A 72,089-nucleotide genomic window follows, 5' to 3' on the forward strand; every position below is an offset into this window, starting at 1 on the left:
TCATAGTGTTTTTGTTGGTAATAAATATAGAAAAAACCATGTTACTTGGAAATTGTGTTATGTACATCATTTGCACAGTTCCTATAGATCAGTTTACAGTTATTCTATGATATTTTGATTGTCTGGTGTCAGAGAGCTTAACAGATAATGCATGTAGACACCATCACAATCATCACAATGTATTCATGCTTCTGGAGCACTATTTGGGGGTATTTTAGTCAGCTTCATCAGTATATCACTTCCTAATTGGAAAAACAATCTTTGGGAGTAAGACACCCTTAGGGATGCAGATGTGAAAGGAGCTGTACATAAGCACAACTCTGAAACACTGAAAGAAATTTCTGACACACTATGTACACTAGAAGATACTGTTGGGATAAGATGTATACAACTGCACAGTCTTGTAGAAGAAACTGAATCCGCAAGACATTTTCCCATGCCTTGTTCTGGTGTAAAAATCATTCACCTTCCTAACTCTCTCTCTCTCTCTCTCTCTCTCTGTGTGTGTGTGTGTGTGTGTGTGTGTGTGTGTGTGTGTGAGTAGGTGAGAGCAACACCATGTCATCACCTAGTTATAATGTACACCATTAATTTTAGTTTTATCCTTTTTCTGCATATGGAGATACCAAGTAATATATCAACATGCCCTTGTTTAGTCCTGTATATATAGCAAATCACTTTCCTGACTATTTGTAATCTTGTGGTTTTATAACAAATGTGTGAATTACTGAATTGTGTCCCTTTGTTCACCTATTACACTTCTGTAGCTTTCATATGGTAGTACACCATTAATTTTAGTTTTATCCTTTTTCTGCATATGGAGATACCAAGTAATATATCAACATGCCCTTGTTTAGTCCTGTATATATAGCAAATCACTTTCCTGACTATTTGTAATCTTGTGGTTTTATAACAAATGTGTGAATTACTGAATTGTGTCCCTTTGTTCACCTATTACACTTCTGTAGCTTTCATATGGTAGTCTCACTCCTGAAAACAAAATACTTACTATTTTCATACTTTGAACCTTTGGAGGAACACTTTGTATTATCATGTGACAGCCTTCTTGTAGATGTTTGCATAGACTGATCTTTGATATGCAGTGAGAACATCTATACAATTACCATGGGTAGTTGACATGCTTTGCAATTGACAACCTCAACAATTTCAGATTTATTTTGTGAGTAACAGCATATAACGGGCTATCTTGTTGTAGAATAAACTAACAATCATTTTGTATGGTAAGATAATTTTCTGCAATTGTAGAATATTCTGATACATCTGTCCGTTCAGACTATTCAACTGCTGGCATTTTTCATGTACTGTACCTGAGTTACTCATCAGTTTATTTGCCTCAGAAGGGATTTTACTTAGCTATACTGCTACAAAATTTGAACAACACACTTATCAGTAACTGTTTCCCAATACAAGGAAAAAAACTTAAAAAGCCTTCTCAGACATTTTTGATGTGAAGGATACAGTAATTCCCAGCCAAATATTTATAACCTATGTGCTTTTACTTGCTGAATGCTCCCACAACACAGACATATTACGAAACCATACACTGTAATCTATAAAACTTTCATTTAAATAGCAGGGTACTTTCAAAAGAACAATATGACTATATTAAACACCAAATATGGCATGAGTTCATTCTTTATGGTCTAAACATCAGGCTTTTGGCATCTGGCAGAGGTTCATTCTTGCTTCTAAATCAATGTTTAAATGGCAGGATCCTCAGCCACTGAAAACTATGTGTCATCAATGTCTGGCTTTTGGTATAATATGTAACCTGTGATTAGCAACCTTTCCATTTCAACTGACAAAACAATTGTACATTACATGATCTCTCCAACTGAGCCACATGGTATCAAACAAACACAACAGCAAAGGAGTGACACCCTACAATTCCATGAAATCTTGCAGCTGCATACACCTTCTGACACACATGAATATTCATTGCATTTGATTCCATGAGGAGTTTTGTCCTACATATGAGTCTGCTGTCAAGTGATAACTCACTTCCAACAGAAAATACTATGACCTCAAGTATTTGAAAGCAGTCATCATCCCTGCGTCTCCTCTAATCACACTTGCCACCAACTCATCCTTATTCTTCTACACATATATGGTGATTGTCAGTTCTTAGCCTATTACCTAAATTTGCAACCAACTACAAATTACAAGAACCTGACAACAAAAACAAAAACAGAAGACAGGCAGTTGTTCATCTATGGGTATGTGATCTGTGGTGCACAGGTACACATAAAAAAGATCTGATGTCTCAGGTTATTGAGTTATAGATTTCTTTGTAGCATGTACGCTCTAGATGACTTTTACACATAAACACCTAGATTGAAACATGAAGCTATGTGTTTGTGTGTCAAAAGCAGAAACAGGATTACAGGCTGCAAGAAGGCAGCACAGAAACATTGACTGAAGTTGTCCGTGCTGCAAGTACTGTAAAATCAATTTTTCTTTTTCCTTTCTTACATCAAACCTCAAAGTAGGTGACTGAGGGTGTGATCTATAAAAGAAAGTAATCCACATGTTTCATATGATTCAGGCTGTTCTAAAGAAGATAACATGACACAGCACAGATAAAGTTATCTGAAGTTGAATGGCACAGATTTTGGAACAGTGGTTATAGGCATACTGATCATACTTTGTGATATATAAGTAATACAGTCACTGTTTAGTGACTGCTGCCTTCACTTGGTTACATCTGCAGGAGAGGTTTAGGCCTAAAATAGCAAATCTCACTAGTCTAAAGTCATACAGTCATCAACTGTTATCCCTTACAAACACTTCTTGTTTTGCATACAATAGCAAACACTAGAGGTTCTGTTATTGATCAGATTTATAAAACAGGGAGAGGAGTACACAAGACTGAAATGCAATAACTGGGTGTACCAGTGATAGATACTGCTGCTGAAAACTTTTAGCTGAAAAATTTTAGCTTGGTACGGGCTTTTGTTGAAGTTTCGAGAACATACATTCACCGAACAGTCAAGCAGTATATTGCTCCCTCCTACATACAGCTCACGAAGAGACCATGAGGATAAAATCAGAGAGATTAGAGCACACACAGAGGCATACCGACAATCTTTCTTTCCACGAACAATACGAGACTGGAATAGAAGGGAGAACCGATAGAGGTACTCAAAGCACCCTCCGTCACACACCAACAGGTGGCTTGCGGAGTATGGATGTAGATGTAGATAGATGTAGAAACACAAAACTACATAAATAAGTTCATTGTTGCCCCTAGTGCTACATCAAATCTTTATAAATGTGTTGCTACATCAGAAGTTGGCATTCATCTGGATTTATGTGGACATGTACACATTTTTTACATTTAATGTAGCATCCACATGCATTTTTAGGTTTTTTTCCAAATGTCAATTTTTTTTAGTTTTGGGAATTAGGATTATTTGATTTTGATTTTCATCATATCTCATCAACAATTGTATGCTTTTAACTTCAGTTATTGAATTACATCACCATGATCTTATGTGGAAGAATCTATCAAATCTTTGTTTGATAAAAATATTGAAATTTATGATGAAAATTGTTTTGATCAATTTTCATATTTGAAAAAGAAATCATGGCCACTTATGGTGGAAAATTTGGACCAAGCAAGAAGAAATGGTGGAAGTACGTTGAGTCGTCTAGTACTGAAGAACTATTTACTGAATTAATTATAATTGTGCATTTTTTTTCTTTGAAGTGCCAACCCATAGTGCTTGTGTTGGGAGGTTGTTCTCCTTAATACAACCACAGTGGACAAAGGAGGGAACTAGACCGACAGTTGAATGCGTAAAATGGTAAAATTTTACTTGTGTCAACAAAAGGAACTTTTAAACAAGATTCAGTCCTGTGAAAAATACACAAGGGATATGGGATCTGAAGTAGAGTAGGTATATGTGATGTGTAGGCTGTAACATTTTTATTTTGTTTGTTTCATGTCTAATATAGCGATATGACATATATATAGCCATTGAACTAACAATGCTCCATTTCCCAGTGCTAACTGGTTTAGTCTGGATCTCAATAGGAACAACACAGTCACTGTTTTGCAGCAACCTTACTTCCTTACCAATTTTAAAAGTAACTAGTGCCGATTACCTGTGCTATGCTACAGATAAGAGGTATGATAGTCAGACTTCTTTATTTAAAAAATGCACCTTTTTAGAACTGCTATACATGATATGATGTCAGCAATCTTTGCCTTATTCTATCCTTTTATTGAGGTCCAGACTAGAGACATCCTAAAAGCGGGGTGATCATCCTGTTGCAGGTGTCCTTATTATGTGGTTCCACACTATGCTAACCCTATCAGAAGTACATAAAAGTATTCCAAGTGTTGTAGATGTCATGCCTCCAATGAACTCTGCAGCTTTCTCTGGACAAATGTTAGCTGCACATTTATTTGTTTTAGAGATTTGTAATGCCCCTTCCAGTAATGAGTAGGTAGCACACATGTTCAAGTAAGGCTAATTTAAATATTATGTTTTCACTTATTTCCTATTTGTTTATATAATGCTTTTTTTCTCTGTGTTTCTGCCACCCCCCCTCCCCCGTTCTTCTGTCTGTATCTTGATGTCATTTCTTTTACGAAAGAACAAAACCATCATATTATGCGTTAAGAACAGTGATTAAGTGAAGGTCAGTTGGATTTGTATGTACCACCTGGCTTTGAATTAGTATAGGCCTCTGTAGAAAAACACAACAGCATGATGATCTTCATTATATAAAAGTGGTGACCTAGATCTGAAATACAGTGTCCTTAACATTGATGATTACTGCATAGAAAATGTGCTTGAAGTAACTGCAATGCTACTTCCAACACTAAAACTCATAATAACATCAGTATACCATTCTGCAGACAGTGACAATGAATTATTTACACAGGTCTTAGGAAAAATGATTTTCCCCTTTTGAAAAACTAAGCAAACACAGAATACTAATCTTTGGAGATATAAACACTGATATAAGGCTATAGACATCAAAACAGCTTTATCTACAGAATATGTTAAGATCACATGATCTATATTGCATTAACAACAATCCAGCAAGGCATCGTCCAGTCTTGATGCCACCACCAATGTTGAAAAAGATATGTATGAGTTAGGGTTGTTCAATACTTACTTCTTTTCAGACAGTGAAGGTATATGGTTAAAATTAAGGATCACTAAGCCCATATCTGACTGCCACAAAACATAGCATTTTAGGCTACTGTATGGCCAAAATATTGCCAGCTACAGGATACAGTTGAAGAAGAATAGATGGCGTTACATCGTGCTTGAAAGTGAAAACAGTGAGGATGCATTTGCAGTTTTTATCAATGTACTAAAGACATTTTTAACACCTGTTCCCCAAAGGTTCTGAAAAGAAATACTACAACAGCCCGAAAACATGACTCAATATTTGAGTGGTTCACACCCACTCTGCAGAGGCTTAGAGCAATAGTTATGGTTTATTACGATAAATATAAAAATTATGATGCAGACAAAGCTAGTTACATTGAGTTAAAAAGTAAATACAGATCAGAAATTAGGTTAGCAAAGTGTAAAGCAAGTGAAAATTACATTAGTAAGTCCCACAGCAAGTGTAAAGATAAAGTTAATATCTTCTGCGGTGTTAGGCTGCATCATATTTCCTTTAGAGTAATCGACATTTTGACCCCTCTGCTGGAATCTTCTTCAGGATCTTCCAGTGTCCACCATTGCTAGAACACTTTGTTGTAGCAGTAGTGGACACCAGAAGATCCTGAAGAAGATCCCGGCAGATGGGTCGAAATGTTGATTATTTTAGAGGAAATATGATGCGGCCTAACACCCCAAAAGATTTTAACTTTAGTGACAAGAGCTGCAAAAGCCTGCAGACTTACATAAGTGTAAAGGTGCTTGGAATGTTGTAAAGACTGTACTGGGGAGAAACAAAAATTATAAAAGTGATGATTGTAATGTTAATATCACACCAGATGAATTCTGTGCCTATTTTGTGAATGCTTGCAACAAGTTCCTCTATTGCAACTGAGTCGAATAACAAATATGGACAAGAACTAAAGGAAGCTATCTCTTTCCTATAACATTCTGCACACATTTATTCTACATGTGAATGGAAAGAGGTACATTAGTGATATCATGAATTCAGCTGAAAAATTTAGCAGCTCAAAAGCAGAAATGGTTTATCTAATTTTGTTATTAAAGAAAAAAAGGGAGACATAATAGCATACCGGACCCCACTCTGCTTAATTGTAAATTGGATACTTGCTAGTGGCTCTTTCCCAGCTTGTTTAAAACTAAGTGGTTACAACACTACACAAAAATTGAGATATAAGTCATGTCCAAGTAATTATCAACTAATTTCTCTAATACCCATTCTATCAGATGTAGTATAGCACTGCACACAACTCCAAATCCATAAGCATCTATCTACCGACAACATTCTTAGTGATTCTCAATATGGATTCAGAACTGGATTTTCAACTGTGAAAGCAGAGGAAAATATTATTTCTTTGTTTGTCTGCATTCGAATCCAAACTTTCTGCTAGTGCGACACTAGTAGACCTGAGTAAAGCTTTCAACTCTGTCAACCTCAGAAGTCTATTAAAAAAAGACATACTCATGGTTTTAAAGCAAAGTTCTGTCTCTGATTACATCTTATATGAGTGAGAAAAGACAAATTTTACATTTTAACAAAAACAAATCAGACACTCTGGGCATAACATGAGGTGTCCCACAAGATTCTGTGCTTCGACCCTTGCTTTTCGTAATTTATGTAAATGATTTGCCCAATAAGATACCATGTAACTCCATACTGTATGCAAACGACACCAGCTTTGTCACAGTTGATAGTGCCTTGGACACACTCAAACAGAAAAGTATAGAAAAACTCAGAATATCCAATATATGGTTCAGAGCAAATGAATTACAAATTAACCATTCTAAAAATGTAAATATTCTTTTCAGTCTATGTAACAATGACAACTGTAGTGCCTCACTTAAGCTTCTTGGCATTCGTCTAGATCCAGAATTAATTTGGGAAACTCACACTAACTATGTATGTAAAATATAGTCTGAGTCACCTATCTAACTAAACTGAGGACTTGTGTGTCTTTTCTCACAGCCACTTCACATACACAGTGCTGTTATGGGGCAACTACACTGGAGCAAAAAGAATTTTTATTTGGCAGAAAAAGGCCAATAGGTGCATTGCTGGAGTAAGAATCCATGTATCATGAAGAGAATACTTTAGATAGCTATAAATTATGAGAGTCTGTACATAACCATGACACATGTCAAATGCATATGATGGACATTCCAGTTACTGCACTTAAAGAAACCCAAAATAGTTACACATACATAGGGATACAGTCCCCCCCCCCCCCCCCCCCCATGAACCATGGACCTTGCCATTGGTGGGGAGGCTTGCTTGCCTCAGCGACATGGATCTCCGGGTGGGGACTACTCAGGAGGACGTCATTATCAGGAGAAAGAAAACTGACATTCTACAGATCGAAGCATGGAATACCAGATCCCTTAATTGGGCAGGTAGGTTAGAAAATTTAAAAAGGGAAATGGATAGGTTAAAGTTAGATATAGTGTGAATTAGTGAAGTTTGGTAGCAGGAGGAACACAACTTCTGGTCAGGTGAATACATGGTTAGAAATACACAATCAGATAGGGGTAATGCAGGAGTAGGTTTAATAATGAATAAAAAAATAGGAGTGCAGGTAAGCTACTACAAACAGCATAGTGAATGCATTATTGTGGCCAAGATAGACATGAAGCCCACGCCTACCACAGTAGTGCAAGTTTATATGGCAACGAGCTCTGCAGATGATGAAGAGATTGATGAAATGTATGATGAGATAAAAGAAATTATTCAAATAGTGAAGGGAGACCAAAATTTAACAGTCATGGGTGACTGGAATTAGATAGTAGGAAACGGAAGAGAAGGAAACGTAGTAGGTGAATATGGAATGGGGGTAAGAAATGAAAGAGGAAGCCGTCTGGTAGACTTTTACACAGAGCATAACTTAATCATAGCTAACACTTGGTTCAAGAATCATGAAAGAAGGTTATATACATGGAAGAAGCCTGGAAATACTAGAAGGTATCAGATAGATTACATACTGGTAAGACAGATATTTAGGAACCAGGTTTTAAATTGTAAGACATTTCCAGGGGCAGATGTGGACTCTGACCACAATCTATTGGTTATGAACTGTAGATTAAAACTGAAGAAACTGAAAAAAAGTGGTAATTTAAGGAGATGGTACTTGGATAAACTTAAAGAACCAGAGGTTGTACAGAGTTTCAGGGAGAACATTATGGAACGATTGACAGGTATGGGGGAAAGAAATACAGTGGAAGAAGAATGGGGAGCTTTGAGGCATGAAATAGTGAAGGCAGCAGAGAATCAATTAGGTAAAAAGACGAGGGCTATTAGAAATCTTTGGGTAACAGAAGATATATTGAGTTTAATTGATGAAAGGAGAAAATACAAAATTGCAGTAAATGAAGCAGGCAAAAAAGAATACAAACGTCTTAAAAATGAAAGTGCAAAATGGCTAAATAGGGATGGCTGGAGGACCAATGTAAGGACATAGAGGCATATCTCACTAGGGGTAAGATAGATACTGCCTACAGGAAAGTTAAAGAGACCTTTGGAGAAAAGAGAACCACTTGTATGAATATCAAGAGTTCAGATGGGAACCCAATTCTAAGCAAAGAAGGGAAAGCAGAAAGGTGGAAGGAGTATATAGAGGGTCTATACAAGGGCGATTTACTTGAGGACAGTATTATGGAAATGGAAGAGAATGTAGATGAAGATGAAATGGGAGATATGATACTGTGTGAAGGGTTTGACAGAGCACTGAAAGATCTGAGTCGAAACAAGGCCCCCGGAGTAGACAACATTCCATTAGAATTACTGACGGCCTTGGGAGAGGCAGCCCTGACAAAACTCTACCATCTGGTGAGCAAGATGTATGAGACAGTCAAAATACCCTCAGACTTTAAGAAGAATATAATAATTCCAATCCCAAAGAAAACAGGTGTTGACAGATGTGAAATTTACCGAACTATCTGTTTTAAGTAATGGTTACAAAATACTAATGTGAATTCTTTACAGAAGAATGGAAAAACTGATAGAAGCCGACCTTGGGGAAGATCAGTTTGGATTCCGTAGAAATGTTGCAACACGTGAGGCAATACTGGCCCTAAGACTTATCTTAGAAGATAGATTAAGGAAAGGCAAACTTACGTTTCTAGCATTTGTAGACTTAGAGAAAGCTTTTGACAATGTTGGCTGGAATACTCTCTTTCAAATTCTGAAGGTGGCAGGGGCAAAATACAGGGAGCGAAAGGCTATTTACAATTTGTACAGAAACCAGATGGCAGTTATAAGAGTCGAGAGGCATGAAAGGGAAGCAGTGGTTGGGAAGGGAGTGAGACAGGGTTGTAGCCTATCCCCGATGTTATTCAATCTGTACATTGAGCAAGCAGTTAAGGAAACAAAAGAAAAATTTGGAGTAAGAATTAAAATCCATGGAGAAGAAATAAAAACTTTGAGGTTCGCTGATGACACCGTAGTTCTGTCAGAGACAGCAAAAGACCTGGAAGAGCAGTTGAACGGAATGGGCAGTGTCTTGAAAGGAGGACGTAAGATGAACATGAACAAAAGCAAAACGAGAATAATGGAATGTAGTCGAATTAAGTTGGGTGATGCTGAGGGAATTAGATTAGGTAATGAGACACTTAAAGTAGTAAATGAGTTTTGCTATTTGGGGAGCAAAATAACTGCTGATGGTTGAAGTAGAGAGGATATAAAATGTAGACTGGCAATGGCAAGGAAGCGTTTCTGAAGAAAAGAAATTTGTTAACATCGAGTATAGATTTAAGTGTCAGGAAGTCGTTTCTGAAAGTATTCTTATGGAGGTAGCCATGTACAGAAGTGAAACGTGCACAGTAAATAGTTTGGACATGAAGAGAATAGAAGTTTTCGAAATGTGGTGCTACAGAAGAATGCTGAAGATTAGATGGGTTGATCACATAACTAATAAGGAGGTACTGAATATAACTGGGGAGAAGAGAAATTTGTGGCACATCTTGACTAGAAAAAGGGATCGGTTGGTAGGACATGTTCTGAGGCTTCAAGGGATCACCAATTTAGTATTGGGGGGCAGTGTGGAGGGTAAAAATCGTAGAGGGGGACCAAGAGATGAATACACTATGCAGATTCAGAAGGATGTAGGTTGCAGTAGGTACTGGGAGATGAAGCTTGCACAGGATAGAGTAGCATGGAGAGCTGCTGTGCATATTCTGGACAATATTATGACAAATCCTATATCATGTAGATGATGAAAAGGATGATAATAAATGAAATGAAATGCATCAAACCAGTTTCTGGACTCAAGACCACAACAACAACAACAGGGATACAATTACTTAATATGTTACCACCTACAGCACACAGTTCATTACAGAATGTCTTCAGAAACATTACAAAAAGGTGGCTTCAACAAAACGCCTTCTATACGATGGAAGAATTTAAAATATGTAATAAAAATGATATAATCTACTAAAGCTGCTGTTAAGATGTGATCGCTACATTATCTTGAGCTATTCCGAAAATGTTATTATATCATACTGTTGCGTTTTATTTTCATAATGAGTAACATCTATATCTCATTTACATTTGTTAAAGTGTTTTTCTCAGCATGTGTGGTGTGTTACACATACAGTTTCTCCTTTTGTCACTTTGCATGACGCGTTTATATTTAATGATTACTGAATGTGTCTAGTATAAACCATACATATTCCTTGAACATGTTAAAACGGTGTGACTTATTATGTAGCTATGTATGACATCAGTTGCATGGAAAATGCTTAAAGATGGATCAATAAATCAAATCAAATCATGATTGTGCTGTGGTCGGAATTTTGTTAGTAATAGTTTGGTATTAATTAGCTAAACAGCTGGTAATTTCTAGTATTAACACACCTTTCATTACCAGTTGTAATTAACGAAACATCATTCCACGATTTTTCTCACCATTAACCTTGCACAATATTCGCCAACGCCACAGAGGACACAAATTCAAAAGTTTCAGTTCAAGTTAAGCAGAAAACACACGCTACACTGCAAGCATTCTGTATCCAAGGTTTTAATGACGTCCACAGTACAAATTAGGTCTACATACACAAAATATAAAATTTCATTGCGAATCTTGGTTTTGTGGTGTTATGAATACTCATTTCGTATTTCACTGGTGCACAACGTTTACGCTGCCATAGACTTCATATTCACATATTCAATTAATTCCACACTAAAACTTTAAAAAACACGAAATATTAAACATCAAAGTGTATCATGGTTTTGTAGGGATAAAAGGAGGCAACACACAAAGTTTCATGGTTTGCTGAATTGGTACGTTTTGTGGCTTTTGCAGCTCCCAGACGTTTCGTGGCGAATATTCCTTTCGTTTCTCTAATCATTTACTGACATACAAATGTTTTCTAAACGTCAGAACTTAATTTTCAGTCTATTCGCGCCGCGCGTTTTCATTGGCTGATAGAAACTTGGTTCTCATTGGTTGATTGCACTGTCATGACTTACGTTTGGAATGGAATGTATCCGAGAGAATAAGAGCACGTACAGTGGTGCCACATTTTGCTAAATCACTGAAAGGTGAAGCTGGTCGTACTTCGTGACACCACAACCTTATCCCACCAATGAATAACATCGTTCAACTTCTCCTTGGCTTTATTTTCTACTGCTTATAAAAAATAGTTGGTAAGAGCTCATTGCATGCAAATTCTGAAATGCATGATGCTGCTGAAATTCCTGAACTATATGCAACAAGTCTATGAAAACATTGTTTTTGAAAGACAAATAACGAAAATTGTCCTTTTAGACTATCATTATTACACAGGTATAGGGAAAATCAGTTAACCTCTAGAAGTTAAGAGGAAAGAGAAGCATCTCGAAACTGAAATGAGCATCATAAAATCATTTCTGAACGCACCCGGATTATATGAACTCTTCCATTGCGCAGTGACTGCCACAAATACTCTGCACACTCGAAGAACTAACGTGGACGGGTAAAGGTCGTAAACTACGATCAGCGCAGAAGCTGCGTTATATACGGTACCAGTAAGTTAAGATGGCAGCAAAAGTTGATTAATTTTCGGTCTTAACTGGTAGACATATTAATGACGTAGGCCAAAGCATACCTTACGAGAGATATCTGTTACAGTCTCCGGCATTTATATACAATTATTTCATACCAGAATTCGTTTTTCACACGAACTAGCAGCAGTTGTAGTATACCAGTGAGTACTTGTTACAGATAGTTGTAAGAAATACCAGCAGCTAACTGTTCTTGGTTTCAGTGATATTCGTCTTGTGGTCTCTTCTGATGTTTTACCTCTTATGATGTTTTATAGAGTACTGCCATAATGCATTTTATAGATCCTTCATGTCAGTATTTGCTTGCTCTCTGAGTATTGGAGGGGAAAGGATTGTACCTTGTGATGATTTTACATTTTTATTTTTTTATACTATGTACATTGTTTATAAGAAATTTGAAAATTTACCCCCTCACAGGCAGCCATTGTAGATAATGTTGAGCAACAGTTAGGCTAACTCCAATAATTACGTCATTACTCACCAATAAAGAATTCAGTGATACTTGTGCCAAGGTGCAACCAATACTTTCACCTTGGGACAATGGTGGTTCTACAATGGCACACAATAATATTTTTCAATTTCTTTGTTTTATGAATGAAAGAATAATATTGAAATTAGATAGTACATGTTTCTTGATTAGGTCCAAACACAAAAGTTATTTTACCTTCAAACAAGAGATCGTGGGAGTAAAATATTGAGTGAATGAAACCCGCAACACACCAGTGGAATTATATGTTTATTTATTAGTCGTTCAGCATGTTTACCACGCAACTGGCTTCGTCAAAATACATTTTACATATTTCATATAAGTAGAGTTATTACTAATTTTTACATTAGACAGTATGCATACATATACATACATCTTTTAGTAGTTAGTAATTTGTACATTTTACTCACATCATCATTTTACATATACACAAATACATATAAATACATAAACTTCTTGGTAATCAGACAGTTTCAGCAATAACCATTATACAGTTTATGTTCATGAATTAATTATATGATTTTACACATTTAGTTAATGATAGTTACATTATTTCATTGTCTATACAATCCTTTCAGATTACTTCCAAGATCTTCTTCAATTGAGTAATGTGCTTTATTTTTGAGCCATGCGCCTAATACCTCCTTAAATTTAAGGTGGGTGAGGGTTTGACCTATTGTGGCAGTTTATTATATAACTTTAGACTTAGGTGTTTGTGACTGTTGCGTGTCTGTGACAGCCTAAAATATGGTATATCAAGCATGCAATTGTTGCGAGTGCTGTGCAAATGTAAATTCTTTCTCTGTGTAAATTGTTGTATATTTTCTTTTACGTATATTAAGCAGTTATACGTATAGAGACTTGGGAGTGTAATTATGTTTAATATACTGAAGTGCTCCTTACCGCTTTCTCTTGGACCCAAGCCTTGTAAACATCTAATTGCTTTTTCTTTGCCATTTGAATACACAGTTTGTGCCTTGTGAATTACCCCATAACAGCATCCCATATTGTAGCCATGACTGAAAGCATGCATAGTAGCAAAGCATCAATAAACTTTTGCTGACAGAATTTCTTACTATATACAGCAGGAATATTACGCGTGCAACTTTGCGTGTCAGATAGCTTACATGGTCATCCCATGAGAACCTTTGGTTTATTTTTAGTCCCAGTAGTTTGACACTGTGATTCTCTGCTTTCCATACCTTCAGATTAAAATAAATTTCCTCTGTTTTTGTGTTGTTTATACATAACTCGTTAGCAATAGACCATACCGTACATTTTTCAAAAAGTTCATTATTTTTGTTTACCACCTCTTGCATACTCTCACCTGTGGAGATCATGGTCTTATCATCAGCATATAAAACATTTTTGCAGGCTATATAGTTTGAGAAGTCATTAACATGGATAATAAAGAGGAAGGGTCCAAGAACTGAGCCCTGTGGAATTCCTCTCTTAATTTTCATTAAATCTGACCTTTCATTGTTCACATATACTGACTGTTGCCTGTTATTTAGGTATGACTTAATCAAATTAAGTGTTTTGCCTGGAGTACCATAATAGTCTAATTTTTTAACAATTGTTTCATGTGATACTGAATCAAATGCTTTGCTTAAGTCTATGAGTATTGCACAGATGGTCAGTTTCCTTTCAAAAACGTTGTGGATTTCAGTTATCAGGCTTTCAATAGTTTTTATTAGTAGTTCCTTCACTATGTTATTACGATTAACAGTGCTGATGTCCTCAACTTTAGGGAATATAAAATGGACCATTCATTTTATTAAGAACTTCACTGTTAATCTTGTTCTGTATTTTCTAAAACTATTCCAGCATAGTAAACATAAGATCTGTCACTGATGTCAAACATGAATAGGACCCAACTGCTTTGAGAACAAGAGAGTATTTATTTATTTATCCATCTTTAAGCATTTACATGCAATCGATGTCGTCATGAGTAATGCACAATTTACATATTAAGAAATTTAACTATTGTGAGGTATCACACAAAGCTAAAGTGTACATTTTAAAAGAACATACATAATAAAGGAATACATTTGATATACAAAGATATCCCACATAACTATAGTGTGCATTTTAAAGAATGTGCATAGTAAAAGAATACATTTCATACATAAGGATTTCTCCACATGTTTAACAGTTAAATGTGGAACTACAGAGACAAAAAAAGCTTAGGAAGAGGTACAAACAGAGTTGAAAGTTGTTTCGTAAGTCAGGTCTATTTTTGAAGAGTTTTCAAATTCTTTAACACTGTAAAAAGCTTTGTCTTTCAGCCATTTTTTAGTCTTACTTTTAAATATGTTAAGAGAGACACAATGTTCCTGCACAGGTAATGTGTTGAAAAGCCTTATTCCCATGTATTCATAACTGTCTTGTGTTTTCTTGAGTCGAGTTGTTGGTATGTCTATCTTAAATGTTTGACGATGGTTATGATTATGAATGGACTGCCTAAGGTTGTAACTGTTAAAGTTTTCTTTTATGTACAAAAGGCAGCTGTATATAAAAAGAGAAGGGACTGTCATTATCTGTAATTCTTTGAAGTATGGCCTACATGATATGTTGTTTTTGGTAATCCCAGAGATAGTCCTGATGGCTTTCATCTGCCAAATAAAAATTTTCCTGGACCATGGAGAATTACCCCATAGAAGAATATCATAGCTAATATGGCAATGAAAGAATGCGTAATAGGAATTAATCAGCAGGCTTTCAGAAACACAGGTGCATAATTTTTTCTTTAGATAGATAACTCGTGAAAGCTTTCGAGATATGTTGCCTATGTGACTCTGCCAGGTTAATTTCGTATCTAAGTATATGCGAAGAAGTTTGGTAGAAGTGTACTCAATATCAGCATTGGATAAGCTGAAGGATATATTTACAGTCTTTTCATAGTTAATTGCTAACTCATTGGCTTTGAACCACATATTGGATAATCTGAGAAAATCTTTACTTTGCTCCTTCAGTTTATTTATGTCCTTCTCTGAATTGATGAAAGTTGTATCATCTGTGTAAAATACAGATTTGCATGGCATATTGCTGGGCAGGTCATTTATAAATATTATAAACAGTAATGGCCCAAGTGTTGATCCTTCAGATAAAAAGGAAGATGAGAAATCCTCTTCTTTGAAAGAGGAATCAAACATTTTACCTCCAGAGCTACTGCTAAGCTAAGAAATTTTTTTCATCATCATCATCACCATCAGAAGAAGAAGAAAAGGAAGATAAACCTGCTTTGCCATTTTAGGGCTTCTTTCTTCGAGTAAGACTTCTTTTTCTTATTTTTCTCCTCTTCAATTCTTTGTTTCTCTGATGTATCAGTGACAATCATATGCCTTCCATGTTTTCTTCTTCTACCACAAGTTTTCATGGGAAGTGCTCTTGGGAGTGAACAGATGTGTTCTGGAGTAACAGAGACAGACGGTTGCAATGAAGGACCGCTTAGAAAAGACATTTCTTCTCTTGTCTCTTCTCTGTTATTTTCATTCTGGTGACTGGATTTCACCAGCTCTTCCAGGATATGGCTTCTTTGTCATTTCTGCAGGTGAGAATTCATCTTCTCTGAACACCTCTTCATTGAATGGCCAGCTGCCAGTAAACCTGAAACCAGCAGTTTTATTGTTTGTAGTGAAAACCAAAGGAAATGCCCTGCCCATTAGTGCAGAAACATCATAAATAGAAACTGTCTTTCTAGGACTACTGAGCATCCAGTCCCTGCATGCGTTATTATAGTGTGTCTTCATGGGGTCAAAGGCGGTCCTATCCAATGGCTGTAATTTGTGGCTGGTATGGGGAGGGAAAGTCAAAATGATGATACCAGTTTCCTTAGCCAGATTTATTGCTTCCGGTGAGAGATGACTTTCATGGTTGTCCATAATAAGCAGTACCTCAGTGCCCAGAGAGAGTTTCACTATGGAAATGAAATGTTTTAGAAATTTCATAGAAAGTTTGGCATTGGACCATCTACGAGAAGCAGCCATACCAAGAGTGCCAGGTGGTGCATTATTTAACATCTGATCCTTGTAATGAACCCTTGGAAATATAATGGCTGGTGGAATAAATGATCATGCAGCACCCATGCAGGCTATCATTGTAACATTACTTCCTTCTTCCCCTGAAGTAGCTGCTCCAATTTGTTTGGCTTTTATATTGCCAATTACATGCAATGGTTTGTATACTGCAGAAAACCCTGTTTCATCAAGATTCCACACTTTTTGAGGTTGTAGACCATACCTGGAATAAACTTCTTGAAGTTTCTTTTAAAAAATTGATATATTGCATTTTTTGAAAGATACCATTCAGCCTGGACCAGTTGACTCCAGTTTCCTTAGGGAAATTATGTTCTTGTAAGACATCTGAAAGGTTCTATACCATTGTCTTCCAGCCAATTCCTGTTCCTCCCATGACCCTGATTAGGAGGCTAACTTCTTCAAATCATCCACATTCACACCAAAGTTCCATTCTGTTGTCCTTACTGCATAAGAAAGATGTTCTTTCTCTTGTTCAATGGTGAAGACTTTTTGTGTAGCATTGGTGCCTACATATTTGAAATGATTTTAACCAGACAATTTGTGTTTTTCGATGTGCCTAGTGAGAGTACTTTTTGACACTCACTTCAGCTGCTTCTTGTACAGATCATTTTCACATGGTAACCTCACTGGCAGCTGCCCCTGTACATTCTGCAACTGGTTTCTCTCTTTTTCTTCTCGCCTTACTTCTGCTGATCTGAAAAGAAAACTGAACATAAGTGAACTTTAGATGAAACATATGGTTGTATTTTGGGACATGTCCCAGTATGCAACCAGAATAGAGACCCAATGTAAAACCAAGTACACAATAAAAGAAAACAGCATTCTAAAACACAATTCTAATACACAATTATATGTTTATCACTTAGGGCATCAATAGCTTAATTAAACAATTCCATACAAAACTATATTTAAGAAATATCAATAGTGATGCTTACATTTTATTTATATCTTCTATGGATGATAGCTAAATTGTACATTGAAACATGAAAATCTGTAAAATTACTCCTCAGGCTGCAAACATCATCTAAATACAACACGGCTTCCTATGCTCTCTGAAAAAAGGTCTGCCAGTGTGATTTCATAGTTCTTAGAGTTGCCACTAGAGTGCTCTATTTTTTATGGAAAGTATCCCAAGGGAAGAATTCTCAAGGAGCAATCCTTTCCCTTATTTAAGTTTTAATGTGACAATTTCATTATTCTTGTCAGAAACTATATCTTGTTATGTGACTTGTTTGCAGTTAACTTATATCAGAATATAAAAAATAAAGAGGTCATTCATTTTACAGCACGTGTTGTTAGGATGGCCCCCCTTTAATTTTAAGTGCATATGCCATCAGCATTGTCATCCTGTTGCCATGCCTTTGACTGTGAAGTCTGATTATGTGGAAGAATTGCTATGAATATGCTACCAGTAGTACGTCTGTGGATTGATGAGTCCTTGAACATGGACCTAAGTATGACCATTTCGATAAATTGTAGCCTATTTTCACATAAATTTGAAAATAGCTTCACAGTCGTAACTATACGGCAATGAAAACATTAGCAAAGCAAGCACAGCTCCATATTCTGGCCCAGGCGGGCCAATCAAGATTGGCTGACCATCGAGTCATCCTGTGCCAGTGGCATCATTCAGCTGATGTATGGAGGGGCATACCCAGCACACTGCTCTCCCGGTTATTGTCAGCTTTCTTGACCTTTGAGTCACAACTTCTGACTCAAGTAGCTCCTCAGTTGGCATCATGAGGTTGAGCGTACCCCGTTCCAGTTCTCCCACCAAGAAAAAATACTTGGCAGTACTGGCAATCGAACCTGGGTATAAGAGTCAGATATGCTAGCCACTGAGCTACATAGGCGGTCATATACTGAAGCACCAAAGAATCTGGTATAGGCATGCATATTCAAATATAGATATATGTAAACAGGAAGAATATGCTGCTGTGGTTGGCAACACCTATCTAAGATAACAAGTGCCTGGCGCTGTTGTTGGATTGGTTACTGCTGCTAGGATGGCATATTATCAAGATTTAAGTGATGTTGAATGTGATGTTGTAGTTGTCACACGAGTGATGGGACACAGCATTCCAAGGTAGCAATGAAGTGAGTATTTTCCAGTATGATCATTTCATGAGTGTACCGTGAATGTCAGGAATCTGGTAAAACACCAAATCTCTGACATTGCTGTGGCCAGAAAAAGATTCTGCAAGTGTGGGACCAATGATGACTGAAGAGAAAATGTTCAATTTGACAGAAGTGCAACCCTTGCGCAAATTGCTGCAGATTTCAATGCTGGGCCATCAACAAGTGTCAACAAGCGAGCCATTCAACTAGACATCATCATTATGGGCTTTTGAAGCCAAAGGCCCACTCGTGTAGCCTTTATGACTGCATGACAAAAAGCTTTCCCCCTTGCCTGGGCCCATCGGCAGTGACATTGGACTCTTGATGAGTGGAAACTTGCCTGGTTGGACAAGTCTTGTTTCAAATTGTATCAAGTGATGGATGTGTACGGGTATGGAGACAACCTCATGAATCCATGGACTCTGCATGTCAGTTGAACTGTTCAAGCTGATGGAGGCTCTGTAATGGTGTAGGGCATGTGGAGTTGGAGTGATATGGGACCCCTGATACATCTAGGTATGACTCTGACAGGTGGCATGAACGTAAGCAACCTGTCTGATCACCTGCATCCATTAATGTCCATTGTGCATTCCGACAGACTTGGGCAATTCCAGCAGGACTATGCGACACCCCACACATCAAGAATTGCTACAGAGTGGCTCCAGGAACACTCATCTGAGTTTAAAAACTTACGCTGGCCACCAAACTCCACAGACATGAAAATTACTGAGCATATCTTGGATGCCTTGCCACATGCTGTTCAGAAGAGATCTCCCCCCCTTGCACTCTTATGGAATTATGGACAGCCCTGCAGGATTCATGCTGTCAGTTCCATCCAGCACTATGTCAGACATTAGTTGAGCCCATGCCACGTCATGCTACGTCACTTCTGCATGCTCGCAGGGGCCCCAGAAGATATTAGGCAGGTCTACCAGTTACTTTGGTTCTTCTGTGTATGATCTCCTTTTTCCAGTGCCCATAAAACCATTTATATTTTGAGCTGTTGCTTATTCTGTGTGTTTTTTTGGGATGGAAACCAGCCTATTGTTTGCACAAAAATATTAAGTTTTGAGTCTTTTCCATTTTCTTATTACTTTGGAAACAGATAAGAGTGATGAGATTGAATGGTGTTTCTCTCAGATGCCTTTTTTTTATGAAGAGCCATGACTTTAGCACATTATTTAAGAAATAATGTTTTGTGTCAAGTGAAGAAACAAACTAATATTTGGCACTTTCACTTAGACTTTCTTGCAAACTGAGAATGATCTGCAAAAAAATTAAAATTCGTGTGTTAGTCCGAGTACTGCAGTTAACATCAGTAGCTTCCTTGATGGATAGACTATCCATTAGACAGGCATAGAATACTAGCCTCTACAGACTTCTGTCTGATAATACTTGGTTTCAGCTGACTCAAGTATTCCAAATGAGAAACAGGAGACATGCTGTGTACCCACTTGCTGTTCTAGTTTCATAATTCTGTGCGAATATTTAAACTAGGCCTCTTTCAAAAACAGTATTGTCTTTTTATTTTGAATTCTCTCCAAGCATTCAATACAACACAATCCAGACAGACATCGGGGGCATGATGAGCTGTTGAGCTGCATGGCAAGTGGATTTCTGCTGACTCCTTGTGAAACTATGGCAAATGTGGTTGACATCTGTGTCAGACACTCGGAGAGGGCTCGGCGATTTGCCTTTACACAAACAACCTGTTTCTCAGAATTATTCATGCCATTGTCTATTGCTCTGTACTGTGGGAGGATCCACACCATACCTAACATGAGAGGCCTGTTGAATAGTTATTACTGACCCACATTACGCAAAATGTAGATCACAAAATTCTTTCTGTTGTTGTGAAAACATTTTTACCAGAACTGAAGTGGGTGCACACTGCTGCTGCCTAGTGGGAACCATGTAAAACTGGAGAGTTTGCTCTTTCCAATGGTATGCTGTTCATGCACATATCTCAAATAACATAATAGTTATGATTTTCTTTAAATTGGATGATTCTTTTTGATACAACCTGAATATCAGAGTGAGGAGGGTTCGAAAGGATGTCATACATCAGAAAAGTGAGTCAGAAGGTAGAAGGTCAGAATACATAGACAAGGACATCTACAAGTGCTAGTGAGGATATGTTCAGAAAATTCTGTGAAAGGAAGGTAGATAGACTGCAGGAAGAGAAAGAGTGTGGTGAGACTAAAAACCACTAAATAAAGAGCAAAGGGTAAATATGAAGGTACTAAGAGCTGTGGGAATGGCCTTGCTGCAGTGGTAACACCGGTTCCTGTCATATCACCAAAGTTAAGTACTGTCAGGCAGGGCTAGCACTTGAATGGGTGACCATCCTGCCTGCTGAGCACTGTTGGCAGGTGGGGAGCACTCAGCTCTTGTGAGGCAAACTGAGAAGCTACTTGATTGAGAGTAGTGGCTCTGGTCTCGTAAACTGACATACGGCTGGGAGAGCGGTGAGCTGACCACATGCCCCCCCCCCCCCCCCCCCCTGTATCTGCATCCAGTGACGCCTGTGAGCTGAGGATGACCTGGCGGCCAGTCGGTACTGTTGGGCCTTCCAAGGACTTTATGGACAGAGTTTAGTTTAAGAGCTGTGGGAGGATGAGAAATGAAAATAAGAGAAGTGATTCAGAATGAGACAAAGGTAGGTTGACAAAAAGACTAGTGGAAATTGTAATCAGTATGTTGCAATACCATATAAGATTTTAGAATGATAATAAATGCTAAGGGAATTAGCATCATGGGAGAAATGGAAGCTAGCATGTTGGAGCATGGGTTTTGTTTGATTGAATGTTTCATGTTGTACTGAACAAAATGACCTGTACTTGGGATGGTCAAGCTAGTTCTACTTATAATATATAAGTCACTTGTATGAGTGTACACTTGGTTCATGCCAACTTCAAAGCAGTATAATGTAAGCAATAAAGTGTGTAGTAGAAAGAGAATGGATACATAATTTTGTGGGAAGCTGCTTATTACTAATAGAAGAGCAGAAAAGGTTTTGGGGTGATATAGGGCCCATGTATTTATTCACAGCCACAGTAAGTCATATAGATCTATTCCAGTTTGAAGTGAAAGAGTATAATAAAATGAAAATGTCTTTGTGGATGTATAGTGTGTGTCTGTATGAGGCAGGGGAGGAGTGTGTAGAGGGTAACCAAATATGGAATAGGATTTGTGTTTTTGGGCTGGATAGGGAGGTAAGGGACTGTCTGTGAGGACCGTGACAAGACCGTCATCATACTGATAGAATGCAGCTATAAAAGTTGAAGGTCACAAAAGGAAGCAATGGTTGAGAAGTGAGTGAGACAGGACTGTAGTTTCTCCCTGGTACTGCTAAATCTACACAATGAGCAGGCAATACGGAACCCAAGGAAAATGTTGGAAAGGGAATTAAAGTTCAGGAAGAAGAAATAAAAACTTTGTGGTTTGCTGATGACATTGCAATTCTGTCAGAGATGGCAAAGGACTTGAAAGAGCAGTTGATCGGAATGGATAATGTCTTGAGTAGATGAAAACTAACAAAAATTACAGCAAGTGATGCTGATAGAAAGAGATTAGGTAATGAGACACAAAAAGTAGTCAATGAGTTATGCTACTTGGGAGAAAAATAACAGACAGTGATCAAAATAGAGAGGGCATAAAATGTACACCGACAATAATAAGAAAAAATTTCTGAAAATGAGGAAATCGTAAACATTGAGTATTAATTTAAGTATTAGTACACCTTTTCTGATGGTATTTGGATGCAGTGTTGTCTTACATGGAAATGAGAGTGAAAGGTGGATGATAAACAATTTGGACAGGCAGAAAATAAAAGCTTTTGAAATATGGTGCTACATAAAAATGTTGAAAATCAGATGGGCAGATTGAGTAACTAATAAGAATGTACTAAATCAAAATGCGGAAAAAGAAATATGTGGCACAACTTTAGTAAAAGAAGCAACTGAGTGAAGCCTCTTGGAATACACAGTGTGGTAATGGAAGGAAGTGTGGAGGTAAAAGCTGTAGAATGAGGCCACAGCTACGTTATGGTAAGTAGGTTAAAACTGATATAGGTTGTAGTAGTTATTCAGAGATGAAGAGGCATGTGCAGGATAGATCACCATGGAGAGCTCTGTCAGACCAGTCTTTGGAATGAAGATCACAACAACAATAATAACAACAACACAATCTGAATAAGTGTTTCAAAATTACAGTGATCAAAAAATATTGTCAAACAACAATTCCAGGCAACATTTGATTGTCATGAAACTGAGTTTTGTTTTGTGTTTACTTCTTCCCTTTCATTGTATATATATCTGTCTTGGATCTTCCAAAGAATAAGATATGTAGCCATAATATGTCAAGCATCTTGCTGTCTAACATGAAAAATAATTGCTGATGCATTTGCTGCTAATAAATTCACATCATGTGCCACATAGCCTGATACAAGCCTTTCTACATAACACTACTTTGGTGGCATGTGCATCAGTTTTGTTGCTTTTATATTCAAACAGCTTTTGAGTTGGTGTCACAGGGATAAGTAGACCTCCTTTCAGATCTTCTCACTAGGGAAAAATTCATTACGGGTCTCCATTTGACTGCTGGTTGAATCACATAATATCCTGATTTGTGGGGCATTAGGATGTGACAGCAGCCTGCAGTTATACTGCTTCTGGTTGACCTTGTCTGACCCACAGAAGGGACAATAACCACATTGTGCAACAAGAACACCGTGATCCCTTTATATTTCTGCCCACCATCCAAGAACAAGTGATGGATTCTACAACATTCTGTGTCATCCCACACTATTTGTAAGAGGCTAGCAGCTATTGGGCTATGTAATTACCTTTCCATATGCAGGCTGCTGTTATCATCACAACCTAAACAGCTGTGTTTGGAGTGGTACCATGACTGGGAAATATTGACTGCTAATGGATGGCAGCCCACTGTGTTCATAAACGAATTGCCATTCTGCACTATCCTGGATGACCATAGTCGATGAGTGTGGCAGTAATCTGGGGAGAGGCTTCCAGTCATGCCTGGAATTGATTAAGGGAACTCTGATGGTACAGTGGTGCATCACAGACATCCCGCATCCTCATATGTTACACCTCAAGTGACAGTACTGTGACACCATTGTTCTGTTCTGAGACTTCCATCATGAGTTAAGAAATTTCTAAAAAGGCACAGATTGGGATTCGGACATCGGAAGGTTGATGCTTGTGCAGAAAAATATTACATAATATGGTGCTGGACTTGGTACCAGTGATGTCAAAGGTGGTAGCACCACTATATAAGGACGGCAGCCATTTGACAATGGCTGAGGAGTACTTGGTCATAAGCTCATGGATTTTAAAATCACTTACTGTGTCTGGAAGCCCATGAGAATTTTTTCACTGTATATCATGATACTGTGTGGACAGTTTTATGTTGGACAAAGTGTGCACACTATTGAACAGCAGAGTATAGAATGCGAGAGGTATTCTGCTTAAGGTATCCTGAGAAATCAGTTATAGCAGAGCAAGATCTTGAAAACAGACACTGAATTATATTTACTGGAATGTCTGCTATTAAAAGGACAAAAGAAACAATCAAGCTTAAAATATCTGTACGTACCATAAAAAAAGAAGGTTGTCTGCAATTAAGCACAGCTTGGGACCCAACCATTGGAAGGCTGAAGGGGGCACAGCAGTCATTTGACCGAAAAATTATCCTGTATAGTGCTGGACTGGGCACCAGTAATGTTACAGGTGGTTGGTACTGCTATGTAAGGACAGCAGCAGCAAACACACCAGTCACTACTTTACAATGGCTGGGGAGTGGTCTGTTCAAAGCTTGTAGATTTTAACCACACTGCTGGTAACATGAGACAATTTTTTTCGTGAATATTTTTCTGTCCAGCTGATTTAAAAGACATGTATAGTATTTACCAGTTACTAGTTTATTATTCCCAAGTTAATCAATGTAGAGAATACTTTTCACGTTCCAGAAACACTGACCGTATGCTTTACAGGAAACACTGTTATATCTGAATGTACTCATCTACACTTGGTAAGAGTATTATGAACTGTCTGCATGATGTTGAGATACTCCCATGGACAGCAATATTCCCAGATCTTTCCATGATAGAACATGCCTCTTCTGATGCAGAAAACACACAAATACATTCACACAGGCACAACTTACATGCTCACACACACACACACACACACACACACACACACACACACACACACACACACACACATGGCCACTGCCTTTGAGCACTGTAGCTGGACTTAGTGTCACACAAAGCTTTCTCACAGTCAATGTTTTATTTATTTATTTTTATTTTTTTTGTCCTGTGAATCTAGAGCTGTACAGTGTAAGAAAAGATATTTGATCAATCTTTAATGACAGATACATTTCCTGGACTTTTACACATATTTTTAACAAGAAGTAATGTAACACAATATATTATTAAGCTGTACAGTTTAAAAATACAGGGCTATTACAAATGATTGAAGCAATTTCATAAATTCACTGTAGCTCCATTCATTGACATATGGTCATGACACACTACAGATACGTAGAAAAACTCATAAAGTTTTGTTTGGCTGAAGCCACACTTCAGGTTTCTGCCGCCAGAGCGCTCGAGAGCGCAGTGAGACAAAATGGCGACAGGAGCCGAGAAAGCGTATGTCATGCTTGAAATGCACTCACATCAGTCAGTCATAACAGTGCAACGACACTTCAGGACGAAGTTCAATAAAGATCCACCAAGTGCTAACTCCATTTGGCGATGGTATGTGCAGTTTAAAGCTTCTGGATGCCTCTGTAAGGGGAAATCAACGGGTCGGCCTGCAGTGAGCGAAGAAACGGTTGAACGCGTGCGGGCAAGTTTCACGCGTAGCCCGCGGAAGTCGACGAATAAAGCAAGCAGGGAGCTAAACGTACCACAGCCGAAAATCTTACGGAAAAGGCTAAAGCAGAAGCCTTACGGTTTACAATTGCTACAAGCCCTGACACCCGATGACAAAGTCAAACGCTTTGAATTTTTGGCGCGGTTGCAACAGCTCATGGAAGAGGATGCGTTCAGTGCGAAACTTGTTTTCAGTGATGAAGCAACATTTTTTCTTAGTGGTGAAGTGAACAGACACAATGTGCGAATCTGGGCAGTAGAGAATCCTCACGCATTCGTGCAGCAAATTCGCAATTCACCAAAAGTTAACGTGTTTTGTGCAACCTCACGGTTTAAAGTTTACGGCCCCTTTTTCTTCTGCGAAAAAAACATTACAGGACACGTGTATCTGGACATGCTGGAAAATTGGCTCATGCCACAACTGGAGACCGACAGCACTGACTTCATCTTTCAACAGGATGGTGCTCCACCGCACTTCCATCATGATGTTCGGCATTTCTTAAACAGGAGATTGGAAAACCGATGGATCTGTCATGGTGGAGATCATGATCAGCAATTCATGTCATGGCCTCCACACTCTCCCGACTTAACCCCATGCGATTTCTTTCTGTGGGGTTATGTGAAAGATTCAGTGTTTAAACCTCTTCTACCAAGAAACATGCCAGAACTGCGAGCTCGCATCAACGATGCTTTCGAACTCATTGATGGGGACATGCTGCGCCGAGTGTGGGAGGAACTTGATTATTGGCTTGATGTCTGCTGAATCACTAAAGGGGCACATATCGGACATTTGTGAATGCCTAAAAAAACTTTTTGAGTTTTTGTATGTGCGTGCAAGGCATTGTGAAAATATCTCAAATAGTAAAGTTATTGTAGAGCTGTGAAATCGCTTCAATCATTTGTAATAACCCTGTACATTCTTAATTGGTGCTATAGTTTTGTTTTTCTAGATGCTCCCTCACTGCATAGAAGCAGTGCTTGATTAAGTAATCTTTCACATTTGTTTTGAAATTGTTTCTCTCCATTATTGTTTTTGTTGACTGGGGTAATGCATTTTACAGTCTGATGCAAGGATGAAGTATGCGTTTCTGTAATAGTGCTGTAATTCTCTTCAAAATGGTTCAAATGCCCCTGAGCACTATGGGACTTAACAGCTGTGGTCATCAGTCCCCTAGAACTTAGAACTGCTTAAACCTAACTAACCTAAAGACATCACACACATCCATGCCCGAGGCAGGATTCGAACCTGCGACCGTAGCAGTCGCACAGTTCTGGACTGTAATTCTCTGGCATACATGTACCTCATTTGTTTGTCTTGTGTGTAGGGAGTGTTACTATTTAATTTTTCTTTTGTAATAATAATTATAGCAACAGCCTTGCCACAGTGGTAACACCATTACTGTAAGATCACCGAAGTCAAGTACTGTTGAGCTTGGCTAGCACTTGGATAGGTGACTATCCCTTCTGCCAAACACTGTTGCCAAGCAGGGTGCACTCATCCCTTGTGAGGCAAATTGAGGAGCTACTTGATTGAGAAGTAGTAGCTCCAGTCATGAAAACTGACAATGGCTGGAGAGCAGTGTGTTGACCACATGCCCCTCCTCTATACCTGCATCTGGTAATGCCTATAGGCTAAGGATGAAACAGCAGTTGGTCAGTACCATTGCGTCTTCTCAGGCCTGTCCAGATGGAACTTAAGACTTTGAGTTGATAAAAATTACATTTTCTAGTATGTAAAGACATGGAAGTGCTGGGATTTTTTTTAAACATTTGCCTGCATGATGATCTTTAGTCTATCTATTCCATTAGAATAATAAGGTTTTCCCATAATCTAAGTGATATCAAACTTGTTCCACAGTTTTCCCAATAAAATAAAATGTTGTGTAGCTAGGTCTTCCCATCAGGTAGACCGGTCACCTGGTCCAAGTCTTTTTAGTTGACTTGCATGTCAATGGGGATAACATTACACCATATTTCAATACCTAGTGAACAAAAGCAAAATATATGCTATAGGCCTGAGATCGTCATATGATGTACAGTTTCTCAGTACTCATTTCATGAAACATGTTTCTCTCAGTTTTCTGTTTATGTAGTCTACATGTGTATCCCATTTTATGTTCTGTTGTGCCCATATACTGAGAAATTTTGTACTTTCTGTTTTTCAAACATTTTGATGTAAGGATTAGGTGGTGTCTTATTCTGGGTGGTGAACATGACACCTGTAACAGTGTTCTTCCAGATTTATGATCAGACTGTTTTGCATTAAAAAAATTTGCAGAATATACTTATTCTTTCTTCTGATATGTCCATGCCATCATCTGCTTAATATGACTCAGTCTGATGTACGCAACATACCATTTTGCATGTACTTACTGCTCACCATGCTTCTAACAGACGGTCAGCAGCATGTTTATGTGATTATCATTTCAAGATTTTGTCTCTAACATTACATATGACAACCAAACTGTTTATATCATGAAATACATGATGAAAGTGAATGACTTTAACAGAATATGTAATCACTTCCATAAAACATTTCTTTACTACCAGTACTTCACTATTGCACTTTTGTAAAACCCAAGGAGATTTGGAAACAAAGGGAATACTCATTGGGAAAAATAAAGAAAATTAAGTTTTGAGTGTAGAAGCAAAGAAAATTAGGGTTAGTGCCCAATTGTCAATGTTACAATCAGACACAGATTGAGTATAGAGAACTAAAGAGAACCCGCACCAAGAATATTACTTGAATGAAGCATCTAGCCCTACTCAGAAGCACGATATTACACGCCAGTTGTATGTATAAGGTATTTTCCAACATTTATCTTAGTGACACCCTCCATTCTAAACCATTACTTTGTTTATTTACTTGAGAATCATTCTCTCAAAGGTGAATGTCATTCCTTAGGGGAGACTTATATGCATCACTTGCAGCCATTTGCTGCTTTTAAATGACAGTTTGATGTTCTCTTTATCTTATAGTTTGAGGTAACAACTGCCTATCAACTGCCATCAATACTCGGTGGTTTGGAGGAATGAGTGAAGAAAACAGGCTTCATACCACCATAAGAAAAAAGTATATGTGTCTGTTTTTAATGGTTATTGTGCTAAAATATTTGTAATGTCTGAATGAGCGTAACTAGGATGGGCATGGAGTAAAATGTGTGTGTAGTCAGATCATATCTATTGCAATTTTATAAGAGTTTTGTTGGGGCAACTTGAGTTACAGATTAATTGCGTACATCCAGTGTGAGCTTTGTATCTTAAGACGCTCATCTAAGTGCTTAATGAGGATATCAGAACAACTGCTAGGGTAATAGGAAAAGGAGCATATGTAATCCTTGGGCAGCTGCTCATGATGTAATCTGTCTGTATTACATTAAAATACCACAATAACTGAGTGTGGTCACATGGAGAAACTGTGTTATTGCTCTCACAAAACCCCTTTGTGTACATGTAGACAACATACATTCCAAGAAGACAGATAATTCTGCTTCTGATATCATGTGTCTGTTATTGGTACTAGTTTATGTAATGTAACACATAGGCAGTCATTTTTCCTTTGCCCAGTACAAGAATGGAATAGGAGAGAAAATCTCTGATATTGATTTGGAGTACCCTCCACAGTACACTCTACAGTGGCTTGCTGAGTACATTTTCTGGTACTTAAAATTACAAAACAGCTGTAAATTATGCTGTATACTTACAGTTAGAAAGCAGCTTTAAACTGATGAGTCACCTATGTCCCAATCTTTTGGTTGTATGTGACATGTTATGTAACAGGCAAGTTTCTGTTTTATACTATTCTATTCTATTCTATGTATACTGCATTGTACTCTCATTGACACATGTTCCTCCTCCACTGACAGTAATACAAGTAAGCAATGCTTCCAATATATCACTCTTGGAATACCATATTTTAAACAATTGTGAAAGATGGAGCAATGGAAGTGACGTGAAGACAATAGAAGCTTTCAGACTGATTGCATAAATGTAAGGATTTAGGAGATGGAGTCTCAATAAATTAATACAAATTGGTATTGTCAGAGACTGCTCAAGATTAGATGGGTGCTGAATTGAATCAGGAATAAAAAGTCTTTATGAAAAACATTGACCAAAAGAAGGAATAGTTTGTCAAGAAAGCCCCTGAGGCATCTAGGAATAGATAATTTGTTAATGAAACTAGCTGTGGAGGATAAAATTTTTAGATGGTGATCAAGATTTGACTACAGTAAGCAGGTTCAAATGGATGTAATATGCAGCAGTTATGATGAGATTAAGAGACTCACACAGGATAGAGTAGCATGAAGAGAAGCATCAAACCAGCCGTCAGACTAAAGATCACAACAAACAGAATTTTATGGCTGAAAACATCTTTTGTGCCAATAACTTTTCTTTAATTAGTGGCAGGCTTGCTCTCTATTTTAGGCAATGGTGAAAAAAGTATAGTGCCCATTTTAAAATTTGATGAAGCCTCAGGCTTCATCCTTAAACTTCAGAATGTAATTTCTGTATATATCAGAATAGATACATCTTTCTCCATTTTCTATGCCAGTGATTAGCCAGCCATGTGCGTCTGAGAACAGTTTTAAGTTCTCCTATTTTGAGCATATTTGTGTGTGTGTGTATTTTGCAAGATGGGAAAAGAGACAGGTTCAGGTGTTACCATGTGTGGATCCAGAGTTTAGTTCTTGCCTCCTCTCCCCCATCCCCCCCCCCCCCCTACACACGTGCAAAATAAAACTTGTCACCACCTCCATATTTAATATGGCAGAGACAGTCAAGATTTTAATTATGATAACAACAAAATATATAAGATCAGGTGCATCTTATAATCAAAATTAACATAAAAAGGTCCCTTGTTTGATTTAAAATTCCACCCAGTCATAAAAACAGCCATATATTCGATGCTGTGGGAAACCTACCTCTACTTGGCAACATTGGATTCAACTGCCAGCAGCAAGCACTGCACCAATGCTAGGAGCATGAGTTGTGGGGATTCACACAATTGCGGAAACTGTCTCTCTTCTTCCCTGACATCACAAACCCAGAACTTTCTCTAGCCTATGATGTGTCACTGCAGTAAATGGTGCCAGTGAACTATTTCTATTTCTAAAGTGATTAGTGTTATAAGTAACAGTACAATATTTCTGTTAGTAGCAAGTTTTGTAATGGAAAAAAATAAAAGGTATTCATATGATGTGGGCTATAAATTAAAAATAATAGCATATGCAGAAGAACATGGAAACAGAGCAGCTGAGTGGTATTTTGGCCTTCCACTAACAGAAAAAACTATTCATGATTGGTGGGCTACTAAAGAAGAACTGAAAAAAATGAGAAAGAGTAAATGTGCAAATAGTGGACTGAATGCAAAATGGTCAAAACTAGAAAAGGACCTATTGAAGCAGATTCAAGGACACCATCAAAATGGCACTGGAATTAATACAAAAATGATTCAAATAAATGCCCGTAAGCTAGTGCTACAGTGGAACTTAAGACTTCAAGTGTGGAATTGGTTGATGCTAAAGGTTTATGAAGTGTCACGGACTCACTATGCCAACCAAAATCAAAATATCTGAGTAATGACACAAGAGCATGGAGAGAAAATTTTATTTTTCCATCACTTTACTATCCAACATCGAAAGAAAACCAGTGTGGAACTAAGCCAAACAGCGAATATAGATGAAACCTCTGTGACATTTGATGTGCTGAGCAACAGAACTGTTTCCATGAAAGATGCTAAACCTATAATTAGAAAAACAAGTGGACATGAAAAAAATACACTACACTTTTGTCCTTTCATGTTATGCTGATGGTACTAAACTTAATCCAATGAGCAAGCACAAAACAATGCAAAAACCTTCTGAAATACTGCCAAATGTTGTTGTTCACATTCATGACAAGGGTTGAATGGCTGAGGCTGGTATGAAATTACGGATGAACAGAGTGTGGGAGAGAAGGAAAGGTGCTTTGTTGAAGATGAGTTCTCTTCTTGTGCTAGATCAGTTTAGTAGTAATTTGAAAAATTTTGTGAAACAGAAATTGAGACAGGGAAATACAGAGCTTGCTGTTATTCAGGGAGGACTTACTTCACAATTGCAATCTCTTCATGTCTCAATAAATAAACCATTTAAAGTGTATATTAGAGTGAAATGGAACAAATGGATGATGGATCTGACTTGAATCACTCCAAAGTGTTAATGTGACATACAACCAAACAACTGCGTCAGTGGATAAAACAGTTGTGGTCTAGAGTGAGAGAAGACATTATTGTTAAATCTTTCAAGAATCGTGGCATAAGTAATGTTTTTGATGGCAGTTCAGACCATCTTATATATGAAGAGGACAGCGATGATGACGAAGAGGAAGAAGAAGAAGAAAGTTCAGATGATGATTTTAAAGGATTTTAAGGATCAGTCTGGTTTTATAAACTAAGAATTTCTTTTTCAGTCTGGCCTTGCATTCTAATAATAAAAACAGTAAAACTGTTATTTTTTTTAAAAAATTGCTGAAAAATTAAGGTGTGCCTTATAGTCCATAGCATCTTATAGTCCGTAAAATATGGTACATGTCTGATACGAATCATTGACCATTCAAGACCTTTTGTGATAATCATGACCCGCCAGGACAGCCGAGAGTGCTAAAGCGCTGCTTCCTGGATTCGGGGAAGGCGCGGCCGGCCCCAGATCAAATCCGCCCAGCGGATTAACGATGACAGCCGGTGTGCCGGCCAGCCTGGATGTGGCTTTTAGGCAGTTTTCCACATCCTCCTGGGTGAATACTGGGCTGGTCCCCACATCCCGCCTCAGTTACGTGACGCGCAGACATTTGTAACACATTCACACTATTTCACGATTTACACTAGATGCAGACAGCTGGGGTATGGGGGTATGGGGTGGTGGCAGGAAGGGCATCCGGCCACCCCTCAAAATTAACCATGCCAATTCCATACTTAACCCTGCCGACCCTGCGCCAAATGTGGGATAAAGGCGGTAGCAAAAGAAAAAAGAAAGAAAAAGAAAGGCGTGATAATCATGTGGGGAGAGATCAGAACAATAGGGTGGGTGCTCAAGTGTCTCCCACATGAGTTGGTGTAACTTCTGTGTCATGACATTTGCCACGTGGGAACAAGCATTATCATGAATCAGTGGTGCCCCTTGTAGCACTGTTCTACAACAGTGGGTTTTGACAGTCATCCTGCTCCATATGATTTGTGCATTCTCTGACGGATGCCTATCGCTGTTTGTTCTTTGGCAGCCAAGAAAAGAATAACAGCACGTTGCTCCTGTTTGGATGCAATTGGTAATAACATCACCATAGTTCATGTTTCTGTGGTTACTGTACACAAGTAGGAAAGAATAACACACTAATCCCTCCCCCACATGTCAGTGCTTATGAACCCTCATTGGAATTGTGCTAAGTTGCATATATGCTGCAGTAATGCTTTCATATGGAAACTTTTTGATTGCCACCTATATCATAAGGTGTTTCAGTGAAATAATAATAATAATTTGTTTACATAAAGGAGTAGTACAGTGCTTTAGCACAACATACAAGAAGTTACAGTTCAGAAAAGCATAGCCTTTGCAAAACATACATCCATTTTTTTTTCTTTCTTCAGTGGAGGTTTTTTCCTCTTCTGTCTGTTGTTAGTCATTTATCCATTTTCTGCCAGTATGACCTGTGGATTTATGAACTGAACTGTGCTGGATTTTTTATGACAGCAGGTAGGTCAGGCTGTGCATATGCTCCTTACCTGGTTGGAATGTTACAAGGAAAACCACAACCCCATACATCAACCTGCTCTCATGTAAGCCCCTGATGTATGTTGCATTAAACATAGCTTCTAAGTTACATAAGTCCTCTTCATTTTCGAGACTCTTAGTTTTCATGCTATTTTATCCTCCAAGAGTTAGCTGCGAAATTTTAAAATTTACACACTGTCCAGTCACATTCACATGACCACGATTCAGAAGCATGAATAACCACATTTTACAGCATTTACAGAGTCAGTGAGGTTCTGGTGGTACAGACAGAGATTTGGAGATGTGCCAACTCCAGTTCCACGACCAGGTGTTCTAGGTTTTTCGTTTAGGATCCGTGGTGTAAACAACTTGATTGAGGTGGTCCCATAGATTCTTGATTGGGTTTAAATCCAGGATGTTTGGTCGCCAGGGGAGTATGGTAAACTCATACTGGTGCTCTTTCAAATCATGGACATACACTGTAACTTGTGTTACATGTTGCATTGTTTTGTGGTGGATGCCATCATGCTGAGGAAAAATGAATTGCTTGTATAGGTGAACATGGTTCCCAAGGATAGATGCCTACTTGTATTGATACAGTGTGCCTTCAAGAACGGCAAGTGCAGCCAGGGAATGAAACAAAAACATTCCCAGACCATAACACTCCCTCCTCCAGCCTGGGCCTTTCTGAAGATTGTTGCAGGTTGTTTGCTTTCATGCCATACACTCCAACAACTATCTGTTTGATGGAGCATAAAACATTATTCATCTTGAAAGGCCATCTGGTGACACTCATTGGACATCCAGTTGCAGTACTGGTGTGCAAACCTGAAGCTTTGTTGCCAATGAACAACAGTCAGCATGTGTGCATGGACCAAGCACCTGCTGTGGAGGCCCATATGTGGCAATGTTGACTGAACAATCATTAAGGAGACAGTGTCCGTAGTCTCTTGGTTCATCTGGATGGTCAGCTGCTCAAGAGTTACACGTCTATGCACTCGTACACACCTCCACAGCGGTCATTCACCACTGGCATCGATAGCCTGTGGTGCACCACAGTTGCCTCAGTGCAGGTTTCGGATAGCATCATTTTACCATGCATGAGATCCTTTAACCATAGTGGCACATGAACAGTTTACAAACTTAGTCATTTCAGAAGTGCTTCCACCATTGGACTGAAAGCCAGTGTTCATGCCCTTTTCGAGGTCAGATAAATCGTTCTGTTTCCCCATTACAACATTGGGTGCACTGTTTTCCGCATCCCCCAACACACTTTATATACCCTCTACTGCCAGTGGAGCCACCTGCCACTTGTGAGTGGTTATTACATGTTGGTGTAGAACATAGGCTGTAGTCACCTTAATGTGACTGGACTGTGTACATGTAGATATAGAATGACCCCCATAACCAAAATGCCCCTCCCCCTTTGAGTCCATACCTGCAAGTTCCAGATATGTAAAGTCTTCTGTCTACATCCATATTCTACAAATTACTTTAAAGTGGGAGGCAGATGGTACTTCCCATTGTACCAGTTATTAGGGCTTCCTCCCAGCCCATTCCCAAATGGAGAGCAGGAGGAATGACAATTTAAATTCCTCTGGGCATGCTGTAATTTAATTTTTTCCTCACAATTCCAATGGGGGTGATACATAGGGGGTTGTGGTATACTCCTAAATACATCATTTAAAGCTGGTTCTCAAAACTTTGTAAGTAGGCCTTCTCTGTATTGTTTGCATCTATCTTCAAGTGTCTGCCAGTTTAGTTTCTCGAGCACTTCTTTGACACTTTCCCATGGGTCAAACAAACCTATGAACAATACTCTAGAATGGCTCACTCGAGTGATTTGCAAACAAGCTCCTTTGTGGATGGATTGCATTTTCCTAGTATTTTATCAATAAATTGAAGTCTTCCACCTACTCTGTCTGCAACTGAGCTGTTGATATAGTTCTGTTTCATATCCCTAAGAAGTGTTACAGCCAGGTATTTGTACGAGTTGACCAATTCCAGTTGTACCTCATTGATATTGTAGTCCTATGACTAGGTTTCTTTTCTTGTTTTTTTTTTTTTTCATTTGATGAAATGAGTGATTTTACATTTATGAACATTTAAAGCAAGTTTGCACCACTTTGAAATCTTATCGAGATCTGAAAGAATATGTGTGGAGCTTTTTTCAGATAGTGCTTCATTACAGATAACATTTGGCTTTGAATGTCACATCACTTTCCGTGGTTCAGAAGTGCTCCTTCTCATCAACTATTTCAGAAACCTATCTACATACTCCTTCTAATTAAGAAGCTTCTTTTTTAATGTTTTGAGAGCTTGTAATTAAAGATCAACTTTTTTATTAGTACATCTGTCAGTTCTGCTCTGAAGATACTCTTGTGTTTGGAAGTTGGTTTTTGCCTCTGTTTTGATTTATCATTGTATCATTTCTTTTAAAAGAATACAAATGTGTGTGTATGTGTGTGTGTGTGTGTGTGTGTGTGTGTGTGTGTGTGTGAGTGAGTGTGTGGATGGATGTGCGTGTGTGGGAGGGGGGGGTGTTATGTGTGTGTGTGTGTGTGTGTGTGTGTGTGTGTGTGTGTGTGTGTCTGCCCATGCGCGCACATTCGTGTGTGCCTGGGTGAATTGTCGGAGTTGTTTTGCTTTTCTGTTTCCCTCTTATTTTCAGTGTGTTAGCTTAACAGGAAAACTTACTCTAGAATTATTTTGAAACAGAGTAGTCATTACTGAGATGTACTTTATTAGAATCCTTATGGTCAAGTTCAATAATAATAATGTATTTCAATTAATCAAGAATCTTAAGGTGGAGTATTTATGCATTTTGATCTCTCAGGTTTCCTGAGTGTGATTTATTAATAGTGTACTTCTAGGTGTTCTGCCGAGTTGTTTCCATTGTATGCACAGTATGTTGATGACTGACATAATCATCTTATTCATGTGCCATGGGTCTAATTGTGGACTATAACAACAAGATTTTCAGTCTCTTGAATGACATTGCATACGGACAGATTGATATCTAGCCTATGAATAAAATCAAGAGGAATGTGATGACTCTTCTCATTGAGTCAGGTTTGCCACATAACACCATTGTGCATCTTAAAACATAAAAACACAAGCAACAGTGCCATCAAGACTATATAGCCTTCCTAAGGTACAGAAGGAAATAAATCCTTGAAGACCAATAGTTAGTAACCTTGGTACACATACATGCAAGCAGGCAAAATATGTGAAACACATTCTCATCAAATAAGTGGGGAAGTGTGAACACCACATCCACAAATCTGCTGTCTTTCTACACTGCTTCAGTTTATTGTGGCTCTGGGATATGGATGTTATGGTCAGTTTTGATGTAGTCCCCCTCTTTATGACAGTTCCACTTTCTGATTTCTTTGAACTAATAGCCTAGAAGTTCAACAATCATTTCACATAACACTTAGATACATTCTGACATCTACTTATTTGCTATTAAATGGAAAATATTTTGAAGAAACCACTCGCATGGAAATGGGTAGACTATTATGACATATTGTCGCGAGCCTATACATGGAATGTTTAGAAGCAAAGGCACTATAATCCACCAACTTGACACTAATGTGTTTCTATCACTACATGGATGAAACATTTTTAGTGTGACCACATGGACCAGAGAAGCTTCAAGAGCTCCTGGGATATTTAAACTCAATCCATCATAATATGAAGTTCATGATGGAACTTCAAAAAGAGGGCCGGCAACCTTTCCTCAACATGTTACTTAGGAGAAGACTGGACAGATCCCAGAATATGTCAAAAACCAACATACGCTGATATCTATCTCCATACCTTAAGCCATCACAATCTGTCACAAAGAAAGTCAGTACTATGGACTCTGGTCTGCAGAGCTCAAACACATCCAGAAAAGGATAGCCTCATCAAAGAACCACAACACCTAAAAGAAGTGTTCCAAAGGAATGGGCACTTAGATCATCAGACTGAACAGGTGTTGCAGTCAAAATGAAGAACGCCTGAGACAGAGGTGTAGACTGAAATCAGGGAACAGAAGCCAAAAATCGCTTACATACCTTATGCTGTCCTAATATCAGGAAAGACTGGTACATTCCTATGGAGTAATGGTATCCAGTGTATTTCAGTCCTCTTTGTGAAGGTCCACTTACCTGCTGTTTGATGTTGCACTCAGTGTTGATGAGTCTTGAAGTCTCGTATCTAATACTGAAAAGATACCCTGGAAATTAATGTTAAGAGGGATAGTGCCAAATGAGGAAGACCAAACAAGAAATTAACTTTAAAAATGGTTCATCACATTTTAACTGCATTTTACCACCAATACCAGCTACCTACAGTTTCACAAGTCACAGTTTATGCGGGGAAAGGTATATGCATCTCTCTCATTGGAAACAATGTGGAAGAAGAGTCATGTAATCATTAAATACCATTGCAGTATCGGTGAAAGTTCATAGTGGCATGATGTACAGTGGCAGATACATGACACAGTTTATAGTATACTCAACAGAATTTATAACTTCATTCCATAACTGGAGTTTGTAGATCATTAGCTCCTCTAAGTTTAATATTTACTAGTTCACCCAAGATTTTAACACACAAAGATATTAAACAGCTTCATACTCTTTACAAACACACTTGTTGCACATGTTACATTAAGGCACAGAATTTCATCTTAACTGACACAGAATTGTGACAATGAGGCTAGCAATAAGTAGACTTTAATGCAAACTGACATATAGTTGTTATACGTGTACCCATCAGCCATTAGCTCTAATATGATCTGACATAAAGATGTTAGCAGTATGATTTATAGGTGCAGATTTTGAGGAAGGGGTGACTATTTATAGACTAACATAATAACATGATGTAAATTCTGGAGCTACATAATGCTTTGAAATTTGGATAGGTTAGATTTTACTGTTCTGGCAGATTCTAAGACTTCACTATTGTTTGGTTCATAAGAAAAATTATGTTAGTAACCCACAATAATGCATGGAACATTATTATTACACATCATCTGAAATCTCGTATTCATGAGTATGGCATCCGTCATGAAATAGTTATTTTGTGATCCAAACTTATTCAAATTCTTAATTACTAACTGAATTAATTAGTGAGAAATGTTACCTTATCCAGAAAAAATACAACAATAAAATTAAACTGTCAACATTTAGAATCTTGCAGTTATCAAAGAAAAATAGGCAGATGGTGGTGAATGAGTGGTAACAACACCTCTTATGCTGTTGGTTTGCTCAAAATATTTTTCAATTATATGCCATCATCATAACTTCAGTTATCCATAAGTTTAAATAACTGATGCTTCTAATAAAACCAAGTGCAACAGTGTGATCAGGAATGTAAATATAAGGAACTGAAATGTAAGTTTAATTGAGATTTGGCATAAATAACAATTTGGCATAATCTGTACATATTACCTATTACGTGTATAACTGCGTTAGAAAGACAATGAAAAAAAAAAGTTGTTCGTGAGAGCAAGAAACATAGCAGATGGATTAGAGTCCAACTTGCTCGTCTCACCTTCAACTAAGATAAGAAGTATTCTTTTTAATGTTAGAGATGAGCTAGGTCTCTGAAAGCCAGGTGTTTATCACACTCCATGTAAATGTGGCATGTGTTATTTGGGGCAGACCATCAGAACAGTTAAGGAAAGATGCAAGGAATATCAACATGCCTGTATAAAACAACCAAGTAAATCAGTTGTTACTGACTACTGTCTTTGAATATAATCATGAAACAAAATAGAATCAGACCTGTATCATGGTGCAAATGCCAAGTTTCAGGGGTAGTAAGGAGTCTATTGAAATTAAGATGTCAGGGAAGCTCATAAATATTGATGGAATTTCCATTTTAATAATGCTTGGGGTCCCACTCTCAATTTATAAAATCTCAGGCAGTAACTATACATAACAGTAAAACTCATAGTACCTGACGAAGAAGTTTGGGTTGGTCATCAGAATATTTTGTATAAAATGGAAACTACTTAGCAGAGCACCCAGAAACTTACTGTTATGCATTTTGTTTTTAGTGAACAATAAAAACTGACATTCTAGTTCAAATATTATAATTGTTGTGCTGAGGGATACACTTAAAACGATGATGATGCTGATGTGTTCTGCCCATTAGACAAGTCCACTACTGAAAGATAAGAATTCTCCAATTCCCCCAGTTTTCTGCCATCCATTTTGTAGCTGTATATGGTATATACATCATGATGTCATTAATTATCTGCTCTCTTTTTCGTCCTCTGGTCCTCTTTCCAGTCATTATTCCTTTTAGTGCGTCATTTGTCTACAGGATCCCCTAATCCAGCGTCTTAGGTTATTCATTTTTGGTGTCTTATTGTTTTTGATAGTTTTCCTTCCTCCTTCACTCTGTGCCACACAATCTAATTTCTTACTTTATCTCTCCACTTCACACCTCCCATTCTTCTTGAAATTTATATCTCAAAAGTATCCAAAGCATTTATTGTTTTTCCATCACAGTGTCCATGTTGTTAAATATTTCTTTTACAACCAATCTCTTTATTTTCATTTCTTGACTGGATGTAACCTGAATTCAAGTTTTGCTACTAACTCATCTCAAATCATCGGTCTTATGGTCCTTGATTGCCTTGTAAAAACCATCACCAAAGTCTCTCCACATTTATTTTCATTTCATATTCCTCACAGGTGGTGTTCTATTTTTTTCCAACATATTTTTTATGTTCTCTGTCATCTCACATCACACTTTTGCATTACAATTTTTTCCCTCCTATTTCCTTATTTTCTTTGTTCTGGGAAACCTTATTTTGCAGTATATAATACTAGCACCTTATTCTCTCTCTGATCACAACATATCACTCACTATGAGAGAATGCTTACTCAATTTTTCAGGCAAGCAAATGGTGTAGTACACAAAATGCTAAATAAACACCATTGCTGTTGTCCTGATGTCAGCCGATAGAGTGTGTAGTGTTACATTATGAAATGTTGTATCTATGCCACGTGCAGCAATTGTCACTGAGAAATTAATGACTAATGTAGCTCTAGCTTTTTACATTATTAAATAATTTTTTTACCAAACAATATTGTATACTGGAGATAAACCAAATGAGATATTTTGGAGGATGCAAGTTCCAATCTCCATCCAGATATCCCAGTTTTAGTTTTCTGTTGGTTCTCTAGGTTATATCAGGCAAATGCCAGGATGGTTCCTACCATGAGGCCATAGGCTTGTAAGTATGTAAATGTCAGTATATGGTATATGTATATGTAAAATTCATGCATGGATGAATGCCACTACTACTACTTCTACTACTAAATGACCTATACAGTTGTTAAGCAGAATGGATGAATGATTGCAGCCTTGTGTAACCCCTCTATCAATTTTGATTTCTTCTGTTATCTCATATCCTAGCGTTACTTTTACTTGTTGCATCATATACAGATTACTTATCAGTCTCCTTTCTTTCCAGTTAGCTTCAAACTTCTTCACAATACCTAAGTAGCATCAAACTCTATCAAAGGTTTCTTCCAAGTTATCAAAAACGTCTACCTGCCTCAGTTGCTTGTAACAGTCCAATTGCATCTCTTGTACCTCTGCCCCTTCTGAATCTGAACTGTTTTTCATCCAGTTTGCTCTCAACAATAGGTTGAAAACATCTGTTCTTTGTTGTCAGTGCAATTTTTACCAAATTAAGTATCAAACATATTGTCCTATATTCTATACTTTTCTTAATATCTTCCCATATATGTAATTGCTTATGAGTGTAGTGATTACTCAACATGCTGTTGTTTTCTATGTTTCAGATGTACAGCTCCAGTCCACAAAGGTTTTAACTACCTTTAAGATCCATTATGGCAGAGAGAAAACTACCACGAGGATGGGGAAAGTATGAGAGCAAGAGATATAGCCGGCATTATTATTTTAATGTTTATACCAGGGAGAGCCAGTGGGTTCATCCAAGCAGATGTGCTCCCCGGGTACCAGGCAAAGGCCCACATGAAATACAGTGCTCTCATTTACTTGTGAAACATAAGTGCTCAAGAAGGCCAGTTTCTTGGAAGCAGGAGCCAATTACACGCTCCAGAGAGGAGGCTCTATGTTTAATAAAGTACTTACGTCAATGTATTCAATTAGGAAAGGCATCATTCTCAGAAATGGCACAAAAATATTCAGACTGCCATTCAGCAAAGACTGGTGGTTACCTGGGGATCTTTCGTCGAGGTGTTATGGAGAAAGCATTTGAAAACAGTGCATTTTCACTTAAAGTAGGTGAGATCAGTGAACCGGTCTTTACCAAATCAGGGATCCATCTGATATTACGTACTGCATAAGAAAATCAGCTACACATTGTTTATTCAGAGTGAATTAAAAATATAATTCCATTTGTTCATTATGTAAATTATGAATAAAATATAATATGTTGTAAAAGTAACTTAAGTTTCAGTTGCATGATTCAGTTGATTCCAGAATACCTTTACAACATATTGCCTTGGCTTGGTGCTGGCTGGAGAGGACTCTGACAAAAAAATACATTTGTCTTTTTGTGGTGTAAAGCAGATCTGTTAAATTCTTGAAATATTTACCTATGTTGACTGAAACATCCAGTTTCGATGATAACCATCAGTCTCTAAGTACCTTTCTCATTTTTATTCAGTCTCATATGGTAGAAATAATGATACTTAACTGTCCATTACCTGTGTAATAATTCCTGATACAGTCACTCACATGGATGGCAGCTGTCACCCACAGCATAAATGGTATATTTCGATACTTTGAATGGTGCATATGAATGATGTCATGAGTGTTTTATTTAAATCTAAATGTAATACACTTAATACACAAATACGGTAATGTACACATTAGGTTATAAATATTTTTGGAAGTTGTTTGTAAAATAACTCCAGTACCTCTCTGATAGCAGACAACTCATCATGTGCTCTGTGAACACCTCTATCATGGATTCTATCAAACCCCAGACACCTCAAGTGCAACTTGAATTGGTTTTCTGTCATGCATAAGTAGCATGATTCAAGTCCATTGCCATTTGAGTTATCCCACAACTCTGATAAACTCTTTCTAGAACACCTCAGAGAACCATACAGATACTAAAGAAAGCTATGACCACCATGACATCTGTTTCTTTAGCATTCCTTTCCCCAGAAAAGTTACCACAAACTTAACTGATGTAAATATTATATTACAAGATCTTGTTCTAACATTGATAGGATATCAACTTTTCCATCATTTAGCTAATCCATCCTATCCTAAAAGAAATACATGCTCTTGAATTAATTCTTGCTGTGATTCATGTTCATCATTTTCTGGCACTTCTTGTTCTGTTCCTATATCATGACCACTTTCATGTACAAAATTCTCATCAGCAGTCTCACTGTCAGGATATTTATCAATCAGCTCAGGGAACCATTCCAGCCATGCATTAGGATCTCTACTAAACTCTGTCTTAGGTTATTTTTATCTTCGACATTTATTCCACAAATTAAAAGTATACGGAATATTTACTTTTCATGGGCACTTATTCTAGGTAAATAGCAAATGCACTGTAATTACACTCCTGGAAATGGAAAAAAGAACACATTGACACCGGTGTGTCAGACCCACCATACTTGCTCCGGACACTGCGAGAGGGCTGTACAAGCAATGATCACACGCACGGCACAGCGGACAAACCAGGAACCGCGGTGTTGGCCGTCGAATGGCGCTAGCTGCGCAGCATTTGTGCACTGCCGCCGACAGTGTCAGCCAGTTTGCCGTGGCATACGGAGTTCCATCGCAGTCTTTAACACTGGTAGCATGCCGCGACAGCGTGGACGTGAACCGTATGTGCAGTTGACGGACTTTGAGCGAGGGCGTATAGTGGGCATGCGGGAGGCCGGGTGGACGTACCGCCGAATTGCTCAACACGTGGGGCGTGAGGTCTCCACAGTACATCGATGTTGTCGCCAGTGGTCGGCGGAAGGTGCACGTGCCCGTCGACCTGGGACCGGACCGCAGCGATGCACGGATGCACGCCAAGACCGTAGGATCCTACGCAGTGCCGTAGGGGACCGCACCGCCACTTCCCAGCAAATTAGGGACACTGTTGCTCCTGGGGTATCGGCAAGGACCATTCGCAACCGTCTCCATGAAGCTGGGCTACGGTCCCGCACACCGTTAGGCCGTCTTCCGCTCACGCCCCAACATCGTGCAGCCCGCCTCCAGTGGTGTCGCGACAGGCGTGAATGGAGGGACGAATGGAGACGTGTCGTCTTCAGCGATGAGAGTCGCTTCTGCCTTGGTGCCAATGATGGTCGTATGCGTGTTTGGCGCCGTGCAGGTGAGTGCCACAATCAGGACTGCATACGACCGAGGCACACAGCGCCAACACCCGGCATCATGGTGTGGGGAGCGATCTCCTACACTGGCCGTACACCTCTGGTGATCGTCGAGGGGACACTGAATAGCGCACGGTACATCAAAACCGTCATCAAACCCATCATTCTACCATTCCTAGACCGGCAAGGGAACTTGCTGTTCCAACAGGACAATGCACGTCCGCATGTATCCCGTGCCACCCAACGTGCTCTAGAAGGTGTGAGTCAACTACCCTGGCCAGCAAGATCTCCGGATCTGTCCCCCATTGAGCATGTTTGGGACTGGATGAAGCGTCGTCTCACGCGGTCTGCACGTCCAGCACGAACGCTGGTCCAACTGAGGCGCCAGGTGGAAATGGCATGGCAAGCCGTTCCACAGGACTACATCCAGCATCTCTACAATCGTCTCCATGGGAGAATAGCAGCCTGCATTGCTGCGAAAGGTGGATATACACTGTACTAGTGCCGACATTGTGCATGCTCTGTTGCCTGTGTCTATGTGCCTGTGGTTCTGTCAGTGTGATCATGTGATGTATCTGACCCCAGGAATGTGTCAATAAAGTTTCCCCTTCCTGGGAAAATGAATTCACGGTGTTCTTATTTCAATTTCCAGGAGTGTAGTTTCAATACGCCTAAAATTATGGACATGAAAGTTTGGGCTGAATATAGGAAAGCAGTAAAGGAAGATACACTTACTTTTTTCCAGACTGTAGAAGTAGTGCTCTTGTGGATAACCAGTATCCTCCAAGCTATAGTAATGCATGATAAACAATGCAACCTTGCCTAACTGAAAGTCAGTGACGGCTGGAGCTAAGAGATGGAAATTTAATGGACAAGTAATGAAAATAGCATGAACTCAATCGAGCCCAGCCAGATGGAGCAGGGGAATGATGTGGATGATGAATGTCATCTGTGCAAACAATGGTGGTTGAAGTGCACTCAAAAACTGGTGTAGATGTCATGCCACAAAATTTAGTTTTAATAAAACAACTTAGACCTACTAAACTGCTCCTCCACTCATGCCAAGGATAAATGACAATGTTGAAGGGTAAACTTGTATCATTGGGTAATTTTGGATGCAATAGAAGAAGTAAATTACAACTGAAGCTTGGAACATAATGTACACTATGTGATCAAAAGTACCCGGACACAGCCAAAAACATATGTTTTTCATATTAGGTTCATTGTGATGCCACCTACTGCCAGGTACTCCATATCAGCATTCTCAGTAGTCATCAGACATCGTGAGAAAGCAAAATGAGGTGCTCCGTGGAACTCAAGGACTTTGAATGTGGTCAAGTGATTGGGTGTCACTTGTGTCATACGTCTCTATTTGTGATTTCCATGCACCTAAACATCCCTAGGTTCATTGTTTCTGGTGTGATAGTGAAGTGTAAATGTGAAAGGACAAGTACAGCACAAAAGCGTACAGACCGACCTCGCCTGTTGACTGACAGAGATTGCCGACAGTTGAAGAGGGTCGTTTTGTGTAATAGGCAGACATCTCTCCAGACCATCACACAGGAATTGCAAACTGCATCAGGATCCATATCTAGTACTATGACAAGTAGGTGGGAGGTGAGAAAAGTTGGATTTCATGGTCGAGCAGCTGCTCATAAGCCACACATCACGCTGGTAAATGCCAAATGACACCTTGCTTGGTGTAAGGGGCATAAACATTGGATGACTGAACAGTGGAAAAATGTTGTGTGCAGTGACGGATCATGGTACACAATGTGGCTATCCGATGGCAAGGTGTGGGTATGGCGAATGCTCGGTGAAGTCATCTGCCAGCGTGTGTAGTGCCAACAGTAAAATTCGGAGGCAGTGGTGTTATGGTGTGGTCATGTTTTTCATTGAGGGGGCTTGCACCCCTTATTATTTTGGGTGGCATTATTATAGGACAGGCCTACATTGATGTTTTAAGCACATTCTTGCTTCCCACTGTTGAAGAGCAATCTGGGGATGGCGATTGCATCTTTCAACATGATCGAGCACCTGTTCATAATCCACAGCCTGTGGCAGAGTGGTTACATGACAATAACATCCCTGTAATGGGCTGGCCTGCACAGAGTTGACCTGAATCCTATAGAACACCTTTGGGATGTTTTGGAACACCAACTTCGTGCCAGGCCTCACTGACCAACATGGATACCACTCCTCAGTGCAGCACTCCGTGAAGAATGGGTCGCCATTCCCTGAGAAACCTTCCATCACCTGATTGAACCTATGCCTGTGAGAGTGGAAGCTGTCATCAAGGCTAAGGTTGGACCAACACCATATTGAATTGCAGCATTACTGATGGAGGGCGCCATGAACTTGTAAGTTATTTTCAGCCAGGCGTCCAGATACTTTTGATCACATAGTGTATAGTAGCTGCAAAAGAACTACCATGTTTTGTAAGATGACCAAACTAAAAAAAGAAAAAAAATCTGGAACTCAGTGAGGTTTCTCTAGTGCATTGAAATTTTGACATCCATAAACAACTTTGTTGTTGTGCAGGGTTTTTATCAAGTACATCACTCAGTGTAGGTTTATGCTTTCATGGAAACTTGCAGAGGTAATTAAATTGTGAGGCACTTACAAATATGTGATTGAAATAAAGTTTTGTTAGCCAATCTGTCTGCAATGTGCAACTGGTAATATGTTGAAGAAATTTCTCTGCAGTCAAATGAAACACTCAAATAACACTACTCATTTTAAGCCCCCTGTTGGGCTTTCACAGCAGATAGTCCACAGAGCACACAATTTATGCTGCCCCATTTAACGCTTGGATGTCTCCAGAAGCCCTGATGTTATGTAGTATGTATTTGTATTGAACAGGGGATCTAGAAACGACAGAGAGCCTTCGTCTCTGCCATAGCCCTCCGTAGTTTACAACCCCAGAACAGGCTACAGCAGTCCACTCAGCCCACTGCCTCCCCACACCTAACCCAGGGTTATTGTGCAGTTTGCCACCCAGTGGACCCCCAAGAAACGTCTCATACCAGATGAGTGTAATCCCAAATGTTTGCGTGGTAGAGTAATTATGGTGTGGAGACAGTGTTTGTGCAGCAACCGGCCACGCAGTGTAACTGAGGCAGAATATGGTGAACCAGCCTGCATTTGCCAAGGCAGATGGAAAAATCATGCACAGGCTGGCCGACACACTGGACCTGGACACTAATCCACCAGGTGGATTCATGCCTGGGACTGGCATGCCTGCCCACTCAGAAAGCAGTGCGTTAGACCACGCGGCTAGCAGGGCAGGCTGATGTTATGTAGTTGTTACCAATGTTTACCAAGCCGAGGCTCACTAATTTTCTTGGCGTATACACGGATATCTATTAAATTATTCCAGGAATGGAGAGGTAACTTTTACATGTCCAAATGAAAAATTGGTATGATAATAACTAAAGGATACTCTTGGTGGACTGTTCTAGAGTATGTACCTAAACGTACTACTGCTTAATGTGCAATTAAAGATGCAACGACTGTTAGTTATCAATGTCTGTGCTGACAATTGGCTTCTTTTGGTACAAAGGATTAACCAAACTCTCTACAGGAACATGACCTTATACAGTTAAGAAAATCACAACAGATAGATGCAGTTTTGTAAAACTTGCTACAGGCAAACATACATTAATTTGTACATTCCTAACAAGAATAGTGACCCATAAACTTCCAATAATAATGAAATATATTATGTTCACTGGTAAACTGGCCGTACTTACCTAGGACTACAACAGGCAGATTCAATATGCCTAGATTTCGGAAAGCATTCGACACAGTGCCTCACAGCAGACTGTTAACGAATGTCCGAGCGTATGATTTATGTTCCCAGATATGTGAGTGACTCAAAGACTTCTTAAGTGACAGAACCCAGTACATTGTCATTGATGGCAAATGTTGATCAAAGACAAGTGTATTGCCAGGAGTGCTCCAGGGATGTGAAACAGGACTACTATTACTAATACGCAAATGAGCTGGCAGATAGGGTGAGCAGCAATCTGTAGCAATTTGGTGATGATGCTGTGGTGTACGGGAGGTGTCATCCTTGAGTGACTGTAGGAGGATACAAGTTGACCTAGACAAAATTTCTAGTTGGTGCGATGAATGGCAACTATCTCAAACTGTAGAAAAATTTAAGTTAATGCAGATGAGTACAAAAATCAAATTCATAATGTTTCAATACAGGATTAGTGGTGCGCTGCTTGAGACAGTTATGCTGATAAAATATCTAGATGTAATGTAGCAAAGCAATATGAACCAGAATGAGCATATAAGGGTTATAGTAGGGAAGGCAAATGGTGAACTTCGGTTTGTTGTGAGATTTTTAGGAAAGTGTGGTTCATCTGTAAGGGAGATCGCTCACAGGACACTAGTGTGACCCATTCTTGAGTACTGCTCAAACCTCTGGGATTGCCACCAGGTTGGAATAAAGGAATATCTTTAAATAAGTCAGAGGCGAGCTGCTACACATTAGGTTTGATCAATGTGTGAGTTTTGCAGAGATGCTTCATGAAAACAAATGGGAATTCCTGGAGGGAAGATGATGTTCTTTTTGTTAAATACTCTTGAAAAACTTTAGAGAACTGGCATTTGAAGCTGACTGCAGAACAGCAATATACGTTTTGCATAAGGGTCATGAAAATAAGATAAAAAAATTAAGGCTTTTGTGGTGACATACAGACAGTTATTTTTCCCTTGCTGTAACTGCAAATGGAACAGGAAAGGAAATGGCTAGTGGTGCAACAAGATAGCTCCCATCATGCACCATATGATGGCTTGTGGTGTAGGGTTGTAGATGTAGTTGTAGACTGAACCTAGTTGAATTTGGTTATTTCTGAACTTGAATAGAAGCAGCTGTAACCAGGGGTAGGAATGTAATAAATAAAAATCTTTCTTTTGCTAAGAACTATTCAGATAAGTGAATTTGATTGTTTACTTGTATCTGTAGTGGGATATGATACCAGTGTATGGGATCACAGATTAAATGTGTAAACTGAATGTAACCAAGCATTCTTATTTCGCTTTCAAGGTTATTGTGGCGCAAATTCACTTGTGCCTTTATGCGTTGTGATGTGAAATGGAAGTATGGTTTTTAACAAAACCCATCCTCCACTAAATGACTGAATTGAATACTGCTGTGCTTTACCAGTCAAAGTCCTATTCAAGGTAATGTGCACTAACCCGCCTCTTATCTTTCAACTGATGTAATCAGCCATTGTAGAGGGACTTAACAGCTTAACTTGGACTCCAAAAGTTGGTGCAATGTGGACTTCTTTACATACACACATCAAAAAAAGTTTTGCAGCACCCCGGTTCCCAGAACTCCTGAAGACAGATGTTGACTGTGGATATTGTATCACAGACACAGTCCCTTTGACTGTTCAGAGATGTCACTAAACGTGCCCAAAGACGTACACAACCATGCATGAGCAGTGCCTATTAGACAAAGGGGGTCCGACAGCCAATCAGTTCCAGTCATTCCACCAGGAAGGAGTTACATGGCTCGTGTTGTCTGTAGTTCACCCATGCCTAGATGGTCAATACCCCTGACAGCAATGCCACCATGTTGAATAATGCTATGTGTGCAGCCACAGGATATCGTGTTATGACTCAGACTGTGCGCAATAGGCAGCATGATGCGCATTTTCATTCCTGACGTCCATGGCGAGGTCCATCTTTGCAGACATGACACCATGCAGTGAGGTACAGATGAGCCCAACAACATGCTGAATGGAGGGCTCAGGATTGGCATCACTTTCTCTTCACCAATGATTATCATATATGCCTTCAACCAGACAATTGTCGTAGACGTGTTTGGAGGCAACCCAGTCAGGTTGAACGCCTTAGACACACTGTCCAGCAAGTGCAGCAAGGTGGAGGTTCCCTGTTATATTTGGGTGGCATTATGTGGGGCCAACGTACACTGCTGGTGGTCATGGAAGGTGCCATAATGGCTGTAAGATACGTGAATGCCATCCTCTGACAGATCGTTCAACCATATTGGCAGCATATTGGTGAGGCATTCATCTTCATGGACGACAATTTGAGGCCCCATCGTGCACATCTTGTGAATGACTTTTTTCATGATAACGACATTGCTCAACTAGAGTGGCCAGCATGTTCTCCAGACATGAACCCTATTGAACATGCCTGGGATACATTGGAAAGGGCTGTTTGTGGATGACGTGACCCACCAATCACTCTGGGGGATCTACGCTGAATCACCATTGAAGAGTCAGACAATTTGGACCAAAAGTGCCTTGATGAACGTGTGGGTGGTATACCACGATGAATACAGGCATGCATCAATGGAAAAGGATTTGCTACTTGGTATTAGAGGTACCGGTGTGTACAAGAATGTTAACCACCACCTCTGAAGGTCTCACTGTATGGTGGTACAACATGCAAAGTGTGCTTTTCATGAGCAATAAAAAAGGCAGAAATGACGTTTATATTGATCTGTATTCCAATTTTCTGTACAGGTTCTGGAACTCTTGGAACTGCGGTGGTGCAAACCTTTCTTGATGTATGTATATGACTCATTGGTATAGATTAACAAAGTGATAGATGACAGAAAAAATTGTTGAAATTACAGAATATGGAAATCCAAATCTTTAGAATTGTAGTCTGACATATATGCACTTGACTACCAGGTTACAGGTACATTGGCTAAGAAAGAAAGGAAAAGGAAAAAAGTAAAGCCTGGTAAATGCTATAGGAAGTAATTGATCCACAGAGTTATGTACATTATGGCAAAACATTTAGAAAACAATTTTTCAGCCATTTTCTTCACACAGGATGGTTAGAATACTCTACAACACAAATACAGCAACAGGAAAGTGTGCTAAATGTGTTAAGAACACAGAATTACAAGTGTCACCTATGATAATTTAACAAAATTTAATGAGCCATAAGTAGTAAATTTCCTTGTCTTTTAGATCCATCCAACAGTGATAGGGAGTTAACTTGCATGGCATGTTGGAAGGATGTGGAGACAAAATGCATGGTTCTCATGAGATCAAATGAAGGAGTCCTAAAGCCATATATCCTGAAATGATGTATGCACATATCATTTTGTCTCAGATACATGCTATACTAACTGTTTTAGTTTGATTCTGATGACACCTCTCCTGCAAGATGAGTTTCCCCAAAAGATCATTCTATATTGCAACATAGAATAATACGCCAGGGGCACTAATAACCTCGTCATTAAGTGCCCATAAGCTCTAAACACACACACACACACACACACACACACACACACACACACACACACACACACAATAATACACTAGCAGTAGAACTGAGTGGCTGAATGAATTGCTGATTACCCTTGGAGCTTAACATAGAGTTGATTGCTTATTTGAAACTAAATTCACATGAACATTACATTCAAGCAGTATGCATCATAATTCTGTGGCCATTATTCTGTAGTGCTATTTTTATGGATTTGTTATTTTTTATGATGAGAATCAGAAACTGAGAAGAGTTCCTTTATGATATCTGAAACATCGTTCTCACTGTACCATTGACTCAGTGATGGTTAGATGTGTGTGTATCTGTTACATAACTATGCACACTAACAGCAAAAACATTTATGGAAAAGAGATTTTTGTTAACTTCCAATATGAATTGAAATATTTATGTCTTTTCTGGAGATACTTCTCTAGACTATTGCCAAGTGCTGAAGTGAAATGAAGACAATAGATAGTTCATACAAGAAGAGAACTGAAGGTTTTGAAATGTGGTGGTACAGAAGAATGCTGAAGATTAGATGAATAGCCCCGGTAATTAATGAGGAGATACTGACTTGAATTAGGGAGGAAAGAAATTTATGGTGCAACTTCACTGAAAGAAGTAATCAGTTGATAAGACATGAACCAGGCTGAAATGGACGTAGGTTGTAACAGCTGTGCAGAAATTAAAATTCTTGTATTGGATAGGTTAGTGTGGAGAGTAGCTTCAAATTAGTCTTTGGAATGAAGACTACAACAACACTACACTGTGTATGCACAATAAGTACAGTTATGTTATTTGCTACTGACTGTGGAGTTGCAGTTTAAATAGCCAGCAGGCAGTACCATGTTACCAGTTCTGTTCAAACTAGCAGTTGCTCTTTGTAACATGCTAACTAATTACAATGAACTGCCCATACAAATATATTGTACACAGATTTAAATTTAGTGTTTATGGTGATTTAATATTATTATCATTATACTTGGGTATATGGTGCACTGATAGAGGATCTGAAGTTGAATAACAGCATTAATAAGCCATGGATTCTCTTTAATAAATTTAGGGGATAAAATGACAGATATTATAAAATAAGGTAAATTTGATGACTAATTGTTGGCTTACATGATGTTCATCATAGAACTTACGTGCTTCTGTTGATGATGTTGATGTTGGTGCTGTGGTAGGTCTAATGGTGGTGACAGTTCTATCACTTAGGTTTATGAAATATCTTACCTGTAGTGGGGTCAGTTGATGCTGTTGAAGCTAATGACACAAATGCTGATGAGGATGTGTTTGGTGAAACTGAGGAGCAGCCGATGCATAAGGATTGTTATGATTGTGACTGGAGTATATGATTCTTTTGTTGCTGTTCTAGTGGTGTTATGGTGGAGTGAAACTGTGGCAGACAATGGTATTACATTAGCAGCAAAAGAAAAGTTTTATGCTTTTGAAGATGTAGGAAGTTCCACTACAGCACCACAGCAGTATATCTGTGGCGACTCCTGTGCACTTTGCACTTAAATGCTGTGTTGAACCTTGTGATAGCTCTGACTTCAAGTGTAAGTCTTATTGTGGGTTGCCTACATGAAAGGCCAATGATGTAACAATATAAGATATAGTAAGCTCTGCCGCCATATCAATTGTATCATCATCATCATGTGACAAGCCACACTCTCACTTTCTCCACCACCCTCCCTGTGTCTCCTCCACCTCTCCAGACTATCTCAGCAAAGTACTAAAATGAGGTGGACAATCAGAATGTAGCTGTGAAATTATGCAATCTTCATTTGCATCAGCACCAAGTTTGAAAATATGAAGTAGCTTGGAAAAAGTTACGTAAGTTTCCCTTGAACTGACCTCCTGTTCAAAGAAATTTATGCAAAATAGTGTCATTTTCAAATATATTTGACTCTGAATTATGCACACACGCACTGTGTCAAGCTCTGCCTCTGCAAATACAGTCATTAATTATCATCTCACGCAAGTGCACTAAAAATTTCCACATGTTCCTCATCATTATCATTTCCATGATTTATACCGCACAAGAAATTACATTTCTTTCTCTCTCTTTCCACCTCAGTCTTGTAATCATATTTCATCTCTCATGTGTGTGTACAAAATATTCCCACATCTGTCTCATCATCATTATCTCTCTGCTTTATACATCTCTGTAAACTTCCTATCTCTCTTAAATGCTTATTTTAACAAGGCAATAATGAAAGGAATACAGTTTTCACTGATAGCTGACACTCCCCATTACCTGATGCCTAGACCAGTACCTGACATCCTCCCAGTAGCTGACATCGATAGTAGCTAACATCCCCAGTGGCTGATGTCCCCCAGTAGCTAACATCGCCCTCTAACTGTCATATCTCAAGTAGTTGACACCCATTGCACTGTGAGAAAAATATAAACTCGATAAGTCTCAACTATTTTTGCCATGTTCAAAAAATATAAATACTTGACTTCCGTCATTAGTAACACACATATGTACACATCTCTGAAAAACATGTTGTGGATACCAGTTCAGCCACTTCATGGAAGAGACAGACCTTACAGATACCAAAGCAAATGAATGATGTCTCAGCACCCAGAGATTTCGAAAACACAGTCCAAGCTGGCCTGCTAAGAGAGACGACACATGGCAGCTTGCTAATCCACCTCTCATGCAAGAAGCACAACCAATATATTACAGAGGAAATGGAGGGAGGGGGGGGAGGGGGTAATCTCAAACAAAAATTATCTGTATGTAATATTTTTTATTGTACAATGTTTTCACATTCAGGGTTTTTACACACAATGTGTAGTAATTTGGACAGCAGTAAGTACAAATAATGTTCATGTACTGAAGCCATGACTTTGAGTACAAATAATGTTCATGTACTGAAGCCATGACTTAACACATTAAGGCTTCTTCAACTCTTGTACACACTGTGTAATCAGAGTACACTTTACACCATTGCATGAAACACAAGAACAACAGCGGACAGGACAACTCCGCACTCCGTCTTCAGGCCACGAGTGGCCTACTGGGACCATCCGACTTCCATGTCATCCTCAGAGGAGAATGTGGATAGGACGGGCGTGGGGTCAGCACACCGCTCTCCCGGTCGTTATGATGGTATTCTTGACCAAAGCCGCTACTATTCGGTCGAGTAGGTCCTCAATTGGCATCACGAGGGTGAGTGCACTCCGAAAAATGGCAACAGTGCATGGCGGCTGGATGGTCACCCATCCAAGTGCCGGCCACGCCCAACAGCGCTTTATTTGTTCATGAGACCCAGAAAATATTAGATACAGGCTCCCAGGTAGATGCTATTTTTCTTGACTTCTGGAAGGCGTTCGATACAGTTCCGCACTGTCGCCTGATAAACAAAGTAAGAGCCTACGGAATATCAGACCAGCTGTGTGGCTGGATTGAAGAGTTTTTAGCAAACAGAACACAGCATGTTGTTATCAATGGAGAGACGTCTACAGTAGAGATGGGCAAAACTGTTCTTTTCAGAGATCGGATCAGAACCGTTCACTCCCCGAAGTGAACTAGGTCTTTTTCATGACTCACCACTCATTCACAATAGAAAATAAATGTAAGGCACATTGCCCTTTAAACTTGGTTTATTCCAGTACTATACCTGTATTTTGATCTTATTTGATCCTATTTTGAATTAACACAGATAATGAGTAAGAATTTTGTATTGTTTACTGAAATTTCCATGATATGACAAAGTTTTTGATTATCGATTTAATTTGCACTATCGTGGTTTTTTGGGTGATCGGAAAATGTTGTAACTTGGCATTTACATTAACAAAATATTTGGCTATAATGTATTAAAATTTCATTAACCTCGTACAAATACATATTTTTAAAGTGAACGTTTCCTTCCGAAGACGCCCAAAATCGCAATATCCGTACTACAATTAGAAAAAATATATAAATTTGACTGTAAGACCAAAGTGCTGCATATAGCCTTACGCAGAATAAAACAAGGAAAATATTGGTGTATCACATTTTGTGATACATTTATCGGTTCACTCGTAATTAAAGCGTAAATTCGAGTGTCCATAATAAAAAATCCTATAGTAAGAGGAGTCATCAGGAACCTCATCTGATCAGTTTAAACAAATAAAAATAAAATAAAAACAAATGATGTATACATAACATAATTATGTAATATACACATCGGTATTAGTACGAAGAATAATATCCAGTATAGACGAACTCCGATGCAGAGGCGCTGAGTCAAGCTGGTCGAGCGGCGAGCTGTATTACTGCGTGAGCTAAGACCGCAGAGACCAGAGTGACACCTGAGTTGCTTTGCTCAACGCTCTGGCTAGAGTCGAGAGCGGTGGGGTGAGCGTTGAGCGGGCGAGCTCCGAGGGTGGGGGGAGCGGTGAACGGCCACCAGTCACCCGCTCCGAGACAAATCGTCCGCTCTCTTGCGAGCAGGTTGTTGCAAGTAGTTCTTATGTTCTCCGCTAGGAGGCTCTCTGTCCTGTTGCTCGCATCAACTGCCCACAGGGCAGGACGTGCGACTGAAACGATCGCGGACGGAGTGCGATGCTAAGTTTTAGGTGCGCCAGACACTGCACGCGGCAGAGGAAGCACAGAGACGGCACGGCATATGTGAAACACAAAATCCAATGGGGCACTGCACAATGCAAGGCAGCCAAGACAGAAGCAGGGCAGAGGCCGGCGCTGGCTGTGTTGTGTGCCGTGTAGTGCGCTGTGACCAGCAGAGGCCCCGCTGATATGCTCTCTCTCTCTCTCTCTCTCTCTGTCTCTCTCTCTGCTGTGGGAAACGTTTGGAGCTACCGTTCTTTTTTTCTGAATCACTGATTGTTCACTCCTTTGAAAGATTCAACACTATGAATCGGTTCAGGAGCGGGTCCCCCATCTCTAGTCTACAGACGTTAAAGTAACCTCTGGCGTGCGACAGGGGAGTGTTATGGGACCATTGCTTCACAATATATATAAATGACCTAGTAGATAGTGTCGGAAGTTCCATGCGGCTTTTCGCGGATGATGCTGTAGTATACAGAGAAGTTGCAGCATTAGAAAATTGTAGCGAAATGCAGGAAGGTCTGCAGCGGATAGGCACTTGGTGCAGGGAGTGGCAACTGACCCTTAACATAGACAAATGTAATGTATTGCGAATACATAGAAAGAAGGATCCTTTATTGTATGATTATATGATAGCGGAACAAACACTGGTAGCAGTTACTTCTGTAAAATATCTGGGAGTATGCGTGCGGAACGATTTGAAGTGGAATGATCATATAAAATTAATTGTTGGTAAGGCGGGTACCAGGTTGAGATTCATTGGGAGAGTGCTTAGAAAATGTAGACCATCAACAAAGGAGGTGGCTTACAAAACACTCGTTCGACCTATACTTGAGTATTGCTCATCAGTGTGGGATCCGTACCAGATCGGTCTGACGGAGGCGATAGAGAAGATTCAAAGAAGAGCGGCGCGTTTCGTCACAGGGTTATTTGGTAACCGTGATAGCGTTACGGAGATGTTTAATAAACTCAAGTGGCAGACTCTGCAAGAGAGGCGCTCTGCATCGCGGTGTAGCTTGCTGTCCAGGTTTCGAGAGGGTGCGTTTCTGGATGAGGTATCGAATATATTGCTTCCCCCTACTTATACCCCCCGAGGAGATCACGAATGTAAAATTAGAGAGATTAGAACGCGCACGGAGGCTTTCAGACAGTCGTTCTTCCCCCGAACCATACGCGACTGGAACAGGAAAGGGAGGTAATGACAGTGGCACGTAAAGTGCCCTCCGCCACACACCGTTGGGTGGCTTGCGGAGTATAAATGTAGATGTAGATGTAGATGTAGAACCGGTGTATCCACTGCAGCAAGGCCGTTGCCTGGACACGACAACAAAGAAAATAATTTCCACTTGTTCGTTGAGCAAGGGTGGCTGTCAGCAGCATCACCTGGGGATGGCTGTTGGATGCCGAACTCTGGTGCTAAAGCAGCAATATCAGCGTGATGATTCACGCTGATGGTGTTGGAATGAGATACAGGTTCTGTAGAGCAGAAAGAGGCAAATCATCATCGTTGCTGCCTAACACCTGGGCAAGATCGAGGCACTGCACTGATACAGTCGATGGTTTTAGGATTGAAAATGCCTAGTCTCCAAGTTGGATTACTCTGTAGGTTCCAGAATATGGTTGCTGCTCAAATTGTCATCGTCTAGCATATCATTCTGTGCACAAAAATTTGCATTACACTATTTGAAAGGGGGGGGGGATGTGGATGGTTGTGATGAGCCATTTAACTTTGTGCACCAAGGACGGCAAGTCTAATGTGGGCACTGAGACTGAAAGTAAGAGGAAGTCTGCCAGCAATGTTAAGCAACCACTATATAAAACGCCTGCCAGGTTTCGAGAGGGTACGTTTCTGGATCAGTTACCAAATATATTGCTTCCCCCTACTTATACCTCCCGAGGAGATCACGAATGTAGAATTAGAGAGATTCGAGCGCGCACGGAGGCTTTCCGGCAGTCGTTCTTCCAGCGAACCATACGCGACTGGAATAGGAAAGGGAGGTAATGACAGTGGCACGTAAAGTGCCCTCCGCCACACACCGTTGGGTGGCTTGCAGAGTATAAATGTAGATGTAGATGTAGATGAGTGCAGCGGGGCGGGGTCGATCGGGTGCGTTTTTGTTAACGCTATCGTTCAATCCACCTACCTCGATAGGATAGAGTTGATGAAGTCGTTCATGATTAAAAAATGATGATTAAATGATTAAAAAATCGGGCGTACGGGATCTTCAGTCTACTTGCAGAAAAGCGTTTAAAATTAGACTAACTCTGTTTTTTATTCATATTGAAACACATGAAATGTCTATGAAGTCTGTATTTAATATGGTAAAATGTTATCATTCACAGTTCACTGTCTATATAACAAATATTCACTGGAAAAGCAGCCAGAATTTAATAAGTCCGACCCGACTAATTTTCACATTGTACCAGTCACAGGCCCACAATTATTCGCGAGTTAAACATTCGGTCGTTTCAGTGGTCTTCTTCGTAAGATGTGCCCGCCAAAATATTCCATACAGAGCACGAAACACGCCACGTGTAGTTGTTGCTACGACCAATAAGTTCACCCGCTCATATCTCTCAAACTATTTAATTTAGAAACACGAAACTTTCATTAAAATGTTCGCAACTCCAGTCGCTTCAGTCACGACATGTTCGAACCGAAATTAGCTCACCATTTCCTCATCTTACAGAGTATTTTTAAGGAGCGATCTGACATCGTGTTATCCGTAGACCGGCTAGCAAGCGACTCCTCTTGAGACTCTCCTAGATGCCCACTCCTCTTTTCACGTAGGAACAGCTTAATTCTGATTAGCTGTTGATGTAAACGACCAATCACAACGTCCCTTCCAGATCATTCTCGCGGCAAATCTTGCCTTATTCAATCACTAATTTGATAGTAACTAATGTCAGTAAAACTTCAAATTCTTGTATTTTTTAATCAAAATAAACGAAGTGCGAAATATTCTTCAAGTTGATAAATAAACTTCCATTCTGGCTACTTTTATACAAAAGCAAGCACACACCGACGTACGTCACCTGAATCGTTGTTGCAACATAACTTTCCCACGGTTTGTTTGTACAAGGTTTTACGTAAAATGAAATATTAAATTTTAACATTTGTCCCACATACACTATCTCAATCATTCTCACGCACTCACACGGCAAAATATAATCAAATAATAATTTTGACCGATTTTTGTATTATGTAATGCACAGTGACTAAAGTTTTAAAAAGAAAATTCTAATTAATTGGTTTTTATTCACTGATAACTTTGTAATGGCCTCAAATGATAATGAAAGTCAATCTGTTATTGTTCCTAACTTGGTTTTAAAAACAAGCGTAGATTTTAGGAGTTTTAGGTAATTCTCTTTATCTCCAAAACTATAATAAATAAAAATCTTAACTTTTGCAAGCATCATTCCATTAATAACAAAATGCTGTGTACCAAATTTGAACAAAATTCGATAATAACTAATATGGATTATTTAGATTCGTAGAGGGTATGAATCTTCGTATCGACTAAATGTTACGCTACGCAGTTCTCACGGCAGGCAGCGTCAACTGTGCTGTGAGCAAAGCGGAAAAAAAACAAAGCCATCCTGCAGCCACCGTACTTTACGACTGCTTGCTTTACTGCAACGAATGTTATCTCGTAATAACTTGCTGCGTTCTTTCCACCAACCCATTGCTTCACGGGTGGTAAGCAGTTGTATGAAAGCATTGCACACCACACAATTTGCCTAGTTCTCCAAAGAGGAGTAGCTCAAATTGTCCTCCTTGGTCAGTCATAATGGACAACAGGCATCCAAACCGAGATATTCCCAAGCCTATGAACGCCTGTGCCATAGATTCTGCAACTGTATCCTGTAATGGAGCAGCCTCTACCTAATGAGTCGTAAAGTTGATAGCCAATAGAATGTGTTTATAGCCATTGGATTCTGGCAAATGTCTGACTAAATCCAGGTGAACTCAATGGAAACACCCTTTTGGTACTTTAAAGGTATCATATGGTAAGAATGTATGGCACCTGGTTTTGTGGCATTGGCAAGGAATGCAGGCATGCCATCATTACCTGCAGTCTGCCTTAATTTCTAGGAAGAGAAAGCATTCGGTAATCATTCTCGTGGTAGGGCAAACCAATGGATGGGACAGAGTGTGTAAGTTGTCAAAGATCGTTTTCCTGAACAACAATGGAACCAAGGGCTGTGGTTTGCCTTCTGATGTGTCACGCCATAACTGTACTATATAGCCAGGCATAATGCTCCTCTAAGAAACGTCATAACTGTTGATCTTGTTCTTGTGCTGGAGCCATATCACTGAAATCAGTGAGAGTGGTGAAGGCATTAATGCTAGACATACAGTCCGCCACCACGTTGTCTCCTCTATTCACGTGGTGGAAGTTTGTTGAACATTGAGCAATAAAATCGAGATGCTGGAAGCAGTGGGGAGAAACTTTCCTATTAGGGTTGCAGGTAGCTTGAACCAATGGATGGCGATCCATGAAAAGTGTGAGGGCTTGGTCCTCGATGTCTTTCCTGAAGTATTTCACCACCTTGTAAAGCACTAGTAATTCGTGGTTGTATGCTGACTACAGCTGATGGGATCCTTTTAACTTGTGGGAGAAAAAACATAGTGGCTGCTGGATACCATTCACTAGCTCCTATAAAACTGAGCCAATGGCCGTGTCGCTAGTGGCAGCAGTGATAGACATGTAGGCCGTGGGCAGTGGGTGAGCCAGCATCACAGCTTTCAGTAGGTACTGTTTAATAGATTCAAAAGCTCATAACATATCCTCCGACCACGGAACAGTTCAGTTTCCCTTAGTGTTCATACAGGAAAGGGCACTGGTGAGAGGTGCTTGGATAGCTACTTCCTGTGGATTGTGACGCCAATATAAATAGATAGTGCCAAATATCTATGAAGTTTCTTGTAAGTTGAGAATTCAGTCCTTTCCTTCATTGGTCTGATTCCCTCTGAAGGAACACAGTGACCTAGAAATGTTACTTTCTCTGATCATAAATTGTTTTTGGTGTTCACTGCTACGCCTAAACCTGATTACGGCGATCTTAGTGCTCATGTGGTGAAGAAGAAAGCATTAGTAGATCATCCAGGTATGAAAGTAAAATGGGAGTTTGCACAGTATAGAGTCAGTGAACCTCTGTCATATTTTTCAGTTTGAATTGCATGTATAAAAATTCAAATAACCAGAAAGGGGTAATAAGAGTAATTTTAGAAATGTCCTCTGTGGTCGCTGGTATTTGTATGAATGTCTTTTTGCTGTCCAGGTCACTGAAAATGGAAGCACTCAGTAGTGAATGGGAAAAATCTTGGATGTTTGGTAGCGGATATCAATCACGGAAGATTCTGGCATCGAGGGCCCTACAGTCACCACACATGCGAAATGCGTTGTCCTTTTTGGAGGCCAAATGGATTGGTGAAAACAAAGAGCTGTTCAAGTAGATGATAATGTCCTTGGTTAGCACTTCAGCTACAGCTGCTTTAGGGATCAGTAACTTGTCTGGAGAATTAAGCCATGCCTTGTAAAGATTCCTCTGTAGTTTAAGTTTGTTGGACCATTCTGCCCTTAATTCTGTGGTGAGACACAGTAAATATGCATGTGGATGAGTCACTGTCGCCGGCCGTGGTGGCCGAGCAGTTCTAGGCGCTTCAGTCCGGAACCACGCGGCTGCTACGGTCGCAGGTTCGAACCCTGCCTCAGGCATGGATGTGTGTGATGTCCTTAGGTTAGTTAGGTTTAAGTATTTGGAAGTCTAGGGGACTGATGACCTCAGATGTTAAGTCCCATAGTGCTTGGAGCCATTTTAACCGTTTTGAGTCACTGTCACTCATTGCACTGTCACAAATTTCACTGTCACTAAATTGTGTTTGATTCATAGGTGCAGGAAGAAGGTAGTTGAAATGGGAGTGCGGAGTAGTCTGCTATGATTCTAATACCTTTATGCAGACTTGAATCGTGTTCACAGTCTCTCGCCAGAAGCAGCAAATCTTCATATTGTTAGAAGTGTCTATCGAATCGTGTATGGATCAGCAACTCGGCCAGGTAAGCATGCTCATTGTTATTGCGAGGTTTATACATGAATTTCTATAGTCTGATTTGTCAATCCTCAACGTTACTTTGAATGTCCTTGAGGTTGAAATCCTGTGAAGTTGGGCTCTTCTCGTTGGCAGCGGGTGGAGGTAAAAGTGATAGGATGCGATATTTGATATCTGTTAGTTGAGTGTGTCGCCCGTGATATGATCTTCTCGGTTGGCACAGTACACATTATTGGTTATCTGTAGTTGGTATGTCAGTCGCATAAATAGAGTCAGACACTGCCGACGGGGGATGGTTCGCATACTCGTTGGTTCACACTGGTGGCTCTATAGTGTACATTAGTAGTGTCATGACCTCTGATGCCTAGTGAAGGTCGTGGGCAGCATTAGGATGTTCGCAAGCCCTTGAGTGCGGCATTGCCAAAGCTTGCATGGAACCAACAACTGTGCACAATCTATTAGCCGTTTTCCATACTCAAGAGGTGGGCCATGACTGATGGCTTGTTGTCAGCTGGCCATGGTGTATCTTGGCCACTGGAGGACAATAACCTGTATTGGTAGTGTTAGGTGTTTTCAGCCATGCCTAGCACTGTTTGAGCGATGCTAGCTGCAGGAAAGGACCAGATAGCTACCGTTACTCCGTGAATGTCGTGTCAGTAAGCATCGGAAGTGACTCAGTGTGTTGCGTAGTTGTCAGCTGTGTCGACGTGCAGAATGCCTGCCAAGTGTAAATACTGTTAATGGATGCTGGGTACTGAGTGCAATTAACAGTAACTTAATTTTCTCTGGGAGTCCTTTGTTGCATATAAAAATGTTTGAATTTCACGAGGCTATTTGCCTGTCCATATTGTTCACAGTGTAAGGTCGGGCAGTAATATAGGGTACACCAATGTTCGTTCAAGGATGCCAAAGCAGCTGATATGGATAATGCAAACCTTGTTGTTGCCTAGAAAAACGGGATAATATCAATTTAAAACACATTTACCAGGAAAATGTAGGAAGTGATATTTATGTAGAGTTTGTTGGGATCATTCTCAGGGTAGCTTTGTAGTAATCGATAAAACGAAACAGTTGATTGAAGGCAAATACTGCCGGAATTTTCAGGATGTTTTTAAAAGATGAGGGTGTGTGTGGCTGTATATGTAGTGAAACAAAAGGGTAATTATATTATTACGCTGTATGTCATGGATAAGTTTGCGAGATCATCCACCCATTCTCAGTGTGAGAGGGGTAGGTAGGCAAAACATTTGTCTGTATGTTGACATGAAAACTGAAGCGCTCAATGACAGTATTAGACGTCATACTGCTAGATTTGAAGCACTCAACATAAGTATCAAGAAGTTAAGTACTTATTCTCAAACGATTATGAGGCTGATCAACGAATTAACTCCTAGAACTGAGGTAACTGAAAAGAAGATAAGTGACTTAACTGCATAGCTTGACGTAACTTGAATATATGGACTACAAACGTTCATAAGTGGCACCAAAATTGTGAGGGCGTTCTACCATTCAGTTGTTGAGAGTAGATAGCCCGTTGGACTTGTTGTTCAGGTAATTTACCAAGTCTCTGAAGCAATGCAGCCTTGGCTGTTTCAAACTTGTTGAATGGTGATGATGAGAGAATGGCATCACTGATGGTAGGTGCGTGCTCACCTATGTGGCACAGTAAAGAGGTGTACTTTGAAGCATCATCGAAAATGTTCTTAGGAGCGAGCAATGATTTGATGATCGCAAACGAAGTATAAGGTTGATCTGATGAGAACTGTATAAACTTCAGAGGAGTGCATTGAGCAGAACAATTGTTGGGAATGCGTCTGTAAAACGCCAACGTTGTTGGTACGAGCGTATCAGCCAGCTGAACGCCATTGACTGGCTGTGAAGCAATAGCAATCACAGAAATCTTCTGGTGTAACTTGGCCAGCCGAGCACCGCTGATGGTTAAATGTAGAGTAGTTACTTGAATGTCCAGCAGGATGACACAATGAGAGCAGCAAGGAGCTGCTGTCGCGCCCGTATACTATTTTTTTTTTTTTTTTTTAAGTATCGTGACAGGTTCTGTGTCACAAGTGGGCTTAAACCTCTGATGTTCTTCCATAGAAGAAAAGTCTGTCAAGCCAGATTCCACTGAATGTTGACACGTAGCATCAGCCTGTGCAAGAATACATGTGGGAAATACCTGATAGTCAATTACACTCGCATTTCCAGGCTCAAGTGGTTCCATATAGTTGAGTGTACTGTGGAATCTTCGCTGGTAAAAGGCCATTATAGCTTCAGATGCCCTTCGATATCCATTGCCTCGATGATAAGCCTCAAGGCATATTCCCTGAGTCACACAAAACAGATCATTGTCTCGAGACACGAATGTAAAATTCAGTTGGTGGTGAGTACAAATGATATTAAAGTACTGATGCCACAAATTATATACTTTAACACTTTATTAACTTTTGTACACACAATGTAATCAGAGTACACTTTACACCATAGTATGAGGTACGAGAACAATAGTGGGCAGGACAACAATGACAGAAATTTCTAAAGAGACAGACCTGCCCATTGTTATATGTGTCGATACTGGTGGTTGCTATCGATGTATTTACATTTAATCTATATATGACGGTAGTATCTGTTCCAGAAGGAACAGTTACCGTGGATGACCATGCAGCTTTGCTAGAAATGAAATGATAATTAAATGGACACCCTAGCTGCAAACAGGCGTTGATGTACTTCATTGGGGACATGTTGAAAATGTGTGCCCCGACCGGGACTCGAACCCGGGATCTCCTGCTTACATGGCAGACGCTCTATCCAACTGAACCACCGCGAGCACAGACGACAGTGCGTCTGCAGGTACTTATCCCTTGCACGCTCCCCGTGAGATCCACATTCCCAACATGTCCACACCACTACATTCGTAGTGCGCCTAATAGATGTTTGCCCATCATACTCAGTACTCGTGGCAGATTAATCTACCAAGTCCCGTACGAGTTCGGGCATAGCGTGTGCGTTCGCACAAGAAGGTCAATGGCCGGGAAACCATATTTCTAAACTATATATGACGGTAGTATCTGTTCCAGCACCCATAGTTTTCATCACGAAGTCCAGAACAGAGCAATTTTAAATACATTGGAATACAAAGCAAAAACTGTTTCTGACGAGGACCACTTGTATTCCGAAATTAACCATCTGATGTATGTGTTCTGAAAAAAAGTCTCTTGTTCACGATATACGAAGTCAGCATTCTCCAAGAAAAGGAAACGTAAAAATGTTGAACATTCATGTGATAAGCTGTCGTCTGTATACCTTCCTTTCTGCGACGCTACATGCAGCAAAATAGGTGGAGGACAAGGTATAAGACATTTTTTCCGACCTCCTAAGAAGATTAAGGAAAAGCTGAGCCCTTTTAAGGACAGTCTTGCCTTCAATATCCCTCGGATTTATAACGTCGCTTTTGAGTGCAGAAGCAATTACATCGATTGATCATCTGTAGAGTTTCTGACCACAGTACATAACACAAATGGCATATTAAAAATCGAGATCTGGAGAATTATGCAGATTCTGAACACTGCCTTAAAAACAAATACAAAATACTGTTTGATGAATGAGTTTTGCCTGAGACTTGTACATTCTGTAATTAAGGAAGCTGTAGAAATTAGAATGTGAGAGAAGAACTTCATCTGGGACAATGGATGTAATCGTAGTGGTACATGGAAGGTAGCTTTCAATGCAGGAAAGACGGAGAAATTTTCGTCACAATGTTTAAGCTACTAAGGGAGCGGTGGCGCCACAAGTGCAGACTTTGACACCATCTGTGCCAGCATTACTTAATTACCGACCAATCAAAAGCTGTCTGTGGGCTATATGAGACCACCACAGTAGCAATTTAGACACTCAGTTGCTCCTGACGAAGAATATGGAAGTAATAATCGAAAGCTCGAGGTTTTATCCTGAACTGACACAGCAAGAAGTCCGGAAACATTTTATTCATTTTCATACAATACTTTTACTTTGAGTGTTTTTACATACCAGCACAATGCTTTTTCCATTCAGTGTTAGTTTCATGTTCTATACATCATTTCTTCAATTAACTGTAATGATAAAGTCATGAGTCGCTTTTCATTCACGTTACACATTCTTATGTGAATATGGCTATGTGCAAATCATCTACATTTTTTTTAAATACTGTGTCACCTCTTACATATTGAAAGATTAGACATCCCTTTATGGAACACGAAGAGATGCCAAGGAGTAACTTTATCAGTTTATATTCAAATTTAACTTTGCTGTCTGTCAGACATTTTATATCACTGAGTAAATGATCAAAAATTCTGATGGCAGCATTGTACATCCCTTTTTCTTCTAAAGAAAACCTTCATGTGTGCTAATGAATATCGTTTTTTCTTCTCGTATTATAATTATGTAGATCACTGTTCCTTTTGAGCTGCAGCGGATTATTTACAACGAACCTGTTGAGGGAATAAGTATACTGTGAAACAGTAGTCAAAAACCCTAACTTTTCAAACAGATGTCTATAAGATATCATAGGATGTCTATAAGATATCGTAGGATGTCTATAAGATATCGTAGGTAAGCACCACACATTATTCTCACACCACCTTTTTGTGCAATGGACATTTTCTTTCTTAAAGCTGGTTAGCCCAGAACATTATCCCATATGAAGTTATCTAACGAAAATGCGCAAAATCTGACAACTTACTGATTTGTCTTTCTACAATGTTTGTAATTATTAGAAGTGCAAATGAAAATGTGTTTTTTCAAGTTTAAATTCTCGCCAATAGGGATATCAAAAATTTTCGATGATTCCACTTTAGTTATTATTACCGCACTATGTGTTACACAGTCATTGAACATGGCACATAGTTCACCTGTTACAGATACTGTATTGGGAGAAACATGTTGCTTCTCAAGTACCACATATATGTGCAGTCCTTATCTGCAGAAGAATGGGACTTTTTGATCAGTTGAATGTGCCACAGAAATCTTCATGTGGGCCAATGAACCAGCACAGGCAACATGACAAGTAGAAAATTGTTTATGAAGAGAATGATGCATTTTTCTTCTCAAAGTTTTGTAGTAACTGACGTCGATGGCGCCTTCATCCTTGATGACAGTGATGATGCTGACTCCATTATTGAAGTTTTTGCATGTTCTATTCAGTTTTTCGCCAATACAGGAGAAGTATAGTAAGAATAGTACGAGCACAGTGTGTCTCACCACTGACATCATTGATGTGGTTATTGATGGCATCATCACGAGTCATGGGATTACCTCACCCCTAACCCTCCCCTCTCTGACAAAGGTCAATTGTCCTATGTATAAAATGACAGGAAACTAAAAAAATAGCCCAGTTGGGCTAGTGTGTTTCCTGTGGAAGTAGGACTGTTGTACTAAGCATAAATTGATGGGAAATTCAAGATGATGCATTGTCATGACTCAGTCCTAGTATAAGATACTATTCACTGAGAGGTGTATGGTCACAGCATACTCTAAGTTTGGTTGCATCTTCATTTAAACAAACACTATTGAGGGCTCTCTGTCCCCACTACTGCAACCACCCCACCACCCCCATTCCACAGCCCCCATGCCAAAGCTATCAGTGCCACCCTGCTGTCAGTATGCACAGCCATTGTGGGCCACTCAGCCCATAGCTCAAAGCTGACTGAGTGCTTCATGTGGGTGCCACTTCCCCTGCTGTGACACTATCGTCATGCAGCCATTTCCACCCCATGTGAGCTGCACTCACAGCGGGCTGGTCTCCTGACTGCAGGTAGGCTGAGTAGTCCTCCACTGATGTGCCACATGACGTTATACAAATAGCCTCCTCCTCACCAACCACACATGCTGGTCATCTGCAGCTGCTGTGTGAAGACACCACAAGCGCTAGCCGTCAGATGACATCATTTCACTCGCAGAAATTGCCGACTGTTCCTGTTACTGTAGCCTTCAATACCATGCTACACCAAGCAGGATGCATGGGTAACATGACAGGTATTCATGTGACTGGAAAGTCTGGCGTGTCTTAACCTGTCTACTTGGCTTTCACCCCATTTATAGTTAGGTGCCAAGACATAGGATGTTCGTGCAAACCTGGTAGCTACTGCCATGAATTCTCACTCTGCAGTCTGTTATTTATGCAGTACCCAACCCCAGATACACACACACACACACACACACACACACACATGCAGACGCACACATAGGCACACACAGACACACACACACACACACACACACACATATATATATATATATATATATATATATATATATATATATATATATATATTGTTCTTTTTTCCATTTCCAGGAGTGTATCACTTCTTTGGAATCCAAACTAATATTGCACATGATTGACAAATTCTGGCAGTATCAGTGCAAGACAATAATTCGTCCTGAACATTCAGACCTGCTGATTGAAGAATACATTGATTCAAGGCTGGTAGAATTCAATCAGTTGATAAAGAAGCTTGAAGATTGTAATCATACATTAATAGCATTTCTCTTTGAACATCATCCACTTTACAAATGTTTCAAGTCGTGTGACTGGTGTAGTGTAATGGGTTTAGTCATCGATTCCACACAGAATTATGGTAAAATGTCCATTCAACGTACACACAAACTGCTATCATGGCAAACATTAAACATTCTAACATTAGACAGTATATTCCTGTCTGTGTGTATACAGCTGCAATACAATGATCACACTGTGTGTGCGTGTGTGTGTGTGTGTGTGTGTGTGTGTGTGTGTGTGTGTGTACTTGATGTGCTTTTCCCTCACATATTATTCACTCGACAGGAATTTCAGCGCCATCTGAGCAGATCCTCCAAAAATATCACTTCTTTGGAATCCAAACAAATATTCCACATGATTGATAAATTCTGGGGGTATCAGAGCAAGATGATAATTCGTCCTGAATATTCAGATGTGCTGATCGAAGAATACATTAATTCAAAGCTAAGCTGATAGAACTCAATCAGTGGATAAAGAAGCCTGAAGATGATAATCGTACAATAATAGCATTTCTGTTAGAACATCACCCACCTGAATAGTAGTTCAGGTCATGTGATTAGTGTAGCATAACTGGTTTAGTCATTGATTCCACATAGAATTACGGTAAAATGTCCATTCAACACACACACAAACTTCTGTCATTCTAATATTAGGTTTCTCCCCCATGTATACAGCTGCTACACAGTGATCACACACTTTTTTAAAAGAAGTTACCATTATTGCATTGCGAAATAAATGTATATACAGTCCATACGTAATGATTTTAGTTTTCAATGCGCAACAGGCAAGGTAACACCACTATCATCAAACGTCAGGCTCCATCTAAACAGTCAATATTATGTAAGCATCGTCAATGTTCTTGCGTATATGTACAGGTGTAGTGCACTGTGGTCTGTGGTTTAACTCGTTTTATTTTCCCGTTTCCATATGGTGTTGTGGAGTATACTCCAGCAAAAACGTCTAATTACGAGTAGATATCCATTTTTTATACGTCTTTCATGCTAAATTCAAGTGGATGTAAACATGTTAGCATTGGAATATTCTCTGATCGCGAATTCAACACCTTAGTTAGTTTTAAAAGTCCACGTTATCGTGGTACAAAAGTAATATTAAACCCTACAGAGTGATGCAAATTGTGGGGCAACTCCATAGCCATTGCAGCCATGTTTACTCGAAATACTCAAACAACACCTACAGTGCTACTGGGTGATCACTAGATCAATGCCGGTAAGCTGAGAGCCTTATGTTTACAGTTTCTACGAAAAACTATGGATCAATTTAGAGAAACTTTTGCGGGAAACTCTGAGTCCCATGAAAGAAGACGTAGCTCATTATTTCGACGCACGTTGCACTTCAGTATGCGGAAATGTATATGAATTTACAGCACTTGATGTAGTCATAGAACTGCGATCGTATTTGAGTAGGTATATATGTACCCAGCTATCTATAGAAATAAATGATGCGTGTTCATGATATCTATGTTCTTATTGTACTCCATAAAACCTGGGTGTATGATAATGATGTCATGTAGTATTCTGCATATGAAGCTGGAGGAAGCATCTTCTCCACAAGGATTTCATTGTGACTGATTGGTCTGAGAATACTTTATAAAAACAGAATAACAAGAATGGGACACTACTGCCTAGTAGCATTAGGTCGGTTGTTGCTGGCCCATCGCCGGCTGCTGTGGCCGAGCGGTTCTAGACGCTTCAGTCCGGAACCGCGCGCCAGGTTCGAATCCTGCCTCGGGCATGGATTTGTGTGATGTCCTTAGGTTAGTTAGGTTTAAGTAGTTCAAAGTCCAGGGAATTGATAACCTCAGATGTTAAGTCCCATAATGCTTAGAGCCATTTGAACCATTTTTTGCTGGCCCATTGTAGTGTGGGAAAACAAACGTCTTAATGTCCCTGGTAAAGTATCCAGATGGTGTCAAGTATGATAATGTATATATATGTTCAGAAAAACTCTTTCAACCCGAGTACCAGCTACTTGAGGAAATATTTTCAGGTGTTGATCGTATTACATATAAGACTTTCACACAAAGTGATGAGGTCCCACCACCTGAAGAAGTACAACCTAAGACTGTATTCATGTTCGACGACTCTATAGTGAAAAATCAGGATCAAATGCGCACATATTCCTGTTTTGGTCATCATAGAGGTCTTTATGTCTTTACCTGGGCCAGACATAGTCAAGGGTTTCAAAGCAACTGACAAGGGATGATGCAAACCCTATTATTGCATTCAAACAGGATAATACGAATTTAAAACACATTTACTGGGAACATGTAGGAAATGAAAGGACATTCAGTTAATTTACAAATTCATGTGCGGATCGTTGGGATCATTTGCAGCACTGCTTTATAGTAATCGATAAAACGAAACAGTTGTCTGAAGGCCAAAACTGCCGGAATTTTTATGATGTTTTTGAAAGGTGAGGGAGTGTGTGCGCATACATTGTGAAACAACAGGGTAATTGCATCATTACCCTTTACAACACGGATAATTTTGCGAGATCATGACCTGTAATTAGTCTGAGAGGGGTAGGAAGAACATACATGTGTATGTTGACATGAAAACTGAGATGCTCAGTTCTACTAGACTTGAAGCACTATGCAAAAGTATAAAGGAGTTAAGTAATCATTCTCACACCATTCTTAGGTTGATCGATGAACTAACTCCAAGTGCTGATGTAACTGAAAAGAAGACGAGTTAACTGCACTGCTTGATGTAATTGAAAAGAAGGCAAATTGGAATGTATGTAAGTTTCAAAGCATTTCAAAGTCTGCTTAGTTTATAAAAACATGTTACGAGAACTAAAGTCATTGAAGGACATCAGGCTGTTTAAGAGAAACTTCGATTGCTGAAGTTAGGGCATTTGGAAATGGACCAATCATAAACTGTTGAGACCTTCCTTGAAAAATAATCTACGATACACTATCTATATGACGAAAAATACAAAATTAAAGATAGATATCTATAGCCGGAATATTCGAGATTTTAGTAACTGTAAACAATGCATATCTGATAAGGAAAGACCGTTTACATATTAACAAACTCTGGGCATTACTAATAAGCTATAATAAAATAAAGCGAATCTGCCGATCGACAAACTACTAAATGTGTACGTGGTCCCATTAAGAATGGTACCCATGGTGAGAGTTCCATCTCGAAAATGTTGACTTATAGGGTACTAAAATGTCACCCTCTCTGTTCCCACCTCACTAGGTACAAACCTCTTGATAAACCTGAACTGGCAACACAATAGAGTTGCACAACAAAACACAATCGGCAAAATTTTATTCTTTCAAATTTCAAATAATGGTTAACAATTGTCAGACGCTAATTTAAATTAGCGTATTGTATTATGTTCCTTTTCGTTTGCTGAAGAAGTGTTAGAGGGTGCTGTGTGGCCACTAATATCGCTACTTGTCTGCAGAAGTAGGCAATGTTCCTCATTGCAACTACTGTCAACGAACGTGATCTAGCAGGGTGTGGCGTGAGCTACCTTCATTTCCGGAACGTTCTAGATGAGTCTTGCTATGTTCTAATAGGAACATATCGTATAAATATTTCCATATCCATCGCAAGAAGCCGCTCCAAACGATCGCGCGAAACTCAAAGTCGCTGGCTTGCGGTCTAATGGACACCGCGCTGTTTCATTGTTGAACCAAAGCCCCTCCCTCCGTCCCACCACTGTGATACGATTTCAGCTTCTGTACTTTAGTCATCGCTCAGCTCGGTTGGGCATCGCATCGCGTTAAGGGTAGTGTAAATTCATTGTCAGTTGTAAGTGGACAGTGGTGCATGATTGTGGTTTGCATAGAAGTTTGTGCGTAGTGAATGT

At 39.4% G+C, this 72,089-nt stretch overlaps 2 protein-coding genes and 1 non-coding gene across 4 annotated transcripts; 1 reads left to right on the forward strand and 2 right to left on the reverse strand.

Annotated features, from left to right (window-relative positions):
- The first annotated feature begins 12,078 nt into the window (after positions 1-12,078).
- Positions 12,079-41,831, forward strand: LOC126471529 (peptidyl-prolyl cis-trans isomerase NIMA-interacting 1-like). 2 transcript variants are annotated; one of them, XM_050099756.1, is made up of 2 exons: positions 12,079-12,168; positions 41,304-41,831. In XM_050099756.1, the coding sequence occupies exon 2, from the start codon at positions 41,352-41,354 to the stop codon at positions 41,829-41,831; it is 480 nt and encodes a 159-aa protein (XP_049955713.1). In that variant the 5' UTR covers positions 12,079-12,168; positions 41,304-41,351. The 2 variants fall into 2 exon arrangements, with proteins under 2 accessions (XP_049955713.1, XP_049955714.1); XM_050099757.1 differs by lacking the exon at positions 12,079-12,168 and adding an exon at positions 12,211-12,347.
- LOC126470694 (uncharacterized) lies at positions 16,183-16,713 on the reverse strand. Its single transcript, XM_050098695.1, has one exon. It carries the CDS (start codon positions 16,711-16,713, stop codon positions 16,183-16,185), a length of 531 nt encoding a protein of 176 aa, XP_049954652.1.
- Positions 41,832-64,464: 22,633 nt separating the features above from the next.
- Positions 64,465-64,539, reverse strand: Trnat-ugu (transfer RNA threonine (anticodon UGU)). The gene has a single exon. It is a non-coding gene; the product is annotated as a tRNA-Thr (tRNA).
- Between the last annotated feature and the right edge of the window lie 7,550 nt (positions 64,540-72,089).

This window comes from Schistocerca serialis, chromosome 3 (assembly GCF_023864345.2).
Source record: "Schistocerca serialis cubense isolate TAMUIC-IGC-003099 chromosome 3, iqSchSeri2.2, whole genome shotgun sequence".
Classification (NCBI taxonomy): domain Eukaryota; kingdom Metazoa; phylum Arthropoda; class Insecta; order Orthoptera; family Acrididae; genus Schistocerca; species Schistocerca serialis.

Excerpts from the sequence above, each read along its gene's own strand:
- LOC126470694 (XM_050098695.1), bottom strand. The coding sequence starts at position 16,713 with ATGTTAAATAATGCACCACCTGGCACTCTTGGTATGGCTGCTTCTCGT.
- LOC126471529 (XM_050099756.1), top strand. The coding sequence starts at position 41,352 with ATGGCAGAGAGAAAACTACCACGAGGATGGGGAAAGTATGAGAGCAAG.